At 46.8% G+C, this 72,089-nt stretch overlaps 1 protein-coding gene across 1 annotated transcript; it reads right to left on the minus strand.

Annotated features, from left to right (window-relative positions):
• Window positions 1-5,652: 5,652 nt before the first annotated feature.
• Window positions 5,653-50,945, minus strand: rtn4r (reticulon 4 receptor). Its single transcript, XM_035435665.1, has 2 exons — window positions 50,259-50,945; window positions 5,653-7,823 (listed from the first exon to the last, which is right to left on the minus strand). The coding sequence occupies exons 1-2, from the start codon at window positions 50,278-50,280 to the stop codon at window positions 6,424-6,426; spliced, it is 1,422 nt and encodes a 473-aa protein (XP_035291556.1). The 5' UTR covers window positions 50,281-50,945; the 3' UTR covers window positions 5,653-6,423.
• Between the last annotated feature and the right edge of the window lie 21,144 nt (window positions 50,946-72,089).

A 72,089-nucleotide genomic window follows, 5' to 3' on the forward strand; every position in this document is an offset into this window, starting at 1 on the left:
GCCGGTACTGCAGCCGTCTTCATTTCCTGTTTGTTTCTGGGGGACTTTGTCTGCTGAAACACATGTTCAGTTGGATTCAGGATAGGTAATTGACTTAGCCAGTCTTTTTTTTTTTTTTTTGGCCCTGAAGAACTCCTTGGTTGCTTCAGCAGTATGTTCAGGGACATTGTCCGACTGCATGGTGAAGCGCTGTCCAATGAGTTCTGAGGCATTCGCTTGGATCTGAGCCGAGAAGCTGTGTCTGCACACTTCAGAATTCATCCTGCTGCTGCCATCAGCAGTCACATCGTCAACAGAGAAGTGAGACAGCCATAACACTACCTCTACCAAGTTTCACGGATGAGGGGGTTTCCTTAGGATCATGAACGGTTCCCTTCTTTCACCACACTTTACTTTTTCCTTCACTTTAGTACAGGCTAATACCCATCCCATCCGTCCATAAGGCTGTGTTATACTGGTGCAGCCTTCTCTTGATGGTAGTCTTTGAAACATTGATCCCTAGATCCTGGAGAGTGTTCCTGATCTTTTTAGAAGTTGAAAAGGGGCTTTTTCTTTACAATTGAAAGTATTCTTCAACTCATCAACTACAGTAGTCCTTATGTAGTCTACCAGGTAATTTGCTGTTTCCTAGCTCACCAATGCATTCCTGCTTCCTAACAATGTATGACACAAATGATTTTGACACACCCAATGTTGTAGCTATGTCTCTGATCAATTAATTCTGATTTTTCAGCCTCACATTGGGCTGCTTTACTGGCATTGACATTTATTTGGTCCCCATGTCAACAGACTCCAAATGCAATTTCCACACCTACAGTAGTACCAACTCCAGAGCTTTTATTAGCTTTCTTTTGCATGAACTAATGATGCAAAGACACACAGCCGGCCAAGAAACAGCTGAGCAGCCATTTGTATAATTACTTTTGTTCCCCCGAAATGGGGGGGACTATGTATTAAAAGGGCTGTGATTCATTCACGGATCACCTAATATGGATGTTAAAACCTTCAAATCAAAGCGGACATTGTGCACTTAACCTCATTCATTGTTTTAGTTCATAATGTTTCATTATCTCCATAGTGCTTGGGGAAATTACCTTTTTCTTAAAATTTGGCACTGTACTCCCCAGTTTTAGATTTGTAATCAAACTATTCATGTGTGGTTAAAGTGCACATTGTTATCTTGTATGTAGAAATTACAGCACTTTTTATGCATAGTCCCCCATTTCAACGACAGAAATTGTTTGAGACAAATTGCATCTGATTAGTTTGGTGCGCCCAATTGCTTCCTTAGTGCAGGCATAAAAGAGTTAGCATCTAGTCTTCAGGCTAGGCTTTTGATTGCCTTTGGAGTTATTGGCATTTGTCAACGTGAGGACCAGAGTTGTGCAAGTGAAAGTCAAGGAAGCCATTATGAGACTCAGAAATAAGAGAGAAAAAAAACAGACTGAGACATAGGCCAAACCTTAGGCTTACCGAAATCCCCTATTTGGAACATCATTAAGAAGAAAAACAGCACTTGTGAGCTCAGTAATGCCAGAAGGGCCTGGTGGGCTTACGAAGACCTCTACAGCTGAAGACCTCTACAGTTGCTGACAGAAGAATTCTCACCATAATGAAGGAAAACCCGCAAGCACCTGTCCGACAGATGAGAAACACTCTTCAGGAGGCAGGCGTGGATGTGTCAGTGACTACTGTCCATAGAAGATCGGCTTGGCAATATGAGCCTGGCAGAGCATCACAAGAGAAGATACTCAGCACCTGGTGATATGTATTGGTCAGAGACTTCAAGCAGTCATTGCATTCAAAGGATATGCAACAAAGTACTAAACATGACTGCTTTCATTTGCATAACATGAATATGTCTCAAACATTATGGTGCCTTAAAAAAAGGGGGTGGGGGGCAATTAATAAAAAAATGATTTATGGAAAAAATGATTTCTATATGGTCAAGCCAAAATGTATTAAAATGTACAATGTATAAAAATTAAGAATATGCACTTTAACAATGTGTATTCATGTTACACAAATGGTTTGATTACAAATTTTTTTTTTTTAAAAGAGAAAAAAAAGAAAAATATCTGTTCCAAAATATCATGGAGCTCACTGTTCACATATGAGCAATGCCTTTTGGGATCGGACGATAAAATGCATTAATCTTTGAAGATCGGAAGATACCGGAATGCTGAAATTACGAATTCCCCAGCTCAGCCATACGGACCAGTACGGCCGAGGATGAAAGATGTGCATACAGACGCGGCGTTCCCGAGGAATCCATACCGCCTGAATTATTACAGCAGGGCTCACTGCAGGCGGAAGGGGGGGTGTTCTGCATCGCAATTAAAGTCAACTTTCTGTCTTTTTTTTTTTTTTTTGCAGAATCCTGTCAGGGGCCTGGGGCACCTCATGTAAATGCATCCCCCTCAGGCCCCCACGCTGCCTGGAAGCCGCTCGGAAAGAACCTGATCACCATGCAATTAAAACCAAAAGCTCAATTCTGGTTCATTTCATTTTTTTCCCATGCATTTTTAATGAAAGTGTCATTTATCTTCATTGATGTAAATACCAGTGCATACACCATTATTATTACCCTGATTTATTTATTTATTTATTTATTTATTATTTTAATCCTCTTATAAGGTCATGCATTCGTTTGAAGTTTGAATGCCGATGATGATATGAATTGTTTGTGCCCGTGACAGTTGGAGGACAACAACGCAGAGCACATTGAGAGCCGGAGAAATGTATTGTCTCATGCCAAATAAAAAAAAGAGGATGTTTCCGAGCTAAAGCTGGTGGAACAAAGACGGCGCTTTGGCTTCTGGGGAACGCTGTCAAGCAGCTGTGGGCATCGGAGACAGTGGAATTGATGAGGCTCCTCTTCTCTCTGAAAGGGGGAGGGGGGGGGGGTCGGAGTGAAACCTCCCGTCTTAGAAGTCGTGACGGAACGAAGCCTGGAGGAATTATTTACAAGGCCACTTCGACAGCTAGCTCCCTCCCCAACCCCCCCACCCCCCACCCCCTGCCCCCCCCCTCCGAGCCGCTCAGTGTACGCACGGGAGTGACACGGACACATGGGCGGTACGGGGCGCGTTGACATGACACCAGCCGTGGGCCGAAGCGTCCCCAGCGCAACGTCTGACATGTGCACAAACCCGTATCCTGGACACGGGGGGGGGGGGGGGGGGCTGGGGGTCGGGAAGTAATTGAAAGTGGCGGGCTGGAATTTGCTTTCGAGCCAGACCTGACAATGCGTGGGAATGTCATGCTGAAACAATGCGTGTAGCATGGTGAGCTAGCCATCTGCTAATGCACCATTGGAGGAAATGAATTGCATTGTCTGAAATCAGTTGTAACAGTAATATCAACATACATACATGACCAAGATTTGTTTATTTGGATGGAAAAGGCCATGCCATTTGCACCCTGAAACAGTTTTATTGGGCTGGACAGCAACGTAAAGATTTTCTGTCTTCTTTCAGTTAACAATTTAGGGCTGCATCATTTGTTCAATTTAAGTTATTCTTGAGGATGATTGTCTTGCGTTGGAGATTCATGGGCAATGGCAAGCTACCGTAGCAGCTCTCAGTATGTTGTGGTGCACAGGTGGGCAACCCCGGTTCTGCAGTGTGAATTTCCGTTTCAGGTTTTTGGACCATCCAAGCTTGATTACAACAGATTGATGGATTATTACCTCTGAGCCTGAATAGCCAGTTTGAAAGTTCAAACTCTGTGTACCTCCAACACATTGGGGGTATTTCACGGAGCAGGATTACTTGAAGTGTATTTTCTTTCTGTAAACCCTCTACTGTATATTGACCATTATTAAGACCAGCAGGTCTTGAGAAACTTCTGTAACCATCTGAAATAACCCTCATAGCACACATAAACTGTCTGAGCCAAATGGAAACATGCAATAAGACATTTACAGAAGTAACATTTCCAGAAAGTGAACCATCGCTTTAAGCATTCGTATGTCTTTTCTTGATGGCCTTGTCATGTCATTTACTCTATATGTTTACTTGAATTGCCGCAATGTTATTGACTTAATAATGTAGGGTACTGTGTTAATCGACAGCTTTTGACATGATCAATATTATACAGTAGGAGGGCAGAAATAAGTGATGTACGGTGCATTTTTAATCAGTATGTGTCCTGTTGATTGACATTGACACTCCATGATAAGCCATGAGGTAACTTACTTTAGTTAACCATGATCCTGCAAGAGAAGTTAGCTTGGTCATGCTATAATCATGTCATTATGATACAATATTAGCCTGCATGTTATCGTTATGTTAACATAAAACATATTTGTCCCAGCACGACAGTGGTTCAGAGTCCATTTTTGGTGAGCAAACTGACACAAATAAAAATTTGTTCGATTTGACCACATAATCAACTTCCCTGACTTTTCTGTAATATCCAGGGGTGTATTTCAGGAAGTTAATGCTGGCGTAGGTTGTGTGACTTCAGTTAACTCCACAATAACGGTATAATGATACATACCTCAATCAAGCTCAATCAAGACTGGCTTTTTGTATAAAGTGACGTGAATGGGCAGACCTTCAAAAGACATAGTAGATACTTTAAATTAATGGCTTTAAGTGTAATCAGTACATGCCTACTCCAACAAAACTTCAACAGTACTTATAGCGACTCATGCAAATTAACTGTAGCACCATTGAAACATTACTCGACAGGCGCAATGCCTTTTTTTTTTTTTGAAATATAATACCCCAATTATTTGCAGGAAATTGCATGACAACATTTTTTTTAAAAATCTCCAGTCATAGTGTTAAATCTCAATGCAAACATTCTCCTTGCTATCGTTTTCCCTCGTTGCCAATGTGGACACTTTATCAATGCGATGGTGGCCTGTTATTGATCAGAAATGGGCTTTCTGTGTAAATGGGCTTGGTGTATTTTGTATTCCTTCGAACCAGTCGTTCTCAATTTGGTCCTGTGGGACATTTCTTTCATTATAATTTTTTTCTTTAAACTTTAGTTAAACACAATACATGTGTGGCTGGTTATCATTAGCTTTTTTCTTTCTTCATTATCTACCAAATGGTTCGTTGCAGTGGCCTTGAGCCCACACGTCGACCAATTAGGAGCTTGTTAATTCACTTCAGTTTTTGAGTTCATTTTTTTTAAACCTCTTTTTATGTAATCGTTTGCACTGCAGTGCAATATAAATGTGGGACTTTTATTTTTCATGGCATGCGTAGCTATTTCTGACATAATGTGGCTTAAGAGGGTAAAAAATCCCTCGAAACATGAAAAGCATAATTAAGAAAAATGAACAGCTTGTTAAAATTCTGGGATTGCAGTTGCGGCTCGAATAAAAATGAGCATACACACGGGTCCTTCAGGACTGTACTTCAGATTGACTGCCTTAGACAAACACCAATGTTCTCCACTGGACAGAAATCACTCTGGATAAGAGCATTTGCTAAGTAGTTGTAATGCAATGACATTTTGATTGGCTGGGAAGATGTGAATTCATAAACCTGACTGAAAGCAAGCTTGGTTTAATGGAATTGCTGTAGAAGAGCAGTTCCAAATTATACGCAGATGTTTGCCAACTAACTCTTAAGTCCTACTGCCCAGGTTTCCCCCCTGTACCTTAAATAAAGCACCCCATCATCAACTAGATCTAAGAAAAGAAGACTTTATTTATAATATATTTATACTTGTACACAAGTAAAATAAAATCCATATTTATAATTTAACCGCAATCTCAGTGAAGGAATAGACAGCATTCTTTAGCAAATGCTACCCGTAACCATGGTGATGAAAACAACTCAAATCGAGGGGGAGATAAACACCTTCTTTACTGTAATACTTATAAACATAAAAAACAAATAACAGCATCAAACAAATGCATCACTTTTTGAAAAATAAAAAATAAAAAATAAAATGAGGGGGAAAAAAAAAATACGCCACATCTTCGGGTTTTTTTTTTTGTGGTAGAAGGACCCCAAAACATTCTTGGTTTGATGAGCGTGTGTGTGCGTTTGGCGTTCTGATTCCCCAGTCATCAGCCCCGCCCTAGCATCACTGTCATCAGCAGATCATTATCTGGTCACTGTCTTTGCAGCATAAGCTTTGAGAGGGTAGGGAAAGGGGAACTCTCAGAAGTGCAGCTTAGACACAGTAACAGTACATAGAACAAATGATTTGGGCACCAATTTTTTTATATACATTAGATCTGATGTATTTATATAAAGGCATCCATTTGTTAAATTTTCCTCTTCTTTAAGTTTTTTTTCTTTCTTTCTTTCTTTCTTTCTTTCTTTCTCTTAGGATCAACCCTCTTATGGTCTCTTCCCTTCTATATCTGGGCAATTGTGGAGGTTACAATGGGTTCTCCGACATAGTCGTCGGCAAAAGAATCCGAGAGATTCCCTCTCAGGATTTCCTGTCCTAACAGATGGCCAACAATACCCAGAACAAGGACCAAAGGAGAAGCCGCAGAGCCCGAGGGGTAGATCCCTTGTTTTTGAGACATTTTTTGGAACACTTTTTTTTCTTCCGGGACGGGGCTGTGGACGGCTCCAGGCCGTCCATCAGTTCCGGCTTTAGCTTGCCCAAGGACTGGTCCAGGTTGCTGGAGAAGGTGTCCACGGGGCCGTCGTTCAGGCTCTGCTTGTTGTGGGTGCCATTCTTGGCGGAAGGGTCCCCCTCGAGGAACTTGGTCTTGGAGATGTTCTCCTTCTCCTTCAGCGGGTTGTTGGTGATCTGCCTGCTGTTGTAAGACGAGGCGTCCGGGAGGCCCTTGCTGGAAATGATGGAGGATTTGTCAGTGTCCGGCAGGCAGCACCTGGGAGTACCCCCGTGCAGCGGGCTCTCGGTGGAATGGAACTTTCCGGAACGCGTTTTGGTGCTGAAGATGCTGGTCTGGACCTGAGGAGGATCGATACACCCCTCCAGGTCTGTGCTCTTTAACCTCACCAAGTCCTTTCCGGCCAGGCCGGCCGGAACATAGCACTCCAGCTCCGAGCTGGACCCTTTGAAGCGTTTGAACCACTCCCAGAGAGTTCTAGCCCTGCAGTCGCATATCCACTGGTTCCCGTTCAGACGGAGGTACTGCAAGGACACCAGAGGGTCCATGGTTTCCCCCGTCAGTACGGTCAGGTTGTTGTAGAAGAGGAACAGGGTGGTCAACTTTCCCAGGTCGTGGAACGCCCTCTGCTGGACAAAGGTCACCCTGTTCTGGTGAAGCAGCAAGCGGTCCAAGTTGACCAAGCCCCGGAGCATGTTGTCCGACACCATCTTGATCTTGTTGTTGTGGAGAAAGAGATAGGTCAGGTTGGCCTGGTCGAGGAAAGTGTCGTCGTGCAGGGTGAGGAGGTTATTGTCCTGGAGGTACAGGTACTGCAGGGAGAAGAGCCCCCGGAACACCCCCACGGGGAGCTCGGACAGCCCGCACCTGTGCAGGTGCAGGGTGTGCAGTTTGGAGAGCCCGCGGAAGGCGGTGGGGCTTATGATCCGCAGGTTGTTGTTGTCCCCGATGTCCAGCTGCTCCAGCCTCTCCAGGCCGAAGAAGGCCCCGGCCTCGATGTGGCTGATGTTGTTGGAGTAGAGCCAGAGCACGGTGAGGTTGTGGCAGGAGCTGAAGCTGGTGGACCTCACCACCGTCAGCTTGTTGCTCTGGAGGAATATCCGCTGGCTCCGCGTGGGGATCTCCGTGGGGATGGAGAACAGTCCCTGCTGCTGGCAGGCCACCGTGGGCCGGGGCTCGCTGTAGCAGATGCACATGGCCGGGCAGCCGGCAGCCTGAGGCACCAGGGTCAGCCAAAGAACCAGGAAGAGGAGCCTGCTTCCTGGAAGAGAGAGGGGGGAAAAAAAATGGGCGGGGTTAGCCGGGTCACATCCTCCATCATTACTTCAACCTGTTGACTCCTCCCACATAGTTTGAGTGACCTCACAATCACCGTCACACTTTGCATAATGAACACGTTTGCAACATTTCTTCTCAACAGAGAAAAATGGACGGCTCTATGCCACGCATGCTTTGACAACAGCTGAGCATACTGTTCTTTTTTTTTTTCTCCCGCTAGTATCACAGAGAATATGGAGAATATTTCAGCCTCTAAGGACTTTGCCTTGTGACACCAATTTTATTTTGCAAGTATAATTGATCTTCCAAGGTCTTCGGTGCAGAAGAAAAAGCATAGTTCCGTTAACAAAGGCTATTCTTGACTATTCACTGAAGAAGCATTGTCTGGATTGTTGCCCTTTTCAATGTAATTTAGCAGACACAGGTGCCAGCCAACAAGGGGAAGAGCAAAAGAGGGTCAAAAACACCCACCATCAAAACTACATTCCCTTATGCAAGATCCCCCCCCTCCCCCCGAAACAATACTGCAGCACTTTTCCTGAGTGAGATTTAAATGATTTTTTTTCCCCAGTCACTTCCATTTTAATGATGCATTCTGCCTTTAAAGACAAAGCTACCAGTGGAAATCAAATCAGCTCAGGGACATGTGCCTCCTCACCACCAATATGCGCCACCCCCGCAGCCCCCCCCCCGCACCCCCCCCACCCCACACCTCCTATTTCCCACCTCCCCCCCACCATTCCACCTTCCGTGAAGTGCTGATTAATTAAACATGGTTGGGTTCCTTCTGCAGAATTAGCTCGTGCTAATAGCACAAATGCGGCTAATCACATTTGAGCACGGTCGGGGATCGACATTTTAGCCTGCCGCACGCGGTAAGTGCAAGGCTTTCATGCTTCGGTGGGACGTTGAGGAGGTCCGGCTGGAGTGTGGGGTTTGGGAAAGCGGGGGGGGGGGGGGGGGTGGTGAGGCTCCTGGTTGGCGCACCGCACACACCGGCGCACCTCGGTTAGCTTCTCGCGCGCGGCGGGTGACGCGAGGCGGACGCCCACGCGGCTCTCTCTCTCTCTCTCTCTCTCTGCGCGGCTGCCACGGCGACCGCGGAGCGTCCCCGAGGGGCCCCTCGCACGCCAGGGAAAGCGCGGCGTTCTCTCTGACGATCGCAGCCAATGAGCGCGCCCCGAAAAACAGACTGCTGATCGCGCCACCGTCCCCAAAGCAGAGCGGTACGGCAGCAACGCTCTCACACCTTCTAATTGCAAATGAACCATTATTATGGAACCGAGTCATTATATTAGTTTAAATATATAGTAGTGTCTGGGGGGGGAAATTCTATATTAGATACATTATATGTACATAATAGGCACACACCCGCACACACACACATATATATATACATATATATACAGTATATAGCGGAGGGGGAAATTATATGATGATAGGTATATATACACATGCACACAGGCACACACACACTCACATACACACACACACACACACACACACACACACACAACAAAGGTCAAGATGTAGCATGTTAAGGTGCCAAGCTGCATCTGAGCTGGCCTTCGCTCATCCTAACAGTGCATGGATAACACCTCAGTCTCCGAGGTTCCACGTTTTGCATCTAAACATTCTGCAGTGCTGAGCCATGCATTTCCTTAGGCCAGATGCAGCCTTCATCTTCGCCATTTGCATGAAACTTTTCATCGCTCAGCAAAAATTCCCCTTTGCAGCGTCTTCAGGCGATGAGTGGCTGTCGACAAAAAAAAAAAAAAAAAATGGCGTAAATTGGCTCAGCCAGGATAATTCACGGAGATGACTCGAGTCATTTTTTAAAATTTTTCTTTACTTAAGTGCGCGAAGGAGACCCACGCCTCAAGGTCAGAGGAAACGGTGTTCTTTTGATGAGAATACGGCGCAACATTACTGGGAAAATTTTGTTAAAAATTGTCATAAATTCGTACAATCAAGAATATTTCTGAAGGTACTGTAGTTTACCTTGTCAGCAGTGACCACACGAAATGGAGTACGCATGCATCAGTGCCCCAGCAAGACTACTTTCGGGGGGGTGGGGGTGGGAGTGGGGGGGAGCCGTGTGGGTTGGTTCGATATTTTTAATGCATTTATTCCTTGTGCAGCTTAAGAGAGGAATAATTCACTCCAAACACCTGCAAGGACCACATTTCGTGGTGCACATTCTTCCCGGCTTGCTGTATGGAGCCAAATTCAAAATGTTTATGTGTGTCTGTACCAGCCGTGGGGGGTTATCTGACTCCACCCCCCACCCCCCACCCTGCCCCCGCCCACTTCTAGTCCTCCCAGCAGCTCGTTCCTGACGCTTGTTAAACTGAGATTTCTTACAGCTTGACAGAATGCCCGCAACACTTCCCACACATTTTCTTTCTCTCTCTTTCTCTCTCTCTCTCGCTCTTTCTTCACAGCACTGAAAAGTCTGCCACGAAAAATCTGTCAGAATTTCCGCTGTTTCTGCTTCCCGGCAAAATTCTTTCACCTGCCTGAGAAAAACGAACAGCCGCCACACAATACTCTCTATAACTTCTCCATCTATTGTTCTTTTTCCCCCTTCTTCTTCTTCTTCTTCTTCTTCTTCTTCTTCTGTGTCTCCCTTCACACTGCGTACCCACAGGCTTGTTCTCAAGGTTCGTCTTACCCTCCGCAGGGGCAGCACCCTTGCCCATTGTTCTCCTCCTCGTCGTCATTTTTTTTGTCAATTCTAGCCTTTCCTGTCATAATATTCATATTCATTTGCACAGTCTGCTGGTGTGCACATTGCCTTCTCTTACAAATTTCAAAAATAAAAATGCACTGCAAAAAAAAAAAAAAAAAGAAGTGTTTTAGTCTTGTTATGAGACTTAACATCTTTTTTTCCCCTCTCTATCTCAAGTAGAAAATATTATCTTGTTTGCAGTTACTGTTTGCTTTTGAAGTGTTATTTTCTTTCCCCAACTGGCGAATCTTGAAATGAGTCAGACTGTCTCATCACATTGGCAAGGTTTTTTGTCTTATTTAGTGAATTAGTTACCACGGTTTTCTCCCACAGTCCAAAGACATGAAGGTTAGGCTAATTGGAGGCTCTAGATTGCCCCATGAGTGTGTGAGTGAATGCTGAGTGAATGGTGTGTGTGCCCTGCGATAGGCTGGCGGCCTGTCCAGGATGTATTCCTGCCTCTCGCCCCAATGCATGCTGGGATAAGTTAAGAAAAAATAAACAAAACACAAATAAACGTCCAGGATAACATTATTGCTTAGTGTGGACCTGTGGAGACATGATTATCTCTATATTTTGTGCAATGTGCTCTATAGAATAACTACTTGTAATAGAAACATTCATTTCTCTTCTTGTTTACATATTCATGTAAATATTCATATGGTGGTGAACTACATTAAAATACTCTCTAAATGCATTTATGGAACGTTTGCAAAGACAACCTTGGAAAATTTAATTTACAGGAATACACAGTGGAGAGGTAGGTGAGGCAGAAAATTATCTAACAGAGCTGTGGTTTGAACTTTATATTATGAGATTATGTACCAGTTTATTTACTAAAATTCTTTCTTTTTACTTTATTTTTTTTACAATATTGGTGTTTAATCTCTCATCATACTTAGTTCTACATAATGGGAAATCTTTCTTTCTTCCTTTAAAAAAACACTGCACTGCTGATGACTGTTTGTGGAATATCATTAGCACTGGTGCTTACAGTAAATTGCATAATATTTCCCATAATAACTGTGTGCAACTTGCACAGCGCTAATTTTAGCAAATCAAAAATTGGCCCACTTAAGTGAATACTTCATTTATTTTGTTTAATTTTTTACCAGCTGGTGAGACAGATCAGTTCACATAGTCTGATGCTCTGATTCCGTATATTGCGCAGTCTCTAACCATATTAAACCCTGACCTAGACTCTTAGGATGAAGCTACAGCAGTTAAATGCGTCTCATTAGCGTACTTCTAAAATTAAGTCCATTAGAAGTGTTAATTCCTGCTGGATTCAAAACATATCCAAAGCACCACGACATATCACAAGCAGGAATACGTTCTGTCACTATGCTAATTTGTTTTCAAAATAAATGAAGAAATAGTCATTTTGCTGCAGGTCTTTTTTGTTGTGTAGTCAACTGAAAAGGTAAATCGACAGTCTGAAGGACTTGGATTGATTAAATAAGCCAAGATGCCCCGACCAAACAGATTTTGAAAAAGATCTTTCCGTCACAATGAACAGGGGTGGAATTAAAACAAAACACAGTTGACACAAGCTTGCTGCTCGTTTAAAAAAAAAAAACAAAAAAAAAAAACACACTTGCTGCCATGATAAGAGAGAAAAGAAAAGCCTACGGAACCAACGAACCGTTGGGAGAAGAGAAAAAAAAAGAAGACAAATTCAGGAAGACCTCTTAACTGGCCAGGGGAATTATTTGGGGAGAACAAAACAAAGAGGAGAAGGCAAACGGGCTTTCGTGGGTAATTGGCGGGAAAAAGCAGAGGCCTGGAGCTTTGCTCTGTGGCTCGTGACAGCCCCGTCACCACGCTCATTTGCATACGCTCCTGGCAGCGGGGGTGGGGTGGGGGGGGGATTGGCAGGGTCTCTGTGCAAATGAAGGGAGAGCGAGCCCATCCCATCATCCCTTTCTCCAGCCGTCGCGCGTACGAAGGCTCCCGGTCCGTTGGCCGGGGGCCCCGTCACGGCCGACCAATCAGGCGAGAGTCCGCTCCTCATATTTGGGGGCGGGGGGCTCTCCATTGTTTAGTGAGCCTGTGTTTTTCAATGCTGGCAAATCCTGAAAAAAGTCAGTGATTGGAAAGGATACCCCACCCCCCCCCCCACCGCCAGGCCCCGGTGCTACACCCATACCGCTGCTACGCCAAACACATGGCAAGAGCGCCCGCTAGCCGTCCGCTGGGTCCCCGTGGGCACGGGACAGGGCGACCTTTTGCTCTGGCGGAAGTAGCGGCAGAGATGGTTTATTTGGTTTTTCTCTTCCCCCTCTGCCCAGTGTGCCTTCGCTCGCCTGAAGCCTGCAAGGCCGGCGCCCCAGACGCGATGCGTAAATCTGGAGTGGCATTCCGCCCGCCTGCTCCGCCCCGCTCCGCTCCGGGGGGGGGGGCGATCGCACCTGTAAACAGCAGCATCCGTTCTTGTCGGCAACACCCTCGTGGATTTAACTTCCTGGTCTACAGCCTCCGGTACACGGTTATGAATATTCGTTTACATCGATTCGGAGTTGTCATCACGTAGCGCGCGGCGGGGGGGCGCGGCGCACTCCAACGCGTGTTTCTCTCTCTCTCTCTCTCTCTCTCGGTTGGTCACTTTCACGAACAGCCACGAGGCGGAGAAACGGCGGACGCCCGATGAATAACGCCGCTCGCGAGCCAGACCTTTGTTGTTTGCCGTCGGGTCGAAGGCTCCAAACCGGCGAAGACGGATTGTTAATTAAGCAGCCAATTAAAAGCGAGACGGGCGGGTAAGCGGGGAAGGAGACGTTTCGGGAAGGGCCCGAGCCTCCTAGGGGTCGGATGAAGGCTCCCTCACTCGCCGGGCTGGGCCGGGCTGGGCCGACGCCTTGCACGCAGACGAGGACGGCGATTAGCGGGCGAGCTGAGGAGGTACGGCGCTCCGTCCGTCCGTCCGTCCCCCGCCAGGCTCGACGTCTCCACCGCCAACGCACTCATGAATAAGGGAAGAAGCGGAGGAGAATTTAGACGAAGAGCGCACGGGAGCGTCGCAGCCTTCCGATTGGACGAGCTGGCATCTCGCGTAATTGGCAGGGGGTGGGGGGGTTTGGGGGGGTGTGTGTGTGCAATGGGCAATGGGGGCAGGATGAAACCATGCTTTTCAGTAGAGGGGGAAGGATTTGGACTCGCTCCAGTGGCCTACAATGTCACATCAGGAATGAAGCCTTGACTGTTTTTAGGAGGAGTGGGAGGAATTGCGGCAAACGAATCACGCCTTGAAAGGCCTCCTTTATTTGTTTTAAGTTTTATTAAATGTTTGGTCGCTTGCTTTGTCTAACGTGTCCCAATTAAGCTGTAAAACCTGACATCCCCCCCCCAAAAAAAAATCACCAGACAAAACAAGCAAGTTAGATTTGGCTCCAGATCTGACATATTTCTGAATTTCGATCAAAGCAGCCAATCTTCTTTGATCAACTATTTGCATAAACATTCCCTGAAACTTATATTTTGCTGTTTGGTGGGCATTCTTGAACAAATTGCCGCACGTACAACTGTTGAAATTCATGGACGAATCAATCAGTGACATAATAACAAATGTAACAAAATCACGTTTGATTTAGAGAATAATAATTTTGTTGGGGCATTTAAAAAAATCTTTTCACCGACAACTATGAGCAGCTACAACAGTTATTTCTTTGCACTGATGGTGGCAACCAATCAAGTGGAGCATGTGAAAAGCAATCAACACACACCTAAAATGGCCTGTTCAGCTCAAAGGGAGAGACACTTTTTTTTTTCCTTTAAAAATGAAAATGTTCGGTAGACCTTGTGGAATATAAAATAGCCTAAAAAATATATATTGGAAACCTTTAAGCATGGAGGATTGTACATTTTGACAGTGTACTGGACTGTTTGGGATTACCACCACAGAACAATCCACCTGGAACATGGCTGTCAGGGCCATAGGCAGTTGTCAGAACACCGTCACGAAAAATGTATAAAATTTGAGCACAGCTTCTGCTAAAAAAAGAAAAAAGTGATGAACAAACAGCACAAGTACTGAGGACAAAGAGTGGATGAGCGTATCCTTTCCTGTACAAATATAATCATTGTGCGAACCCGACTGCATTAGCAGAAAAGCTCTGAGGAAATCTTCAAGTGCAGCTGTCCTGCACTGTGTCTCTGGACATCCAAGGCTCTGGCCCGGAGGTCCTTCACCGATCTGAACAAACAACAACGTCCTCTGCATCTCCCTTTGCCTTCTGCAATCCATCTAATTAAATTTTGTTGCCGCTAAGGACGTCCTGGAGGTACGGGTAGCCAGATGCGAGGAGAGCCATCGGTCAGCCAGGGACACTCGAAAACTCGTAAGCATTTCCCCTTTCCCGTGGTGGAGGCCTCCAATTAATCGCAATCGCGGACGAAGCTATCATCGCCTCACGCTTGAAAAAGAGATTCAATCTCTCCCCCCCCCCCCTTACCCCACCCTCCCCCACCCCACCCCTAAAATCAAATTAGCGCCTCATTTTTATTTGCCCCATTTATCGGCAATAAAAGCAAATTGGAAATTTTCGAGGTTGCTAGCCTTCAGGCACAAAAAAAAAAAAAAAAAAGAAGAAGGCATTACCTTGAAATGAAAGGAAATGGTGCTTAATGACTCATCACAGGGCCTGTGGACCGACCATTCGTTTATTTTTCTCTTTTTGAATATGAAATGACGATGCTATTTCCCGGAGCGAGGCGTCGCGCTCCTCTTCCGCGACGGGGCCGGCAAACGCGCGGCGGTAAGCGGACGCTTGGGGTCCCGCGCGCATTTTTCGCGGTAAATACGCGTTACCGCCATGTTGCGTAACGAGGACGGCGGGGGGTCGTTTCGGCGTTTGTTCTGCCAGCGCCGTACTCCGCCCACGGCGAGACCCCTCATCCAATGCTGGCCGGTTTACGTTTTCCTCTGCAGGACGCTACGCCACGCACCGCTATTCAGGGGTGACATTACCCAGAAGGCCTCGCTAAACAACAAACGCCTTGAGCAAATCAGCGGAACGCATAGTTTAGCTATTTTGGGAAGCGTCCACTATGTGTAGAATTGGGATTTGAAACAGACTTTCCCCCCCCTCACAAGCAATTACTAAAACACAGGAACGATCTCACTAACATTGAAGGACAGGTGTGCCATCCTCCAAGCTAGGGGGTTAATAACGGTAATGAGCTGCATTCACACGGCACTTATGATATTACGATCTCAGTGCACCTTACAGTGATTGGGGGGGAAGCTCGCCTCGGTTATTGCCGATCTGTTGCGTCCACCTGGCTGGCGCTAAACGACAACGCTCGCCCCCCGTGAACCGAGGGAGAGAGGGCGGGCATCACTCAGCCAATTAAACGGGCGGGCGATAAGGGGGGGGGGCGGTCGAAAAAGAGCCGTGTCAGCAATTTTATCGGGAGGGGGTTGAACCCCCCTGGCCCTGGAGGGTCGTAGGGTCTGCCGGATTTAATTTTCACCTCGAAATCACGGGCTAATTTCCGACTCAGGAAATTGGGCTCATTGAGTTAAGGGCTTTAATTGGTCAATGAAGTGCTGAGTAACAGCCAAAACTAGCACGGCGTGCGCTGCTTAGCACCAGGGTAGGAGGCTCCTGCCCCTGTGGTTTTATACACACGTAGCTGCAGAGCTTTTTTTTGCCTCTACATCTGTAGAGTAGCCTGCCGGTGTCCTGTGCAGTTTGACTGGGCTCAGACTGGGGGGAAACAGTGAAAGCTTGCGCAACTATGGGTCTGATCGTGAGAGTCATTTAGGGACAGGCACGTGTACTCAAGTGCCCGAGTACTCAGGAGTCAAGGACTGCTCAAGCACTATACTGTACTCAAAGAAAATTGGCCTACTTGATCAGAAATGCAAGTTAATCAATGGTTTTTAGTTGTTCCTTGTTTTTACATTGCACCTTAGCAGTTTGTTTTTTTATGAATAGTACTGTTAACTTACAAGCATCTTGAACTTGATTTATTTGTTTGTTTTTTGTTTGTTTGTTTGTGTGCCTGTTTGTTTGGTAGGTCATCTCTTAAATTGTCGTTTTCTGATGTGGCTATGGTAGCAGTGAGTGGCGAGTAGCCTTTGCTATAATCTACATTTTTCTGACAATGACGGCATGTAGTCGTATTGGTAGACGATGCTTTGTTTGGCTAGTCAGTAGAGGTGTGAATCTTTCCCTCTGAGATGATTTCGGATTCCAATAAATTATTTAGTTTAGGTCATGAAATCAAAGTCAAAATGTTAATCTTTCAATGAAGTCACTGTTTATTTTTTTATGAGATGTAGCACACTGTGAACCAGCTCCACAGCGAATAAAAAACTAAAAATTTTTACCATACATAAATCAAAGGCAGTATTTCACTCCATGCTGACATTGCAAATGTGCTGTTAAATTGGTGGTACTGCCAGAATATTTCACGCTTGCTCTGCTCACCTCTTGTCAAGACTACCTACCTTTTTGTAAAAGTCAACGTTTTTCCGAACCATGGATTTAAGTTTCTTTAGCGCATGGAACATTTGATTTCTGTCCGATATATTCAGGCAGCTGGTCAGAAAGATTTTATTTATTTTTTGTAACTTTTTCTTTTTTGTGGCAGTGCACATCATATGTGAGTTGGTCTATTTTTCTAGCTACTAGTAGGACGTTGACATGAAACAAGAAAGCAAGCCTAAACAAAAACAAAAACCAGGACATTACAATCAATTTAATAAAAACGCAGTTAATATACACCTTACTAAGACGGCTACATACAAACCTAAGCTGAACTGGTATACTTTTGTTTATTATTGCTAGCTAGCAAGCTTCGGTGTGTTTAGAATAAACAAAGTTTAGTGAAATGCTGATTCAGAAGTTTTGTCTGCAATCAAACAATCAAACAGCCTCACGTTCAAATTGGCTAACGTTAGCTTGTGGCAAGTTGCTTTTTTGCTAATGTTCCTGCTAAAATATGCAATGGCCTATTCGTGCTCGACATCACTGCCTCATGATCCATCATCGAATTATGACCATTATCAACCATTTAGGGCTTACCTTTTATACATTTTCCCCATTATGTTCTGTGTGTCCGCTGCCATCAACGTATTATTCCCGTAATAAGTAAACCGTCAACATATTCATCCCATTAATAAATGATCTTCTAATTACATTTGGAGTGCATTTTTGTGTCTTTGTGGCTCCAGAGTGTGATCAGTTGGTTGAATTTTCCACCATTTTGCTTTGCAGTGCCAGTAAGCTTTCTGCTTGATTGCGCCAGAGTGAGTAGCAGAATGTAGCTGGTTAGATGCACGTTTTTTTTAATTTCTTTCTTTTTCTCCCCCCTCTTTTTTCAAATCCTAAAAGTTTAATTCGAACACAGATGGCTAGTTCAAGTCAGTGATACAACATAATGACACAAGTGGGTAGGATAATTATTCTGCAGCGACTTGTTGGCTGGATGCAGATGTTGTTCAGTACATTCTGATTGCTCTCGAACAAGAAGTAATCGCAAGATAAAGCTGTTTCTTGTTTTTGGTGAGAGCCGTTAAAGATAGCTGTCGTTAGCTAAAAGTGCTATTTGTTAGCTCTCTCCCTCTTGTTGCTGTCATCTGAGGACATTATGCATTATTCTTCAGCATAGCACACTGGCACACGGCATGCGCACTAAAGAAAGTAGGCTTCGTGCTAATTTATGCAAATGTATCAGTTTTTGACGACCATATCGATTTTCCCTCTTAACTTAGACTGATTTGCCATTTTGGAGTCGATGCAGCCATATCTCTGATACTTGGATGGGCTCATGGGTTCAAACCAGTACACCCCTACTTGTTGAGCTACACTTAATTCCAGTTTCCACTCTTTGTTACGCTGGCAGGAATGAAAAATACTGAGCCACTGACGTCCCTACCATATCAAGCTCAGGAGATCTGTGCAAAACAAGCCATGCTGCATCTAACAAAGAGCAGCAAATATGTCAATGAGGGTTTCTGTCCGGCGACAACTTGTTTCCAACCTTAAGTAACCTTGAATATGTGTGTGAAGGCTGCTATTATTTAGTCCTATGTTAAGAAATCCCTTGCTCTGTAGCTGTTGTAGTTGAGCGATGCCTGCTTTTTTTCGACCTTGGTAACGATGACTGCTCGCCAGCTGACAGAAGGAAGTGGAACTAGCCACTGTAATGGCTGGAACTGAGGGTCCATGGCAAGAGAGATAAAGAGTTTGTATTAACCCTTTGAGCCATGAGAACACTACTGTGTGATTAGAATGTTCTTAAACGGAACATCCCAATGCTGATGTGACCTTCGTTACTGGTAATTGAAAGCAATGGAGTCCTAGGCAACTGAAAACATTCCAAAATACCTACTCTTCAAAGGGTTAAACCACCATCACAGCGTTGCTTTCGTAGTACACACACACACACACACACACACACATACATACCACATACATACAGACACAAGCACACACACACCATAAGCAAATTTATGGTTTGCAGGTTGCTGCAAATCCCTTCAGTGCAACACGTGGGCTTATTCAAATGTGTTTATAATGCATTGACCATTTTTGTAGTTAAATAAGAGGGAAACTGCTATTTTAGGAAACAAATCTTCTCCATCTGTCCGTGTCTCACTCACACCGGCACAAAAACACATACAGCTATAGCACATTATGCAAATGTCGGAAATAAGTGTACTTTTGCGTTTGTGCATGAGCGTGGCTGTATCTCTTTAGAGTGATAACTGACTCCCAGCATTGCGATCAGCATTTGTCCTGATGCTGCAACTGCGCTATCGAGCAGCGCTGTGTAAACGTAGCGCAGCCACTGCTAACGGTAGCCGGTCACGATTCGCGCCATCGAGAGAAGACTCATAAAAAACATCTCGGCTTTATCGTTCCCTCTCCAGCGCGCGCGAGAGAGACGCTGGCGTCTTCAGGAACGCGTCGCGCGCCGCCCAGTCAAATAAGGCGAACCCGCGCTGCTTGAAAGCCTGCGAAAACAACACAAGCAGCGGATATCCAAAAGAAAAAAAGAAAACAATAAGGAAAAAAGGTAAAAGTAAAAAAGGAAAGACGCATGTTCTTTTTTTTTTTTTTCATAAAACGAAAGTAGACGCCACCTTGAAAGAACGGCTCTGTTCCCCTGCTAGCCGAGCAGCTGGTTAGAACTGGTTATTAATTTTTGAAAAGCCTGCAATGCAGTCGGCTCCCGGCTGAAAGGGCTGAAAAATGATCCAGTCTAATGGCCTCTGGATTCGATGGCTGGAAAGGAATGTGCTCGCATGTAAGAGAATGCCACACGCGTTCCGTTTGAACCAATCGCGACCCTGAAACGGACAAACTAACTGATTGGTACTTTCTGCTGTACCGTGTGTTGGGGTGGGAGCGGGGGGATATCGCTGGGCTCATGACGGCTTAACAAATAACAAGCGATTCATCATTTAGCCCTGAGCCTGCCTTCACACGTTATGACACTAACGTGCCAGAGGACAGCCATGGATTAAGCTACGAAAAAGGGGCGAGGGTTGAGACATTTTAAAGCGACCGGCGCATCTGTGTGGCCAGCGTGGACTCGTCGAACGACACGACTCTGATTGCCAGCCCCCCTTCGCTTACCACACGGTAACAGGAAAGCGATCGGCCCGACAAGACAACCACCCGCAAATAAGACAACCGACGATTGGTTCAAAGCGAACGCCGTGACCAATCATTGGTCACGTTGTTGGCTTCTGCACGTGCTAAAGGTCTTAGCGAGTCAGGCCGCTACAGTATGTAATCTCCAGAAACATCTGGAACGGTCGTCGTGAAGCTGGGGCGTTGACAGTGAGGAAAGCCTTGGCCCATGTCAAATCTAAGACATTCAGATTTCTCCCAGCAGACACCTGGTCTTTCGGTAGCACTGTTGGCGCTAGACGTGCGTAGCCACCTGTTTCAAAAACTGCAGCGGTCCCACACCGAGGGAAACAAGCCCACAAATATCCGGAGTGTATTGCCTGGATGGTTTCTCCCACACTTCTCCTTTTTTTTTTTAATAAAAATTTTGACTCATACAGCCGGAATGTGACTTACAGTGACTTTGTTTACACGCGCCGGTAATTTTCCGATGCATAAACCGAAATGTTCAAGTATGTCGTCGATGGTTATGAGTCACACAAGCCGTTCTCTGGCAGTATCCCCGGGTGTGATGAATAACTGATATAGGGCCCGGAATATTGTAAACCTTGTAAATGGAATACCTAGTCTGTATGAGTGGATTGTGTGTGAAAATGTAATCTGTGTACATTACTCTGGATAAGAGCGTCTGCTGATTGTCTAAATGTCATCCAGTGCGGAGATGAGGCTAAGCACTTTCTGCTAATCCCGAGCAGCTCTCCAAAGATATATCTCCTTTTGTTGAGGCGAATTGACCTGAAAATAAAGCAGGGCCCTCCCGCTCGGATGCGTGTTTGGGCCTTGCAACACACCCATGGAGAACTACACCGACCCATCACCGCTTGCTTTTATTATTTTTTTGTTTTTGTTTTGTTTTTATCTGGAAAAAGAAAAAGGAAAAAAAAAAACCTGTAAAATCAGCACAGTGCAGCTCCTTCTCTAAGATTTACTGCACCCGTCAAGGGTTTTGTTATTTTTATTTCTCTGTTTTTGCCATGAAATACCACAATGTTAACTGATAATACCAGCAGTCATTGTAAATTCCATTTGATGGCACTGTGTGCCACAGCACTACGGTTTCAGTACAGTCACGCCTCGCAATCCTTGTTAAAAACTTCAAGGGGGAATATAGCTGACTTGTTATGTTTTTTTTTTTCCTCTCTCAATTTCCCAGTATAATTTATAGTTGAGCAAATATGTCTGTATTTTCTGGTGACACTGATGTATCTCTGGTTCAGGTGAGGAACGTATTTGTTGCTCCCCTGGTTGTTCAGCAGACTAAGGGGTTCTATCCTCATTTAAGTTCAGATTTTTTTTATCAAGGACATTTGGGCCTCTAAGTAAGTGGTAAACAACAGCCTGGAGATCTACCATCTTGTATGTTTTCATTCCAGCCCTGACAAAGCTCACCTCAGTCAACAGCTAGAGCAGGGCTGCCCAACTCTGTTCCTGGAGATTTACCATCCTGTAGGTTTTCATTCCAACCCTAACAAAGCTCACTCACCTCAGTAAACAGCTAGAGCAGGGCTGCCCAGCCCTGTTCCTGGAGATCTACCATCTTGTAGGTTTTCATTCCAACCCTAACAAAGCACATCTCATTCAACAGCTAGAGATCTCATTGAGCTGCTAATTAGTAGAATCAGGTGTGCCAAATTAGGGTTGAAATAAAATCCAACAGGATGGTAGATCTCCAGGAATACGTTTGGGCTGCCTTGCTCTGATTTGATGGGTCTTTGCAGTGGAAAAGGGGCTTTCAGTGATGTAGCTATTTTTTTAACTGAACCTGCCTGGTCTTACGCACTCTCCCTGAGTCAATCCCTCCGTCCTTGGCTTACGATGCAGATCCTGCTGTCCGAGCGGAGAGAGAAAGGAGGCAAATGAGAGGGAGGGAGGGAATTGGGATGGAACCGTTACGATATCCGCGGCGTGGTTTGTGACGGACGGCCCGGCTCAAAGCCGGCGAAACTGCGAATCCAATCAGCCGGGCGCCTGATCTCGTTCCAGCGCAGGAGCGCGGACGTCAGAGCCATCTGCCGCCCCCTTCTGATGTCCGCGGCCGACGTCGCCGTGGTTACGAGGCGAGGCGAGGCGGTGAGGATGACCCCGCGGCGAGGTGTACACCGTCCCAGCCGCGGCGTGCGCAGTTCCGGAAAAAAAAACCCTCCCGCCACAGAAGCACCAGAACAGCAGAGCGACACTTGAGTCAAAACCTTATGTTCTGACTGCAAAATCTCCTTTAACAACCAGTCTAACACGATTAAAAAGATTCAGCACAGATAGCACACGGGACGCTATTATTTCTGGAGTATGCTTTTTTGGGAACGACCTGGCACCCGGGACAGGCTTTTCACACTAATGGCTGCCCCACCCATCAGGGTGGCTGGAGATGGGGGGTGGGGGTGGGGGTGGTGTGGGAAAAGGGCGTGTCAGGCGCGGACTCTGCAGAAGTATGAACAGCGCCGCGCTTTTAACGAGCAGTGTTCCAGACGGAGGCTCAGGCGCGGAGCGTGTCCCTTCAGCGGAAGAGAGAGAGAGAGAGAGAGAAAAAAAGAAAGAGAAAAAGGCGCTGCATTATTTACCGCCTGCTTCCGCTCGGCCTGGCCTGGCCGCACAATGCCCCGCCGCCCAAAATGGATTCACCGCCTGACCCTCCCCGGCCCTCGTCTCCGCCCCTCCGCCGAATCCGGTGGCGGAACCTCGGCGCTCCTGTTTAAAGAGTGCGTCCCAGGCCCCGGGAGAGGGGGGTGGTGGGGGGCAGGAGAGGGCCCCACGCCCAATTAGCCGTCGTGCCCCGCTCGCCCAATCCCCCGGGGGCACCGCCCGCCCGGAAACGAGGGAGGCGTGGGAGGGGCCGCGGCAGCGATCTGGTAAGCGCGGATCCCCCCGCTGCTCCCGCGTCTGGGAGGGGGGGGGCACCGGCACGACTCGGGGAAGATAAACGAGAATACCGCCGTCGGCCATTCACAAAAACGAGCCCGGCCCCCCCGCCCCCCCCCCCGTCATTCTCTACCGCTGCATCTGGCCCAGTGTCAGCCTCTCTCCGTGCTTCCTGGAGGCGTGCGTCAGCACCTGCCGTAAGCCCGTTAGCCGCTAACGGGGCGCGCGAAGCGCACGGCGGCGATTAGCGTTCATAGCGCCTTTCATCTGCAGGTCGCTTAGCGCCGGTAAGCCGCGGAGCTGTATAAGCGGTGACGCACGTCCCCGGCCCGCTCTCGTTCGCCGCTCTCTTTGGCGCATTAGAGGTGCGCGGACCGTGACAGCCACCGATCGAGACTGAAGACTCCGTCGGCTCCTCTCCCCCCACCGCCCCACCCCCCCCCCCCCCACCCCCTGCCCAGAGCCGGGAAGATGTAGCGCTGCTGGTCTTATCCGCCATGCTGACCGGCCCCCACGCTCGAGCAAACACAGGCGATCGCTAGCTTTTTCGCTCCGCTCCCAGTTCACCCTCGGCCAAAACCCCAGCGACGTGCTGCACCTGCATCTCCCCGTCGGGACAGCCGCCTGCCAAGAGCCGCTGATGTGACATCGGTTAAAATACTGCATCGTCTCAAATACATCACAAATGGCATGAGCCCCGCGAAGCAGGCCAGTATGTTTTCTCCAAATCTCCTTGAGGTTCACAGGAGGCGTCGCCGATTACCGGTCTCAACAACCTCTTCGCTCGGTAATCCCGCAAAGACGTATCGATTCCCCACCATTCCTTTAGTCAGACTTCAGCAGCCGACGCCGTTTAGGTGCGTTTTCGTTTTTGTTTTGTTTTCCTGTAGACGAGAGGGGTAAAGGAAACCGAGCTGTCCCTCCCGATCAACAGAAGAGCGGCGGCCGACGGAGGACTTCCTGAGTTCTGCCGAGGCCCCGCCTCTCTCCGGCCCTCATTAGGGTCCGCCGCGCGACTCACCGACATCCTCACACCTTTTCCGTCACGGCGGAACTTTCTGGCGGCTAGCGCCACGGAGAGCCGCGGGGAACTCATCTGGAACTCAACTGGAACTCATCTGGAACTCAACCGGAACTCAACCGGAACTCATCTGGAACTCAACCGGAACTCAACCGGAACTCATCTGGAACTTTACGGAGGCTGCAGGTCGAGGCTCTCCGCAGCTCGTTCATCTTTCAGAGGCCCGGTCCTGTATCTCGACACAAGAGAATCGCTACGGCAAACCGAGCTTTCTTTATTATGTGCTGAATATGCTAGACCTGTCTCTAACGGCATTGCCGTGTTCTTCGTGAAAATTCTCTAAGATTCAACCAAGAATAGCGGACAAAATGGCTGCAGTCATGAAGCAACCTTTAAAAGTACGTTCCTACCGGAGCATAGACTTAGGGTACAGCGTCTGTGAGCTGAAGAGAATCGAGATGATGATCGATAAGCAAACTCCTACTGCTATGCAGGCAGAGCATATTTATTTATGGTTAATTCTGCGCTAGTCGGTCACGCTGTTCAGTCTCTACTGTCTGGAACCCAGAAGCCATTTGAAACGTGGCCTGCTTTTCTCAGAGATACTCGGTTAAGATAACAAATCTCCTCTATCAGTATGCAGCAGTAACCCACTCTACCTGCCCCCGGGGGGGGGGGGGGGGGGGGGCGAGCGAGCGGCGGCCTATCGTTTCGATTCCGACTTTAGGCTCGCCAAACGATGGACCCGGAGAGGGGAGATGAAAGAGCCGGCGCCTAACGATGCGATCGGGGCCCCGGCTGAGTCACCAGCTGGAGGAGCGTGATGCAAATGACGGAAAGCCGCACACAGCGGGGGTGGGGGGGGGCGGGCGGGGGGAGCGAGGGGCGTGGCGAGGACCGGCAGGCTCCCCATGCATTTTTTAAACGCAGGGCCCCCTGAATAAAGTCCTCACACGCGCGACTTCCTTCCCTCAGTCAGAATGCTAAGTAGCCGCCCGGCATTATTTATAGACCCGGCTTAGCGCGGGAGAGGCTGGCACCTAGCACGCGACCCCTAAAAAAAAAACGCGTGAGCGCGCGCACACGCACGTGCACGTGCACACACGGACTCGTGCACGCATTCCGCGCATTCCGCGAAGCATCCGCGGCGGATGAGGGACGAGCTCTTCCCGCCTCTTCCCGGCTGTCTTCCCCCGTGCCGCAGTGTCTCCTTTGGAAAAACGGCACAAGCCTGCCCCCTGGTGTTCATGCCAGTCTCTCTTGGCGCCTGACTGACAAACGACCCCCCTCCCCCCCCCCCCCCCCCCCTCCTAGTCTTCCGTGGGTATCTCTTGAAAATAACACCGAAGCAGCATTGGAAGGGGGTTTGAATGCTTCATTCATTCCTATTATTTCCACGGTTGTCTTTGTCCACACCCGTGAAGCCCTATTTCAGTGCTTATCGAACTGCATGCCCACAATCACAGGACTGCTGAGAGAACACAATCATGCTTTTTTTGAAGAAGCCTGCCATTTAGACCCGTGTGAAAAGGAGGCAGGGACAGCTGTCGCAAAGCCTTCTTTCACCGCTTCTTTAAAGGTTTCTTTCTCTTCTTGTGATTGTCTTTCTGCAATGCTCGTGCTACTTCTATCTACAGTACGCGTGGCCATTTCTGATGGCTGTGACCTTGGATCTTTTTTTTCTCTGCACGTGATTTTAGTGTACTCACAACGACATCTGCGGTACGTACGTCTTCCTGGCTGCTATTCAGCCACGAGTTCCTTCAGATTTTCGAATGCACGACAGCATTGAATCTGTATTCCAGTTGGGCAACATGCAGGCAGGAGTACGGGGAACAAGGAACCGTCATGGCACCGCAGTAGAGAACGCCTCGAAAAAAAAAAAAAAAAAAAATGGAGTTTGTCAGCTGAGCCGCACATGAAACTTTCATGAAATTCTGCCAAAAACAATCTGACACCACACCTCCAGAAAGAGGGGGGTAAAAAAAAAACAGAGATATAGATGTTTTTCTGCCGGGCTTTCATCATCAAAATCCCCCCCCCCCCCCCACCCCATCACCACCCCCACCACCACCAGCGCACGTCAACAAGATGTCTGACAGGGAGCGCATGAGAAGCGAGCCTCCTGGGCAGGGAGTGCTGGCACGGCCGGGCTTCGCATGTTTATGTAAGAAGTGCAGAGCCGAGCCTTACAGCAGGGAAGTCCTGAGCTCATTACCGAGTCTGCAAGCAAGGATCGCAGGCTGAGGAATCAGCAGGCACCTCTCTCTCTCCCTTTCTCCCTCGCTCTCTCTCTCTCCCTCTGTCCCCCTCCCTCTCTCTCTCTCTCCCTTTCTCCCTCGCTCTCTCTCTCTCCCTCTGTCCCCCTCCCTCTCTCTCTCTCCCCCCTCCCTCTCTCTCTCCCTCTCTCTCTCTCTCTCTCCCTCCCTCCCTCCCTCTCTCTCTCTCTCCCCCTCCCTCTCTCTCTCTCTCTCTCCCTCTCTCTCTCTCTCTCCCTCCCTCCCTCCCTCTCTATCTCTCTCTCCCTTCCTCTCTCTCTCTCTGTCTCTTTCCCCACTGAATCCACACTTAGCATTCACCAGAGCATCCCCCAGCCAGGAGCATTCTCTTTAAAAACCACACGTAAGCACGCGCACACACACACACACCCATGCACAAGCATAAACACACACACGCATGCACCCACAGACACACACACACTCTCTCTCTCTCTCTCACACACACACACACACACCATCCACCATGAAGCATTCCTTCATTGCAAAAGGCCCATTACACATATTACAGTCTTATCCCACTATGGTCAGTGAGAGCGTTGCGATTCGGGCATACAGTAGGACTGCATAATGCACGCGGTGCTGATTTTCCTCTTTGCCTGATTTACATGGTGACTGCAGACTTTGCTGCCTCGTGGTGTGCCGTGAGCTTCACGTGTAAATTGCTTTTGACTGTTTATCATGGAGGTTGGCATTGAAGGTACTGACTTAGCTTTAATGCTCTTGCATGTGACTTAAGACTTAAACCGCTTTTGTTCCTTCTTCTTTTTTTCTTTTTATGACGGGATAAAAATAACACAAGATGGCAGGTTTATTGAATGGAAGTTTTTTTTCTTCCTTTTTTATCCAATAGCTGTGAGACTGCAGACTGTTTTTTTTTTATCATTTATTTTTCATTTCTATTGAAAATCGCTAAAAAAAAACAGTAGCACATAAAGGAAGCATTGAATATACGTAGGTCAAGGCATCTTGGTTGCTGCTGTGATCTTAGCACTGCGGTCAGCAAACGCATAATACAAAACAAGTCCTACCAGCTACTCTTAGTCACTATTTTGAGAAAGGATGGCCTGTATTTTTTGACCAGCTGGCAACACGTAAGTCATCAATAACTCCGGAACGTATTTGGCAGCCGAACTGCCCCGGGAACATCAGTCTTCATCAACCACGCCCTTTTAAAAGTGCACGGTTTCAATCTCTCTCTCTTCATCCCCCATTACCTGCCAGCAAATGTATTGCGGAAGAGACGGGGGGGGGGGGGGGGGGGGGCGAGTATTTTTGGCGGGGGCGGTGTCATTGCTGTGTGAGCGCTGGCGTCCGGATGGCGGATGCCCGGGGCCCCAGGAGCCCGGCGGCTGGCTGGCTTGCTTGCTTGGTCAGAGTCGGACGGAAACGTCTTTCCTTTGGGCCCCCGGCCCCTTTCTTCATCGTTCCAGTGAGTAATGACCTTTTGTCTTGAGCTCTGGCAGGTGAATTCCCTCATGCCAATCGGCAGACCGGTGAACAAGAGCACTGCCATTGGCTGGCCAGGGGAGGGAGGGAGGGAGGGAGGGAGGGAGGGGGGCGGAGTTCTCAGCTGATATTTATCCCAGGAGCTGGGACCTACTAACTGCCAGCACCACAGACAGAGACCATATGCCTACAGTGAAGCAGCTGCGCTTTCAGGACCACGGACAGCAGACACCTTCGAACACTGTTAGCTTCTAACCCTGGTCTCACCTGTTCCTAATGCTTAATGCACGGCGTTTCAATCATCAGATAGGGGCTGCTTAGAAACATGAGTACAACGAGGAGGATGGCAAAAGCTCCACAAATGCTTTCAGCTACACACAAGGCTCAGGCCCATATGCAGGGGAGCAGCTTCACTGGCTGGAGTCAGTTTTACTCAAAAGAGACAAACACCACATGGTCACCTGGCCACTGTCCAGGCCTAATGGCAGCCTGATTGAAGTCCCCCCCACCCCTCCCCCATCCCTCTTCCCCCCACCTCGCCTCAGCGTTTTTATTGCAATTGTGCCATTGTTATGCCTTGTGTGTCCTGCACAGATTTATATTTTTGTTTGTTGATATTTTCCCAGTGTTTTTATTTTTATTTTTTTTATTTTCGCCTCAGGGCTGTTCTGCACATTGTTGTCTCTAAATCTCTCGTTCTCTCTCTCTCTCTCTCGCCACCCGGCCCGTGTTGTGCCACTCCGGACGCCCACGCGAAAAGGAGAGGCGCTCGCTGCGCCCGCTATCTCAGAGAGGAGCCGACTTCCCTGTCAGAGCGAGTCCCAGCCCTCGGGACGAGGGGGCAGATCTCCAAGCGCCGATATCGATATTCGGATAACCTCCGAGGCGCCGATCTTCCCGTTCGCCGGTTCTTCACGCGCAGACGTTTGGGCGCGACGTGCTTTCCGTTGACAAGACCCGTCTGGAAGGCCGTGAGACTGAACGGCGGTGAACTGCAGTTGAGTCGGGGGGGGGGGGGGGTTGGAGGGGGGGGGCCGCGTCTTCCCTAACGCGCGGACAGCTGAGCCTTTTCTCCTCGGGCAATTATGATTTAATAAGGCAGGGAAAAACAATACCAGCGTGAAAAAAAGCCAGCCTGATATTTAAACCCGTCATTTAGTCAACTTGGCTCTGCGGAACAAATTGCTCATCTGCCCACATCTCAAAGAGAGAATAGAGGGGGGCGTTGGCAGCGGCGATGATAATGATGCCGTTTTGCGGGGGGTGGGGGGGGGGGGCGAAGGAGGAGGGGGGAGGGGAGTTCCGGACGCATCGCGAAATTAATAATAGCGCCATGGACGCCATTAGCTTGTGAGGTTCCACGCCCTCCGCAGCCCTTCCCAGCGGCCCCGTTTGTGCAGGAACGTGCGAGCCTGGCGGCGGCGGGCGTCGGCCACCGCTTCGGAAACGGCTGCTTAAACGGGGCTCAAAGAGAAGGCCGTCCCCCCCACCCCCCCCGCCGCGCCCAGCCCCCCCCCCCCCCCACCCACCCACGAGGTCTGGACGCGGACCAAGCCGTACTGTAACACGCAGAAGCAGCAAATGCCCCTTTCCTGTGGAAGCAGCCAATTACGCGACGTGGACCAGGTCATTATCGATTCTGCTGCCATTGAGAAAAGAGAGTGAAGGACAAGTGGAAAATAATAGGATTTTTTTATTTATTTTTTTTTCAAATATTGCGAAGGTTACAATTTCCGCTTGGAATTGAGCTGAGACAAAGAACACGGGGAATGTTTTATACTGGTTCTTTTTCAGGTTTATGTGCTTTTTCATTTGAAACAAATAAGTGAAATTGTACTTAAATATCGCATTTCCCCTCAATATCGAACCTGGGATAAACCATAGCCCCAATAGTGCTAACTGCGGCCCGTGTGTGTGCAAACGACATAATGAGGCTTAAATCACTCTAATGACTTTTACTGGTCATTTAGCAGGATCCATATATTATTTTCACGGGGCGAAAAAAAAAAAAACGCTCAGTGTGAAATATTACACCCGGCAAAGGTGCCCTTTGCGGTGGGAGGCTGGTTTCAGTTCGGCTCGATCGATAAAAAAAGAATTTGGAGTAAGAGCACGGGGTGCCTCTTCCTCATCCTCAGCTAATAGGCACCAGCGATGAAAAACCAGCGGAGAAAAATCGTCCTGGAAAAATGGGGGGGACAGAGGAAGCTGTGGTGTCTCAGCGCTATCTGTGGCCTACGAAACCCACAGTCCAACTTACACTATCGCCCCTTGGGGGCCCAGTTGGGGAGGGTGGGGGTGGGGGGGTGTTGGGTTTTGTGATTGGGTTGCAGCCGCGGGTGACGTGCGGAGACGGGGCAGGTGGGAAAAGTGGGCGGGGCCAAAAGCTGTCGGGATGAGCTATGCCTTCGATGGGCCTGCCTGGGGGGGGAGGGGGGGTGGGGGGTGGGGGGCGGGGCGGTTTTTTTGAGGTGATTACACGCTCTGAGGCCGCTCTCCCGCCGCCGCCAGAGGAGCCGATCGTGTTGCAGATCGAGGCTTCTGAGGCTCGGCCGGAGATTGGCAGCGGTTTGATAACTCCGTCAGAGGCGGGGGGGAGGGAGGCGGGGGGGGGGGTGTAAACATGAAAGGTTCGCTGCGTTTCGGGGGAGGTCGCGGGTTCCCTATCCGACGGTTCGGCTCCAGCTTCAGCCCGACAGAGCTTCTTTTCAAGCAGCCCCTGATCCCTTGAACCTTACTAAGCCTCGGTGGAAATCTCCCTTTGGGTATATGCTGTGTGGGCGGACTTACTGAATCGCTCGTGTGTACATTTATTTATTTATCTGCGATGTGTGACTCACTTCTTTTGATCTTTATTTTACACTTTTTTTATGGCAAAATATTAGAAAGATTAAAGATAGAAAGAAGGCCCGCTTAATAAATCAGCACAATGCAGCATCATATTTGCCTCCAGGCATCTGTGTTATATAAGTCTAAGAAAAATAAAAAAAGGTAAAAGTATGTGTTTGGAAATGTCCCTGAAATGCTGGCTCTCAAAGTACAGTCCGTCTGAAATTGTACGGTACGGTAGGCCGGTTCATAAATGTTTTTTAAAATCGTTTTTATGGAAGGACGCACTAGGAACCGCGCACACTTCTTGGGTAGAACTATTTTGTCTTTAAATCGGTGCCTGTAAATGTTTCACGCACCGATCGTACGTACTTAATAATTTCATAAGGCGTTAACAAAGCAGTGTCGGTGGCCTACCGCAGCATACGGTGGCTGCAAACATGATTTACAAGCGCAGTATAGTCGCGTTGGCATGCTTTCTAACTGCCTTCCTGCATTCCAAGCTCTTTTGATGAATCGGAGTGCACGTGTGCAGTGTTTTATCGAGGCCGTATAAGCACATGCATATTATAGTCCGTGTTTAGTCTTTCAGAAGAGCGGCAAGGCACAGGAAGCGCAGTCTCCTGGTCCCGCGGCAGGGCGGAGCACGCGAACGTGGACGAGTCGCGGCCCGTCCTCAGCTGCGCCGTGCTTCCTGCTCCGTCGCCAGCGCTGGCTTCCTGTGCGCGAACGCGCGGCGGCAGAGGACGAGCCAAAATAGGGGGAGAGGGGTGGGGGGGGGGGGGGGGGGGGGGCTCAGAAAGCGCCCGATCCGTCTGGAGCCCGATCCGGGCGAGTCTTTCGGCACCGTCTGTCCCGTTTCGGCTAATCGAGGGGGGGGGGGGGGGGGTTTGCTTTCGAGGCTCAGTGGCGAAGAGAGGAGGAGAAAGAAAAGGTTTGCCCGTCCGTGGCAAATCCTAACGTTCCATAACACACCCAGGATCCCATTTGCATCCAGCTGGACTTGTCAGGCCGAACGAAACAGAGACGTCAGTGTTTGTAACGGCCCCTTCTGCCTCACAGGGAGGGAGGGGGGGGGGGGAGGGGGGGCGTTTATTTTTCTTTTCCTTTTTTTTCCTCCCAGTTTTGGATCTCCCCACTTGTGCCAGAGAATCAGGCTGCATTGCAGAGATGACAATCAATTATTTCTCTGCCTTAAAATATTGAGTTCATGGGGGTATTTTGGGGTATGTGTGTGTGGGGGGTGGGTGGGGGTGGAAAAACGAATCCTAAAACTAGGGGACATCCATAGCGTACTTGACTTTTCTACAAGGCGCTTTATGTAAGCATCTTAGCATAGCAGGACTCCCATCACGCTTTGCTGCAGCCCTGGCCTGGCAACACACAATGCTGCGATACTAACCACAGGTACAAACACTCAGGTGCTTTTAATGGCTGTTGGGTGACAAATCACCTTCTTGGTGTAATAGCAGCCTGAAGTCAGAAGATATCATTTAACCAGAAAGTATCTTTGTAGTGTTACACGTACACAACCTTTTAGCATTTAGTAGATGCTTATCCAGTGAAACTGACACAGATTACATTTTTACATACAGCCTACTTATGCTGTGTAGTATTCATCGAAGCAATGCAGGTTAAGTACCTTGCTCAGGAGTATAACAGAGCCCCAGATGACCCAAGACTTTGAAGTCACAAGCCCTTATCCTTAGCCATTATACCACACTGCCTTCCCAGTGATGGCAGTGATGTTTGACACGTACAGAAACATAATGTTCCTTCATGCCTCTATGTTCCCAAACCTGTTCCTTACTATTCCGTAGGATAAACAGGATACACTTTAACCCTTTAAGGTGTGAGATCGCAAACTTATTTTTCTTAACATTTTATTGCTGATGTAGCAATCTCTACTGTTGACTGAAAGCAATGGAGTTCTAAGAAATTTGAAATTTGAAAATAATTCCAAAAAAAAACCCCTCCTCTTCAAAGGGTTAAAATTGATTTTGGAAGGATGTGGTAGGGTCAACAGCTTCACCCTTAACCATTCAGTCACTTCGGTAATAGATGAAAAAAATTAACTTGGTTGCTGAAACCACAGGCTAATTTAATGTAGCCTCTCCTCAATTAGAACGATTTGATGTTTTGCGCACAGAAGCAACACGACCACCGCAGACCCAATTATGCGAGAGGAAGGCAGGTGCTGAGGGGTGAGCCTATCTGAAATTGAACAAGCTTGTTCATCGCGAAGAACGAGTGCGAGGCCATTATCTCTTTTTCCGGGCGTGTTCTCTGCCTCCGCTGCTTGTTGCTTGTCTTTCATTCATCGCTACAGTCTCTCTCTCTCTCTCTTTCTCTCTCTCTCTCTCTGCGTCTCACTGCTCACTCACACACACACACACACACACGCACACACACACACAAACACACAGTCTCTCTCTGGCACAATGCTCACTGTCGTAATACAAGTGTGGATGACAAAAATCACGTTGCAGTGAAAATATTTTCAAATACATCATTCATTTTATTGCTATCACATGTCCCTTTGTAGTGTAGGTTTCAGTATAGAAAAATGTATGGTTCTTGAGATAAAGACCAGTGACTCATGTCCTACAGAGGACCAAAATAAATCGTCAGGGGTGTCTATACCCCCCCCCCCCCCCCAAAAAAAAATGTCTGTAATGAATCTAATTTATCACTCTATCCATGTTCTGTTTGTTGTTCCCCCTCACTGCCAATGTTTACCTCAAACTTGTTTGCTGAGGAAATTCGAGTCTGCGCGGGGGGTGGTGGGTAAACAAAGAGATGAGATGAGAGATGCCACCCAAAATATCTGTCAGAAAAAAGCCTCTTTCAGGTTTACCGTTCTGTGGCGGATTGTTCCTCTTTATGTGCCTGCCCTTGGTATGCAGTAGTTAAGGTCAGGTACCATGAATTTGTTTTTTGGGGGGAATGTATTTGGCGAGAGGGAAGAATCAGAATCGCCAGGACAGGTCACCAGTCCATCGCAGGGCCCACACACCGTTCACACACATACCGATGGGCAATTTTATGCCTCCAGTTAGCCTAACTGGCATGTCTTTGGACTGTGGGAGTACCCGGACGAAACCCACGCGGACACGGGGAGAACATGCAAACTCCAAACAGAAAGGCCCTGGCTTTGACTTAAACCGGGGACCTACCTGCCGTGAGGCGACAGGGTGACCTACTGCACCACCATCCCACCCGAGTCTAAAAAAGGACTGGTGTGATATGCAAATTTGACCCAATGGGACAGCTCTGCATGGGTCTGTGGATGGAGGGGGAAAAAAACACTGGCAATGAACAGTGACTGGAGGCTCAGAAATAAGAAATCATACATCCCACGTCTATTGCAACACACGGAACCTCAGGAGTTGCAGCACTACTGCCAAAGACTAGCCTCTAACAGATCAACCAGCTGCAAGTCATTCCTTTCTCCCACCACACCAGGCATGGAACCACAGTGATACAGTGCTCCACTCCATAAATAAATAAACTTTAAAAGTCTATGGTGAAATGTGCCATGTAAAAAAAAAAAAATTTTTTTTAAAGACATAACAAAAACAAAAAACAAACATGAAATGAAAAGTGCAATGGAATGCTCTGGAGAGCATCAATATTCAGCGCACCTTCCACTTAAGAACTTCTTCAGACTGCGATTTTTTTTTTCTTTTTGAGTTTTCTTTTCTCTCTCTTTTTTTTAAGTCGGGCAATTTTCGGTTGAACCATCTTATTACCATCCTGCTTCTTGAGTCCATTTAAATGTCCCTTTTACTTTGAATCTATTAGCGACGTGTTTCTGTTGTTGTTGTTTTTTAGGGGTGTTGGTTGGTAGGGGTAGGGATGGAGGGGTGTTCATGTCAGATTCTTCCTACAGCTTTATTCTGTTATGGTGAAAGCTGCTTGGCCACACATTAAAGCAAGAGAACAGTGAGAACTCTCTCTCTCTCCCTCTCTCTCTCTCTCTCTCTCCCTCTCTCTCTCTCTCTCTCTCTCTCTCTCTCTGTCTCTCCCTTTCTCTCTCTCTCTCTCTCTCTCTCTCTCTCTCTCTCAGAGAAACGCCACGATGGCTATAAAACACAGATGGAGGCACCATAGGGGAAGGTGAGGGGGTGAAGGGGGTGAGTGAGGGAGGGAGGGAGGGAGGGAGGGAGGGGTGCGGGTGGGACTCTGCCGAGAAGGCGACTGTTTTCCATCCCGCCGCCCAAGCAGAGAGGGGGGGCAGGAAGGAGCCGCTCGCGTGACGCCCGTATCCGGGCGCCCGCGTTCCGGAGGCTTCTGTCCCCCCGTCTCCGTCGGCGGTCTCCTCGTTCCCTTGGCCGCCGTCCCCGCCGCTGAAGGCTGCCAACGCGCGGCCTTGCCGCAGCGATCGGCCAATGGCGGGTTGGCCACGCCCGCCGCCCGGGCGGCTCGGCTCTCGTCGGCGCAGCCCGCCTCCGCCGCTCCCTACCGCCATTTTCTCAAGCCCGCCGAGCACCAGTCTGAGCATGCCCAGATGGCTCCCTTCCCACCTGAGGATATCGTGACCACGAGGCTCCAATTAAATCCATCCTGTTAATGAGGGATCGCACGCACACACGCCTCCCTCTACCCCCCGCACTCTCTCCTAATCTCACTCCCACACACATGCACACACACACACACGCACACGCATGCACACACACAAACTGCCTGTCCTCACCCAGTTTTTCTTTCTTTTTTTTGCTTGCAGCTTTTGGTGATCCTGCTATTTTTAGCCCGCTTCATTTCGCTGAATTTTAATAAGAGCCGTGCATTCCTCTTAAAGTTGCAGAAAAGATAAAGGGCCTTCTGCGCAGCGTCAATGCCTCTTTGAAGGCTCAGTCAAGTTGGCCTTGTGTTCCCGGCTGCTGGTATTGAACGCTGCATGGCATGATGCAGCAAAGCTGATCGTATTTGTGCAGTTTCATGGTTAGGGGGCTCCTCCCTGTGTTTGCTCCCCATGCTTGCCCATGCTTGTTTATATATACTCCTTCCTTATGTTTTTCTGCCTTTGCCCAGCTCTACGCGGGTGACCGAGATCATCCATCCATCCATCATCTATACCCGCTTATCCTGGTCAGGGTCGCAGAGGGTGCTGGAGCCTATCCCAGCATGCATTGGGCGAGAGGCAGGATTACACCCTGGACAGGCCAACGATCTATCGCAGGGCACACACACCATTCACACACACACACCCAGGACCTTGCTATGAGGCAACAATGCTACGCACCGCGCCACCGTGCCGCCCCATGACCAAGATCACTTCTTTAAAAATAAGATCTGCAATTTGTTATAGAGGGGTCTGCTCAAAGATAATGACGAGTATTTCAGTTAATTTTTATTAGAACGCAACACACTACTTGCATTAGTCAAGCTGTAAATCATTTATGTTCACTTTACCCTGTTGTAAAAATAGCCAGAATGGACTACTATATATATAGATGTTATTTATTTATTTATTTATTTATTGCTGCAAGGATGGAGCCAATGGTTAAGTTAAGCCTTTGTCATTAAGGGCTGCAGTACAAGGTTGGCTTTTTAGCCGGAGGCTGCAGCTGAATCACAGAATTGGAGAGCCGCGGTATCTGTGCGATTAATCAAATTGCGGCCCATCTTCTCCTGTGCCGCTGACATCCACTTACACTGTGTTCCTGAGCCCTACCCCACTGTCTCTCCCTCTCTCTCTCTCTATCTCCCCTGTGGTCTCACCATCTCCTTCACATCTCTCCTTCCCTCTCTCCTCCTTTCATCGCCGGCAGAGCCCAGATTGGGGATTGCTCAAACCCTCACATCCATCGCTCCAAATCGGCTTATCTTGTCTTGCGATCTGCGTAATTTGAGGAACTGCGGGGTCGTCTTCTGCGACGATGGGGTTTTTTTTTTTTATGTCCAGAGCAGCAGACTGCCTTTGATTGGCGATGGCTGCTGTTGGGGGCTGGGTAATCGCTATGGCGATACGCGCTAACTAGGCCCGCTAATCTTAGGAACTTCGCTGCACCGCAGAACCTGTGCTTTATCTGGGCCTGTAACCCAAACGCCCCCTTGGCTTTAATGGCGCAATCCTCCATAAAGTCCAATGCTGGCTGCGGCTCCCAGCCCTGAACAACAGGAGGATAAGAGAACAACCTCAAACAACATCTCGTTAAGCCCGAAGTAGCCGCCGCGCTAATTTCGCGTGTTCTTCACCGAGGAGCCGTCCAGGCACAGAGCACCGGGTTTTAATGATGAAGTAATTACTCTCGTCCTGACCAACGGGTCAAAACGAGCCGCGGCGCACGAGGGTTAATTTGCGCAAAGCGTTATTGGCTCAAGGTTTTCCCGTAATTGCTCTAATTGGTCGCAAATGAAGTCGACCCCCTCGTAAACAACGAAACCGCTCGGTGCCACGTGCTATCTGCCGTTAGCCGCTTCCTCTGAAACCGCGGGCTCGGCTCAGAAAGCAGCGGCTTTTTCCTGGTGCTGGCGTTTATATTTAAGTTTTATGAACCTTCTGAACCGCGAGCCTCGTCCCAGCTGAGCTGAAAAAGTTCCCCTCTCTTGGCGGATAGTGCCGCTAATGGATTTTCATAGCGGTAATATCCACCGACATTCCTCTGCCCGTTCCAGGGGAGCCTGCATTTAAAGCTAATGGATCTTGCTGAGGGGTTTGGAAAAACCTGTAATTGCCTCTTTTTCGAGCGGCATGTAATATTTCTGTGTCGTAGCACGGGTTTGCGCAGATTAATTAAACAGGCATATGATATTTCTGTGATAAGCGCGGCGGCAGAAATTGCTTCGTTATCGTCGGCGGTCTTGACGGGAGGGAATCTCTATCTCTAAGCGAGCGCTGTGCCCAGTTTCACGCCTGGAATGGCAAGAAATGCGTTTTGGACGTTTCGACCGTATCTGTGACTTCACGTGTCGTTTTCGATGCGTTTGAAATGAAGTGAAGTGAGCAGGACGGAGGCGTAGTTCGGATGACGCAGCCCCGTTGGCCGGTGTGCGGGTGGTCAGTCTCACACGGAGAACGAGGGCGTGGGGGGTGGGGGGGCGGGGCGGGGGGAACCATGTTAACATGGTGATTGCGTGACACAGGGCAGCCATTACTGCGCGTGTAGGGTGCTCCGCTCTGCTGAGCATGGGTAATGGATCGGCCGTTCAGAGATAACTGGCCAGACTGGCAGCAGCAGATTGGATACATTTGTATTCTTGTGCGGTGACACAAAACGCCAACTGCGATTTGGGAGGGGGTGGGGGAAACGCCCAGTTTGCTTTCATAGCCAAGAGGCCCTTCAAAAGCCAGCGGGAGCTACAAAGCAAAACTATCAATGTTGAATGAACTCTGATTGAGCATTTTTTACTCCAATAGTGTCATTATTATTATTATTATTATTATTATTTGATTAATATGAGCCTATTGTTGCTGTCAGTGGTGAAGCCCTGGCCAGGTGTTCCCCACGCGTCAGACCCTGTCTTTTCTTGAGAGGATTTTGAGAGTCATTCACGGCCTCCTGCACAAAAACAGAACAGGAAGCACGCAGCCTTGGTCTGCGTTGGTGATGTTTGGCGGGCAGGCCCGTGTGACCGGGCATGTGGAAGTGCAGCTGGTGCGGCTCACTGCGAGGCAGAGAGGAGACGCTCGCCTGGCTCCAGTTTCGCGAGGGCGTCGAGCGCACCTTCGTCTGCGCGCTACCTTGTGAAGGCACGTACACCAGTCACTTCACAGGGACGCAGGAGAAACCCAAAACGCTAAACTAAGTTAGTCACAGAAATAAAGACGCTGAAGTCCCTGAGTTAGCCACAGAAACAGATATGCTAAAGTCCCTTGTTTTAGCCACAGAAACAGACATGCTGAAGTCCAAGAGTTCATCACAGAAACAGATATGCTAAAGTTCTTGAGGTAGACACAGAAACAAATATGCTGAAGTGCTTGAATGAGCCGCAGGAACAGATGCGCTGAAGTCTCCAAGTTAATCACAGAAATAAATAAGCTGAAGTCCTCAAGTTAGCCACAGAAACAGATACGCTAAAGCTCCCGCGTTAGCCACAGGAACAAACGGAGAGGTAAGAAGGCACAACCTGTCAATCAATCGTGGCATAACTGTCCAGAGCCTGCATTCAAAAACAGCCGGTACACCGGACGATGGTGAGACGTGGGTAAGAGGAGCTCGATAGCGCCAGGCTGAAGTTAGGTAGGCCCGTGGTGGCGTGAGCGGGGTATTAATAGCTGCAGGCAGGCACGTTTGAACCTGTGGATGTTACATGGCCATGATATATGAATGGCCCAAAATGCTTAATTAATCAAGGAAATATTATTTGTAGTTATTATACTGTCACTAAGGTTGGGCGTTTATCATGGAAAATATTGGTTAAAGACTTCACGGCAATCACGGCAAAGTAGTTGAAAATCTCAGAAAACTGAAAAAAATAGCGTGTTTTAGAGTGTTTCTAAAATGAATAATAATTTGTCAAATTAATTAATAGATCTCACGCACAGCAGTGGGAAATGATTGAAATAACTTGTGTAACTTCATCAGTAACAAGTGTTTGAAGTTTTGAAAAATATCAGCGAGGAGTTGATGCTAGGACCAAATACATAGTAATGCGTTGATAGGCTGGTGGATTTAACCACTTCAGTCCATCACGGAAAGAAAGAGTACGTATTTTTTTGCTTTTAACAGAACGTCAGAAACAGAGCATGTTCAAATTGAATTACTAAAATAATAAAAGCAGGGTTACCGCGTGTCTGTGTTTATTTTCTTAAAGTTTGTTTTGACACACCATGTTGTAAGCTACATCGCAAGGTTTCAGTCCTGTAACTTAGCGCAGTAGCAAGTTCACGCCGGCCTACGCAAGATCCACGCACAGGACAAACTTCTCAGAATGTCCGTTATCACAGTTCGTTTCTCCCGGCGTTCGGCAATATGGTTACGGCCGACACTTTCAAAACCTCCGATAAATCACGGAAAGCACTGAGAACGGGGAAAGTCACGAAACTTCCTAAAAAAAATTGGCAGAAATTACGGAAACCGGGACACCTGCACCTTCCACGACAAACACTCAGCCATAACTATCACATTACCTACGGTAAATCACAACATCAGTCACGCTACCTTCACATAGCCATACGCACCCATTGTTTAACCGAATGTCATCCACATTCTACGCACATATCTCCAGTTTGATTTGTCTATGTGTGCCCATATGCACGCCGGTTTGCAGGAGGGCTTGTGGCAGAGTCTTGGCAGCCTGGTGCCAGTGGGTACGGCAAGAGAAGTGGGCAAAAAAAAAAAATCAGGCTCGTGCTAACCTCTAGCCGAAGTTTCGCCACACCTGATAACTCGTAGGTGATCAGTCAGAGAAGTTTGTCCCGTCTAGATTTTGCGTAGCTCTAAGCAAGTATGAATTAGCAACTGCTGATTCAGAAAAGGCTACAGCTGCCTCGTTTTATTAGGCGTCGTTCGGAAACATTTCCCCCGAAAAAAACATGAATGCAATCTCCACGTAATGGAATCCGATCCAGGCTTGGTCGCCGGCAATGAACGGGCGAGAAGAAATGAAGTCATCGGAGAGTCTTGATTATGTCAGACCGGAAACGTCTGCAAAGAAGCGAAAAAACACTGCCAGGAGATGAGGTGTCGACTGAGCGGTGGTTTCTCTCTCAGAAAAACAAAAAACAAAAAAAAAACCAGCCATGGAAATTCAGCTCTGTGGAGGAGGATAACACAGCAGGGCCTGGTGAATTAGCAAGCGGCGATATGAACCTGGAGATGGATACAGACAAAAGGAAGCTCTCCCTAAATTATCGTCTGGAGGCATGAAACAAACAACGACACCAACAAACAAACAAAAAAAAAAACGAAAAACGACAATACGTAGCAAAGAAGCAGCATGAAGCAGACACGTAATAACGAATGTTTCTGAAAGTGGCCCGTTGCGGAGGTCACATTGGTAAGAGGATTAGAGCGGAATGTATGGAAGAGATTACGAGTGTCACGGGGCCAAATGTTTATCTGCCGCAGAGAAGCGGCACTTCCACGCTAACGCCAGGTGTAATGAACGAATCCGTATTCACCCCTGCTCCTTCCCTTCCGTTAAATCTCCCCCCCCCCACCCCCCACACACACCTCCGCCCACCCCTCCCCTCCCCTCGAGGCCTTCAGATTAAAGATATCATTATAATGGAGATTCTGGTGCTGCTGCAGTGGTCACATTTAATTTCGTAGGCTCTGACATCCGCACGAGATAATCAACGCTTGCAGGAGCGAGCGGGATAATTCGGAACGCCAACCTGAGGGAGATAGGATCTGTGGCGCTCTCTCGGAAGACACAAGAGGGACTATTTATAGATTTTTTACTTTTTTTTTTTTTTTTTTTTACATTTTCATATGAGCCTATTCCTTCTGATCTTTAATGCATTCCACATATGGAGCCTATCTGCACTTGTGTATGGTCTTATTGAGTAGGAGCGCTGATCGAGGTTCTGTTTTGATATTGTGCTCAAGAGGTTAGCATGCGGCCAACAGAAACCTGACCCTAGGTTGAAGAGCTTTGGAGTGTGTGTTTTATTTTGTTTTATTTTTTTCTTCCTACCCTGGCCAGTTGTTCGTAGGGGGAAAATATAATGAAAAGTGTATACTTGACAAGATTGTGACCTGTTCCTTGCATGCATAAAGCATGAACATCAGTCTTGTGGCAGGCTATATGACTACTTCCGCTCTATCCCCCTTTAAGTTCTATCACCCTTTTCCTGCTTTCCGGGGTGTGAGTGTGCATGCTGCTTGAAAGCTGAAAGCTAGCCGCACCCCAAAATCGGTTGGAACCAGCCAGAGGGGTGATGTTCAACGTGATGATTAGATCTACCCTGAACCAGCCGACGAGCAGAGACTTCATGAGATTACGGTCTCAGTCCTGCTAATGTTTCATTCGATTTGACAAATGCTTCTTGTGTTTTTTACACCTTTCGGGTTTACATAACTGTTCTGCGGCTTACGTACAGAGCAAACTAATAACCAGCGTGCAATCTGTCATTCTTCCTCTCTCCCCGCCTGCTATCTGTCTACACAAGAAACAAAAAAAAAAAACTCACAGAATGCCTGGAAAACAAATGCATAGCAGCAGAGGGCTATCGCAGACAGCAAAGGCCTACCACAGACAGGGAAGGCCTATTACAGACAGCCATGGCCAATCACAGACAGCGAAGCCCTATCACAGACAGCGAAGGCCAATCACAGACAGCGATGGCCAATCACAGACAGCGAAGCCCTATCACAGACAGCGAAGGCCAATCACAGACAGCGATGGCCAATCACAGACAGCGAAGGCCAATCACAGACAGCGGAACGGAAGCAAAGTTTCTGCGAGTGATAATTCGGTCCCGCGTCTGTTTATTTATTTGTTTCCCGTGCGTGCCTCGGACGCAGAGCTAATTGGCAGCGTGTCTCACGCGTAACCGTATCTCCGTTAAGGGCCGCGTTTGCAGTACGGTCGCACTTACGCCACCGAGCGATCGCTCAGATCACGCCAGGGTGTTCCCGAGGGTACAAATTTTGATTGTGGATCGCTGGTGCGTCGCTGCGTGTTTACGAGGGACTTGCTGGCGCGTGCGATCCGACCGGTCACCTGCTCTACGGCTTCTGGGACGAATCGCGAGGAACGCGAAATGGTTAGAATTTGTCGATAAGCATTGTCGGCCACGTCTCCCAGTGACGCTCGATCTCCAAAGCTATCTTTGCTTAAATAGATTTCATTTGCAGTTTGTATTTATTTATTTGATTTTTTTATTTTTTTTTGGGTGGGGGTTGCCCCTTGTTCCTTAATTGGATTGAGGGGGGGGGAATGCATGTCCTCAAACTGCACCCTCGCCCCCACCCCCTCCACTCTGCATCCTGTTTGGGGGGCGATGGCTGCACATTAAGCTAGGAATTACCTTTTGTGCATCGGAGGGAAAAACTCCCAACTCGGCCCATTTATCAAGACGCGTCTGAAGGATGATTTCATTGGACGCAGTCGGCAATGCTTAGGAATGTTATTGCGGTGGGTAATCGCGCGTCAGTGGGTTCGGGAAATTATATAGCAAAGATACTGTCATCCATATATTCATGTTTACAGCTTTCAGAGAGCAGTCTCACTCCGGCAAGGCATCAATTTCTCCAAAGGGCTGGAGTGCCAAGTGCAAATGCCATTTCCTTTGCAGGCTATACATTTCTCCCGGTACACTTTAGCTGAGCTTGGCTTACAGAGCCATACAAGACTAATAAGCCTTTTTCTCTCGACAAGCAGCTCATATACACAGATTTTTATTTATTTTTTTTATCTCTCTCTCTTGAGACCATTGGCAGGCACTTCTGGGAAACACTGCTTTCAGAAACTGCAGACTGGCCGGTGGTGTGGGAAGTTTCTTCCCCCCCCCACCCCCCCCCCCCTTTTTCTTTTCTTTACTCAACAAATCCAGACCGCCATGTAATTAAAATACAGGAACTCTTTTTTATGGAGAGATCTCAGTCTCTCTGACAAGTTTGAGCTGGAGCGTGAAACCGAAGAACTTAACAGCAAAAGGAAAAAAAAATAAAAGCTCTCACGGAAAGGCTACTTCAGGCTAACCGTTCTCAATGGAAAAGGCCTGCCCAGCATTTCGCTTCGCTGCTGAAGGGAGAGGGCAGTTCACAGTTACACATTGCCGGGTGTGTTGAAATCAAATAAAGCTCCAATTGGGCCCTTTGTTAAGCATTACACAGCATTCTGCCAATCGATTCCCTCTCGAAAGAAACAAATTATTTTGGTCGGAATGCGATAAAGTAATTACATTTAGATTTCTGTTTACAAGAAGAATTAAACTCATCAAGGACTCAACGTGCCGCACTGGATCTAGGCATGAATTTATCATTAAAGATATTAGCATTTCCACAAGATGGAGCCTTAACCAGGCCTCAAGTCAGGCAAAAATGAACACCCCCCCCCCCCAACCCCTCCATTTAAAAACCCACATCCATCACATATCCAGGTTACTTCCAACGCATGCACTCCTATAGTACCATCTAGGCAAGGGGACTCTCAGAAGCCCCACCACCACCACCACCAAGGAAAGGACGTAAACGAACTCTAACAGGTGCAGGGGGACGCTGACCACTGACTTCAGTCGCAGGGAGCGTTGTGCCAGCTGTGCCAGGCAGAGAGCGCGGAGAAGCTAGCGTTTCGCGAGCACGCGAGCGTCGAGCTCAAAGAGGCGGAAATTCCTCGGCGTCAGCTCCCGGGGCTGCGGGCCGCACGGGAGAGGCTTCGGAACACAAATCAATGGAAGATCCTGCTGACTTTTACCCTGCCTTGCCTTTGAAACCCGCTCTGAGACTCCGGAGTCTTACAGAGCGGGTGGTGGGGGGGAGGGGGGGTGGGGGGGGTGGAGACAATGGGCAGAGAGCCCCGACAAAGGCTTCAGTGATCTGCCTAATTAGAGGGCCCGTTCTCCTCTGTCTAATTAACAATTTACTAGCCCATCAGTCAGCTCCTCCACTGTGCTATAATCAGTTTAACAAATGGGCCCGTTCGCCCCTGTCTCCCCCCCACCCCCCCCACCCCCCCCCCCCCCAGGTCTCCCGAAGATTAAACGATTAAAATTTCATGGGAAGGTGTACGCGGGGCCTGAGAGGGGGGCCCCCGGAGCACGCGCGGGTGCGAGGACGGGCAACGCATTTAACCCTTCGACAATTAGCCTTAATCCAATTCAGCCGGGCGTAACGAACGGACATCTAACCGAGTGAGAGATGGGCCGTCTCGGGCATCGCCTGAAAGATTTATGCACCCACTCGGAGAGGAGGGCGGGGGTGGGGTGGTGGGGTGGATGGGGGGGGCGAGAGTTAGAGGGGAGAAGGGGGCAAGAGCACGCCGTCCCGTTAGCATTAGCACCGCTGGCAAAGTAAATCTCAATGGGGACGCACCGGGATGGGGCGGGGGGGGGGGGGGGTCGGTGGGTGGGGGGGGCAGTGAGAGGGGAGAAGGGAGCAAGAGCACGCCGGGCCGTTAGCATTAGCGTTAGCGTTAGCGCTGCCGGTAAAGTAAATCTCAATGGGGAAACTCCGCGCCGGGCAGATTTACCGCTAAGCCCCGCGGTGAACTCCGCTGGGAGCGGACATCGGTGGCGGTTTCACAGCATCTGTCAGGCGCCCGCATCCCAACCCCATAACAAGGCCCAGGCAAGCACGCGGGGAGCTTTGATCCTTCCCGCTAAGCGCCAGTCATACTGCTGCTCAGCGGCTCTTAGCATGGTCAAGGATAGGATTGAGTTTTTTTATTTATTTATTCTTTTTAGATGTGAATAAATGTTCTCTTTTTGTACTATTATTATATTTCTTTTTTAAGTCTGAGCCTTGAAGGAAACTGACCCTGTCAGAGGGAATAGTACTTTTTTTTCCCTCGTTCTTTCCTCCCCCCCCCCCCCCCCCCCCATGGCCTGTTTCGTCATGGAATTTAATTTAAGCATTCCGCTCGCACCGCATTGGCCCCCCGAAATTCCACACTCAAATTATATTTCACAGAAAAGGATTAGACCGCAAATCTGCATGTGTTCCATTTTCCTTTTTATCTCCCGGCTTTTTATTTATTTATTTATTTATTTATTTATTTATTTGGTATCGCAGGCAAAATGCTATTTCCTCTTCTCGCGTTCACGCGTTCACCGTCTCTCTCGCTTACTTTCGGTTACAACGCAGCAGCGTGAGCTCAGCCAAACCGCGGGCTTTTCTGGATCCCCGGGAATTAGCAGAAAGGCCCAGCGTGTGTCGATAAAGCGCACAGATACTCTGTGGGCTCACAGTGTTTTTCTGCTCTTTTCTCTTCTACGGGCTCACAGAAGCAGCTCTGCGGCAGTTGCTCCGGTCAGATGCTAATCGGGGGCTCCTCCTGTTTATATCCAGCATCTTATCAGAGCAGGTTCAACCGGAGGTGCTGTCTAAAGAGTTCGCCCGGCACCTCTATCATCAAAATATCGATCCTTCAGGGGCTGGTGGGAACGATGCAGAAGACCTGCGCTGTCTCTATATATCTCTCTCTCTCTCTGCGCCACTTCTTTCTTCCATCTGCTTTTTCCATCCCTCCCTTTATTTTTTTCCTCTTTTTCTGTATTTCTCTTTCTATCGCTCTGTCTGTCTCTCTCTCCCTTTCTTATGGCTCCCCCTGCTTGTCTGTCTCTCACATCATTCCTTCACTCTCTCTTTCTCTCTCACTCTCAATCCCTCCCTTTATTTTTCTCTCTTTCTCTGTATTTCTCTTTCTATCTCTCTCCCTCCTTCCCTCCCTCTCTCTCTCTCTCTCTCTCTCTCTCTCTCTCTCTCTCTCTCTCTCGCTCCCTCTCTCCCTCTCTCCCCTCCTTCTGAGGTATGAGTCTTTTGATGTGTCTACTCAGTGGCTCTCTGTAGACCCGGGCCTGTTAATTATTTAGCAGAGCAGAAAGCACCTGGTATAATTGAAAGTGGCTCTTCGTGCCTCGGTGTGGACACCCTGGCACTTGATGGATTCGCTGTTTTTCCACGAGCAGCCAGACCTCACAATGACCCAGGCAGAGCAGAGCCCCCCTACTCCTCCTCCTCCCCTTGTTGTTTTCGTTTTTAACTAAGGAACGGGAGGCGGTGGTTATGCAGAGGTCTGCCTGCTTTCCCTCGCGGATTTTGGCGGATTCGGGTTCAGCCGTGTCCGCTCGCGCGCGGGGAGGGGGGGGTGTCGTTGGGCGGAGCGTTACTCGGCTGGAGAGCGGGGGGGGGGGGGGGGAGGGGGGAAGGGGGGGTGGGGGGGAGTGTGTGTAGCCCCTTTTCGGTCCTCACAACGTGTTAGATGTGTGATTAATGTGTCTCCTTTCTGCCTGAGTGGAGCTGGCTGCGGAACAGCAGTGGAGAGGTTTCGCTGACAAACCGTGGCTGATAATACACTCACCCCTCCAGCACCATCCCTCTCTCTCTCTTTCTGTACCCACCCCTCCAGCACCATCCCTCTCTCTCTCTTTCTGTACTCACCCCACACACCATCTCTCTCTCTCTCATTCTACACTCACCCCCACCACCATCCCTCTCTCTCTCATTCTACACTCACCCCCAGCTCCATCTCTCTCTCTCTTTCTACACTCACTCCTCCAGCACCATCCCTCTCTCTCTCTTTCTACACTCACCCCTCCAGCTCCATCCCTCTCTCTCCCTTCCTACACTCACTCCAGCTCCATCCCTCTCTCTCTCTTTCTACACTCACCCCCACCACCATCCCTCTCTCTCTCTTTCTACACTCACTCCTCCAGCACCATCCCTCTCTCTCTCTTTCTACACTCACCCCCAGCTCCATCTCTCTCTCTCTTTCTGTACTCATCCCCACCACCATCCCTCTCTCTCTCTTTCTACACTCACTACTCCAGCACCATCCCTCTTTCTCTCTTTCTGTACTCATCCCCACCACCATCCCTCTCTCTCTCTTTCTACACTCACTACTCCAGCACCATCCCTCTCTCTCTCTTTCTGTACTCATCCCCACCACCATCCCTCTCTCTCTTCCCATGCTCACCTCCACCAGCATCCCTCTCTCTCTCTTCCTCTATCCCTCTCGTATTTCTGTCTCTGACTGGCTGTGTCTGTCTCTCACACACACTCACACACACACACACACACTGACACACACATACATATACATACTGTACATTAGGCACACATGCACCACCAGTCAAATAAACTGATAAATCACCAGAAGAGGCTCCTATTGAAACTAGGCTACGTTTTACCAAATGTTTCCATACAGTCTGTCGTCCGCGATTAGCGGCAGCACGCTACGCTTCATTTGATCTCGTCCTTTGTATGCAAATGCGTTCCAGCTTCAGAATACCGATGGAGGATAATTAAGGAGCGCGGCGCGTGCTAGCAGACGCATCACATCCCTGCGTGATCCGGCCTTAGTTCAGGAGCCTTGTCTCAGCCCTCGTCAAACGTCTCTGACACCACGCCTGGCTCTCCAAACGCAGACCTCTCGATCCGTAGGGCTGTGGAAGAGAAGCTAGCGTGTGCGTGCGTGCGTGCGTGTGTGTGGGTGCGTGTGCGTGTGAGAGGGCGGAGGAGAGGGTGCAGGGGGTGGAGGGAGGCGTGTGTGCGTGCGATCCCTCATTAACAGGATCGATTTAATTGAAGCCTCGTGGTCACGATATCCCCAGGTGGGGAGAGTGGCACGCGCACGCACACGCGTGTGTGCGTGCGTATGTGCGCATGCACGTACGCATGCGTGCGTTTTCCCCATTAGCCTAAAGCTTGGCAGCCCGTACGTAAAAGCAAACACCACCCAGAATCGACAGATATGGATTTTTTATGAGGGGCGTCTGATAAATCTGTCGACTGAATGACAAATCTAAGAATGCAGTCTCTCCAACACTGACAGCTTAAGTGCACAGCGTGACCCAATCAATTTGCATCCTTGCCATTATGGTTAAGGGCTCGGGAGAGCATAACAGTGTAAGACACCACAGTCTCCCAGCAGAAAAAGCCATACATAATAGGCATACCTGGATTCGTGATTATCTTATTATGTAATTGCAGTTGTGACACCAAAGCAACATATGCACAGATTGTTCAAATATTACATAAGCATATTTGTACACAATGATCTAAAAGCATTTTATATTTTTCATCCTCCTTTCCACCTTCCTCTTCATAATAATAATTATTATTATTATTACTATTATTAGACTTGTGGTGTTAGCTTAAATGTAGCAATTATGGAACTGTTTACACGTGATTAGATTATATATATATGTCATATCATGTTCCTGTCAAAAATGTAGTGCACTTATAAAAATGCTGATTTTTGTAAACGCACCATATCTTTGATTCCTTGCATTCGTTTGAAATCATGCCCAGTGACATCTGCGAGCTGATTTGGTGCAGCTGGATTGGATCGGAGGCATCCAATGCATAACCTGTATCTCTGCTCCGTTTGAATACGATAGTCGGGATGCTGGCGCGGGAGGGGGGGGGGGGGGGGGGGGGGGGGGGGGGTTGGTATTTGGGGGTTCAACAACGGCATCGATACCCGTGAATCTCAAGGGTGGCATTTGATTTAACACGTACAGGGCCGTCGTTTAACACCAAAGTGTATTATATGAGCGGTATTATAAGAAAATGTAGGCACTTGCCTGCATATTTTGGGAATGTTTCTTGGCAGAATGATTTTTACGTACATTATTAAAGCCAATTCCGGCACTGAAGCCATTGTCACAATCTACACCTATTATGAGTTTATGAATTTAGATTTTTTGTGATTTTTTAAAATCGGGAATGACAACATTCTATAAAACAATATTCCCAATCATCAGGCTACGTGTGTGCACTGTCCTCAATGATTTTATTGGCAGGCACAAGACCGTAGCCTAGCTCTCTTCTGTTAAAAAGACTGCACTCAGCTTCTTAGAGGAAATCAATATATCATTCGTACAATATAGTCGTGGAACTTTTCTGTAAGGACATTAGATGAAACTGAGAAGCTGATGCTAGTCCATGTGGCAGCCATTGGGTGGTAAGGTTCTGCGACTGCGATTAAGCAAAATTGCTTTCGTCGGACACCAAATACAGTAACTTTGTGCAACGCGTTCATATTTGCCACCTCAAGCCTACTTGAATCAGCCGGGAGCGTCAAGACCCCGCCCAGCTCTTAAATCTCAAGTGCGCTAGCCTCTACACCTTAGATTTTTTTTTTTTTTGTCCCGTCAGCCCTGTACCCGTGTCCTCAAAGTCAGGTACGCAGTGTGTAACGTTCTCTCTCCACGGTACCTGACAACACACCAGGTTTCACTCTCACGATAAGCGTAACGAGTATAAGGCACCAAGCCGTACTGTCCGGGAGAAGCTATGAAGTACATACTGGCGACACGTACTCAGAGAGCAGCACCAAACAGGTAAACCTCGAAAATGCGTCCAGCCGTCCAATGGGCACCCGTGAAAGGTTAATAATAGGTTCCATCGGGTAGGCAAAGTGTCGTAAGCGACGCAAGCATTACAAACGGTGCCCTTCAAACGCTCTCACCTGAATATGAACATTATACATAGCGACAATTCAACGTATACGAATACCGTCTCCTGTTTTTCTTGACGCGTGTTCTGGTGTGCACACACACCAAGCGACCAGCTGTTATATATCCTAGTTACACAATAAGGATGTGGAAACAAATCCCGTGGTTTGGGCTTATATAAAGTCAATGTCCGCATGTGATGTGTTAATAATGAGACAAGCTTAACTGTAAACATAATGTTAGATTAATAAAGTGCAGAGGCAACATATAATAGTGATATATATATATAAACAACTTAATTAAAATATTTAATTATGTTTCTATTTCCTTTGCAGATAATATGTCACGTATCCTTTGACAGGTCCATTTTGAACGCGCTCAATTAAAAAAACGATATTACCAGTAAGCATAGCTGGTTCTTTGATACAAAAAAATAAATATTTATTTTGTCGTATAATTTTTTTCTGTATGCTCAAATCTCCCTATCATGTCCACATACGTAGATTACTGCGTATGTCCCCTGATTATTTAAAAAATAATTACTCACGCACATTCTTGATTGCACATTTCGGAACTTTTCAAAGGTGCACCTACCTTCGACAACAGTAGTCTTCATGTTTATTTGAATAAATCCAGCAAAAGGCACCCCGATCGCGTAGACAAGCTGATCGTTGTCTGTTACCGTAGCAAGGCGCAATTTAAAGCAGAAGTAATCGCAAATCCAGGGTACCGTTAATCGCTGACCACCCTTTACATGAAAACTTTAGCCAAAGGTTTTCTTATGGAAGCGGACCGGAGAGCCAAGTCTCCTTTGGAAGCTGCTCTCAGTCATTTGGGGAGTCCGAGGGGTACAACAACTGCAATTAACATCCAGACAGAAGACCCCGCTCAGACAAGGGGAATAGTCCCCCCAAAAAGAAGGGACTCACAAACAGAAAATACACAACTGCAGCAATCCAACGAGTAACGCCGCCTTGGAGGAACGCAGGGTAGGGGGAAAAACACCGAAGCAATCCACGGGTGCTGAAGCATAGATCCCGCTGTCCCCGGTCTGAATTCTAAAGGCAAATATCCCAATGTGCGTGTAGCCCGTGTACGTGGATGGAGATTGGCTGCAACGCGGCGCGCTATAGGCTTTTGCATGGGATTGCAAAAGAAGAAAGGGCGGGGGAGTGAGGGGTGCTTGTGAGTGCGGAGGGGGGAAAAAAAGCCAAGATGAATGTTTCATGGGTCTGGATCAGGGACTGAACACTGATTAATGTTTTATGGCATCGTGCGGTTTTACGCGAGGGGAATCAGTGAGGAATCGGCTTTTCACATGTAAATAAATAAATAAATAAACAATCGTTAATAAATAAATAAATAAATCACGAGAAGATAATATGTAAGTGAGGGGGTGGCCGAGACAAACGGGCAAAGAATAAACTCGGGCAAGAGGCGGCACTTAAAATATGTCGTCGTAAATCAGAACGGGCAGGTGGTCAGATGAAATCCGTTTCTCCAGGCGTTGCCACTGTCAATTTTGCGCACACAGATCAACTCAAATAAGTCGCCTAAGTTGTCGTATAGGTTATGAAACCCACATTACTGTGGTAAACGATTGTTATTTGTGATAGCCTACGTGGTTATAACCTTGGAAGATATTTTTTTGGTATATATGTATTTCTATCAATATTTCTTGAAAAAGAAGGGGATAAAAACGAATGCATTGATTGCTGTCACACCTCATAAAACAACCAGGACATTTGGTTTCTGTGATGTCTTCTGTAGTATTTACAATACAACGAAACCATTTCCTGGAAAAAAATGATGGACCGTAATTTCGATATGCAGTAATCACGTGTCATCCAAAAATGATAAAAGCGTCCCTACATAATCGACCCGTGCTAGAAAGACGAATTAGATCCGCAACTATAATCTGTAGGTACATTTAGGACAACCCAGGGGGCATTGAATTTGCAGTACATGGTTATTTGTAAGGAAGATACGCCACCCAGCGGATACTCGCACATGTCACGAAAGGAAGGTTACGCCGCTTATCGTCTTCAAACGTAGATCTGTACCACAAATTGAAATATACTGCACTGTATGTCCCAGCATATTAGTCTTTCGTATGGTTAAATATTTAGTATTAGCCTACTGGGGGTGGGAACTTTCCAGAAATTGTGCGTATTTGTGTATATCATTAAGACGAATCAAAATATAGCTGAACCCGATGTATTTGTATGACTTGCAGAACCCAACTTAATATTAAGTGTGCTTTGGACCTATACAATTTTGGCAAGCTTTCAGAACTTTTTCATGAATGCGAGTCTGAACAGGCTAATGCAGAAATCAGGGGCATAATGTATGGAAAAGCGTTGAGCTAACGATAACCCTAATTCTCTTTGATCAAATCAGGCAGATCACTGATTTAATTGATGAACTGTCTTGAAATAGTCTTGGATAAGGCTTCAAATTTAGTATTCAAGGAGCAGCGATTGCAGGAGATCAGCCGAGGCAGCTTTATAATAACTTATTTATTTATTTTTGATTATTTTGGGGAATTTTCCCGAACGCACACATCAGCACCATGGACAGCGCAGGCGAAACCTGTAACCTTGTGGCCAACGAATATTTCTGTCTAATAATATCACGGCCTAGATTAGTTGCTTTACTTCTCGTTAAAAACCATCCAGTCTGTTGCGGTTCAATATCCCTGTTGTAATCCTGATCTTAGCCAGCCGCGAATGCTTTTTCCAGAATATCTCCAGGAAAATATGACGTACTATGGTCAATACCTCGGATGTAGGCAAATATGCAGCAAATATGACTACTCTTCTTCTACTAGCCAAACGATACAAATGAGTATCATTGTAAGTATAGAAAGGTAAGGTCAGTAAGGGCTGTGGCCTTTGTAATAAAGTCCTCCTTAACCTAGCTCTGACCGTGGAAGTGGTGAGCTGGTTGATTTTTGTTTACCACTCAGATCAAATCTGTATTGAACACAGACCCTCCTCCAGCATCCTCCATCTGTCATGAGACAACAAAAAAACTATATATCTCAAGTTCAGCAGATGCACACTTAGCGGAGTCTAATTATTCATACCATTTGCTTGATGGATGGGTACAGTAATCCGTGTGTTTAATGGCTGCAGTTATAAGAGTAGCAGCAGGCATAGCTCTCGCCATGTAAATGAGAAGGCTTGCACCAAAAAACAAAGTTGTGTTACGGCCAGTAATGGCGAGTGAAATATGCCTCAGAGCTGTCCTGCCAAAATTGTTCATTTTCTCTCTCGATTTTAAGTCGTAGTTGGCCGTCTGGGGGGGAAGAAGGAGGTAAATTATCATGGATGTGAGTGGTTTTGTATTACGCCACGTCTGATGGGATCGTTGAATATCAACACCTCGCTTAGAAAACGATCCCAGAGTATTTAAAGCAAAAGGAAAAATACTCAACAGCATTTTCATATCCGCCAAAACATCGCTCCAAGTGCAGGCCACAAGGTGCTCTTTACAAAAAGGATGCTTCTCATTTGATGAAGAAAAAATAAAATAAATAAATAAATAAATAAACACAAGCAAAAGCATTTGAGCAGAAATACCCTTCATCGGGACATGGATTCCAAACTATTGGTGAAATTCAGCTGAATGTGATATTCACATTTCTTTTCAGTCGATATGATTCTTCATAATATTTTAAAACATCCAATATGCCCATTGCAGTTCATGATCTTGCAAATCCTAAAACTAACATAGCTACTGATTTAGCATACTGCAAATTTAGTGTGTGTCTCAATCACATTACCTAAGCGTCAATTACTTATTATCAGCTGGGTATTTCTCTATTAATGTAAAAATACTGGATGGTGCATGGGTGGAGGGCACAGTTCAGCCAATCAAAATGTTTCTTTGCTTGAAGCTTCAGTTGGATTGGTTGCTGGAATCGAAAGTTCATGAAGGTCACCACACCACTTTGTACAGTGTAAGGCATAAGCCATTTAATATGTTTCTTTAATTTCTGTTTTGATATTGTCTGTCGTCAAGTCTTCTTTTTCCTACCTGCTTTCTTTTACCCTGTGGCGTCCTTGTCTGAGAAATTAGCAAACAAAATCTTTACCTAACAGAGCTTCTCAGAAGATGAAATTGCCAGTCCAAATCCTAGTTGAAGAGAAGGGATTTGCTTGGCATTAATAAAGATCAAAATGTAAATCCCAAAATATGAAAAAAGAAGACAAGCTGCAACATTTTCCATGTTGAATCAACACCAATATTGTGAAATTCATCCCATTTTTAAATTCATATAAACACTGTTGTGACTATAGTAGAGTAGCTGTGCTATCAACTGTGCCACTATTACATGCTGTCAATGGCTCAACTGTTCGGACCAAGCATATCGTTGTGAAGTGTAGAGAAAGGTCTTGAGTGGATCACTGATAGCATGTGGTAGCTCCACCGAGTGTCATGAAGTGTCACTCTCTCCCTGCACTAGAACTGAACCTCTCTTCGAAAACACAATTGTGTTCACCACATGGGTAACTACAGACATAAATCCTGACTCCTGCTTGGTCTTTTTCAGTGGACTCTCCAAAAGTAGAGTCGTTACTTTAAAAAAAAAAAAAAAACTAAAGGTTCATGCATGGTAATCCTGTAAAGCAATAGTTCAGGCATGGTAATCCTTTAATAAGTCAGCTAAAGGGAGCTACCGTGTGAAACAGATACACGGTTTCCTGTAGCTAGAAGGAACTTCACCAGTCTTGCTTGAGTAAACAACGGAACATTTTATAACATGAATTGGATTGACACTATCATACTCTCAGGCACAAATAATGCAGTCCATCAGCCTTAGAGGATGGCACAAGAGGTTAGTCCTCAGTATCGTTTTAACAGCTTTGACAGCCAATTTCAGCATTTAAAATTGCATAGATACTGCGAAATGAGAGCTGACAGACTCCAGACTTTACATTGAAAGGTCTTTTCTTGCATCGTTGAACTATAAGTTCCCCATCAGACCCCTTTAACTCAACCATGTATACCATTTCATTGAAAGCCCTTGGCCATTCCAAGCAGCCGTGCCGAACAACCATTCCCTTTAGTTCTGGATCATCACGTTTCTATTCATTTCTCCTGCAACGTATGGCCAAATCGTTCAATCAGTTATCAATTAATCAGAGAGTCCACCAGTCTGAAGACCTTATCTGTGTGTATGCAATACAATTTCATTTTCTGACATTCAGGAGTTTTTTTTATTTTTTATTTGTTCTAAATTTCGGCCAATGAAAGTGAAGGCTGAGAATGACACAAATGGAAACTCAATCATGTGATTCATTCTTAATGGGACACGTCTGCTGTGCTGAGGTTTGTCTTCACCAATATGTGCTTTATATGCATAAAAAGCAACATTACAGAAAACAAAATAATAGGACGATACTTCAGCACAATGAGAATGGCTAAAAGGCTAAATGTACAGTACGTATCAGACATACTCTCCAATTCTTTTAAAAAGTTAAATATATGTTGATGGCACTAAATAAAGGGACAGATTCTTTTGCCTGAAAGATGGCAGAGCAACTTTGTAGGGCACACTGGTTTGAATGTTTCAACCAATGGTGAGCATTTGAAAGAGTGGACAGCCAATGAAATGATATTAGCAGGAACTACCATTAAATCACAAGCAGTTGCATGAGCCAGCTGTCAGTTTGTTGAGTCCATTGAAACATCTGAGGCCTTTTTCTTTTTCTTTTTTGGAAATGCTCTCAAAACCAATGCAATTAGCATCCACTGAATTGCACTCAGTATATAATGCAGTGTCAATGTTAAACTGTACAACATTGGTCAGAGCCAAGATAGAGAGGGGTGGCGCTGATCTTTCAATAAAAGGAGACAAATGTCCATTCTTCTGGACTGGCATGAAGATGTGGTGACAGCTAATTTGCCGCTGTCGCCCGAAAAGACGATAAATGTGATGGAATTGTTTGCCGACTCCATCCAGACCTCATTAACTTACTGGAATCAAGACAATGTGGACTTGTTCACATTAAGCCGTAATTACACTGATTCCTACTCTTTCCCTCTCGTTTCATTTCGGCCGTTTAATTAGATTTTTCAATGCCGTCGCATGGACCGGTCTGAATTCATAAATTAAAGAAACGCTGGCGAATATCCGGCAGGCGTGCGATGCGTGTGGAATGTCAAACCGGAATTGTGGGAAAGAACGTACACGCACACGTGTACGCACGCACGCCTCGGAGATCAACGGAACGCAGGCCAGGAGAGCTCCCGGCATTCCTCAGAATATCGTTTTCAAGGTCGGCACTCCTCTCCCTTTAAGAAGCTGGGGATGTTTTTTTTTTTTTGCCGTGTCTTTGTATCCTCTACCGCTCAACCTTGACTCCTTTCATGCAAGACTGCTTGACTGAGCACAGAGCGGATCAAGCATAAGGTTGTCACTTGGAGTTGTGGACAGAGGCCTTGGGGGGGGGGGGGGGGGGGGGGTTGAATTCAGAGCGGTACTTGCAACCTCCCGAATGGAAATGGAACACCCGTGTTCCCATGATCCTCTCTGCTCGTGAACCAGTGTCTGTCAATAGCGGGTCGTACGTCCTACCTCTCTTTTCAGGAATGTTTATCCGTTTCTCCGCAAATTTTTAGCTGTATGCCTAAGCAGGTTTACTGGCATACCTGCAACACAGGATAAATAAAGGAAGGGACTCTCCCCGTTTCATTCATGATTGAAAAGTCGACTCTGCTTCCGGAATGGGATTGTTTCACGGTGTGACCTCATGATTCATCGCAAGCTACTCTCTGCAAATCCCTGAATATTGAGTATGTCGGTGACATCCAGGATAATCCCACTGTTGACCTGATTCTTTGATACTGTTGTGGGTGGTAGAAGGACACAATGCCATATGCCAGATAAAGACCTTTCCATCCTGTCCAGTCCTAATCAGATGTACCTCCATTTTATTTTAACCTTCAGTTTTTTTTTTTTTTACCTTCTAACCCTATTATTTATATGCACATATTTATATTCAAATGCATTTAGGACCCTATTCAAACTTTAAAGACTTACACGCCCGATGATGAAGTTGCATGTTTCTAAACAGGCAGTCAGCCCCTATGCACCTGCTTTATGTCTGACATGTTGAGGCATTTTCTTGTGAGCACTGGAAAATATTAATATTAATTTGTTCAGTTAAAGCACAGGCCCGCGGGTGGAGAAAAACACCAGCGCTGGAATTTCACACGCCCTGTGTTCCTGGTAAGTGGGTCTGACTTCTCCAGATGCAGATGAGACTTCAGTTATGAAAAAAGGGAAATTCAAGCCCTCATCAAACGACGAGGTTTCTGCACGTTCAGGGAAGCCATCAAGGAAAGGCTGAACGTAGCCCCTGCCCTTTTAAAAAAGACTGTTTATGGATTGCTTTACAGCCCATAGTTAGTGTCTGTTTGTGATGAGAGTGCATTCTGCCAGCTCTCCCCCTGGAAGGCTTTGTGTGTTCAAACGAGGGGCAAATTGATCATTTAAATATGGAAGACGCAAGGCTCCCTTAGGCAGTTTCTCTCTCTACATCTTTAATGCACAAAATGGGCTTTAAATTATTGTAAAATGAGCTTCAATCTACAACCGGATGGCCTCTTTACAAAACTGCAGCAGGATATGACACTGATGGGGAGGAGGGTTCAGCTGCATGACACGACAAAATAGGCCACTTTTATTAAACACACACACACTGCACTACCTTCTGTCGTAAATATAGCGTAAATAGGCTAAAAAATAGTAGCTATGTTTTCCAAAACACAACAATTCACACAACCCTGGATTAGATCTCTCGCAACCCAGATGCAAGATGTACAGGTAACAAGACGGCAATCTTTTTATAATCCCCATTTGCTTTTGATGGCCACTTCTGTCACAAGCCATATACGGTAAAGTCTTCATCAGTCCCCATGTCTTTTGCGAGTGCTGGATTACAACGTGTGACATTTTTGTGGCCTTCAGCAGGCAGTGGGAATGAAGCTTGAAATAAAATATAGTTTCCTGGCCAACATGAACTGCATGGTTTGCTATTTGATCTGGCTTTTAAAACATACACTTGGGAGCAGTATGTGAGCCATATTAAATTGTCAATGAAACACCACCCTTAAACTGACGGGAACTAGGCACCGTGAAAAGAGAAATTTGTAGCTGAGACGCTGGGATCTTTGCTGGTATACTGTATATTAAGTAGGATTTGCATCTAACTAATGTTTTTGGTCATGGGGTTTGACTTACAGGTAAACGCAAGCATTACATTTTTTCTTCACAAGGTAAAATTAAGGATTTCCCACCTCACCAAACTGTGTTTGTGAGGAAAAAATAAATAAATCTCACTTTTAATTGTTTGTCAAAGTTATGGACAAATGTTTGACTGAATCCCAGCCAGGCTTGAAACCTCATTAAGTCTGTCTTGCTTTGGAACCTATACACTACATTGGGGATTTGTTTTATAGTATTTGCGCAATAAAGCACATTATTTGAAATTCACAGTGTAGAAAATGAAGCTGGGGATAGGAAAAGCAGAAAAGAAGGAGATTAGCAAGAAGAAGGAGAACATACTGCCTGGGGGGGGGGGGGGGGGGGGGGGGCAAGGAAGACTAAGCGATTTTAGACCCAGGATCATGGTTGTCATACAACTGGCACATTGGATGTCCCCAAAAACGTCACAATAGCTGCCGTTTTACACACCCCTGCTATTCTGAAAATCCATACTACATAGCCAGTGTGGAGAGCACTCATTTTATCTGCAGCATACTCTAAAATCCAGTATACTCTAAAATTAAGTATACTCTAAGCTGCAGCATACTCTAAAGTGCATAATTGGATGGACTTCAAAAGACATGAGGGAACATTGAATGTAAAATAAATGCATTCATGATTTCATAACTGCAAAGAGTACAGCGAAAGGTCACATTTACATACCAGCCAATCTGTAATGTAGGGATCTTTGCACTTCTAATGGCGAAAATCAAATTCATAACAGATAATGCGCATGCAAAAAGACCAATGTTTTTGTTCAGTGAGCAGATGCATAAATACGTATCCGAGGAAAATAACCAGGAAATGCAGGGGGCGGTGAGGTCCAGCATTTCGTCTCGCGCATCGCTCAAGCAGAAAAATTGGCATGTAAACTCCATGAAGAGCTCGATTCCCCTGGTAGCCGTTAGCCGGAGCTACAGTTGATGTATGTTCACATTTCTTCGGGGGAAATGTCAGGGAAATATCAGAGAAATGTCAGACCAGCGTGAAGTTTGTGAGGCTCGGCATTTCCCTAACCATCAAGGCTCAAGCTAAAATCTGCAATTGAAACGGGAAGGAACATCGTGTGTAGCAGACATTTATTCATTTATATATAATTGAATTTCTTTTGAAAGATGCTGAAATAGCTATGAGAGTTATAAGTTTGTATTACTGCCATGTCATTGTGTCCATTTGGAGGTTATTATTTTTTTTTTGCTGCATACTGTAACACAGCCATTTTCCGTCTTTGACTGTATGTGAAGGAATATCCTTCACTGCAGAGACAGGAAGTGCGTTTTTGTTTTCTCCAGATATTCTCATTTAAAAATGTATGTAGAATAAACTATAATCCCCATATTCTTGAACTGATTGTTGGATTAAGTGTGCATTGTGTCTTGCAGGTAACTGATTGATTGGAATGTTTCCAGGTGTGTCTAATTGTGGGCCTATTTATAATCAGCTGTCTGGATTAATAGGGGTGATCTTTTTGTAACTAAGTTTGGGCAGTATGCTAGTAAATTTTTTGCCAATTTTTTTCTAAAGGGTCCAAATAATTTAGATGTAAATGTCCTATGACTACGTAAAGTCTCAGTGCCTGCTTTTCTGGCCTATGTGGAAATACATAGTCCGCCGGAGAGGCGCATTGGTCTCGGCTGCGCCGGCTGGTGGAGAGAGCACACGCACCTGGGCTGCGTTAGCTAATCAGCCCAGGTGCTTAAAGGTGTGCTGCTCTCCACAGTTCGGGGCCAAGACCGGGAGCGCACACCAGGAGCGTGTTTATGGGTTTCTTTTTGGTTTTGTTTGAGCACAAAAGTCAAGAACAGTAATCCTCAGCTGGGATACTGGAGGAGCTGCACCTGGCCGGGAAGGCGGGTCAGCTACGGGTGGTGCACGAATACCTATGAGGTTTTCTAACTGTCCTCTTGCAGATGCTTCTTTAATTTGACCAAGCTATGCAATACCAATACCTTCACAGAAATCTTAGTTATAACATAGTATTGTGACAAGAAAAAGACTCCAGCTGTATACATTAGCAACAACTTGAATGATTTTGGTTCTATAATAAAGAATTCTGGGAAGGACCAAAGCTTAGCAATGAGGTGGTGAAGCAAGACTTCCGTGTGTACCCCAACTCTCAGAAAGACCTGTTTCATCTGCAGTGACTTCACAGAAAGGACGAGGGGGAAAGGCACGTTGCTAAGAGCAAGCACTTGATCTCTGAGCACATCTCTTCATTAAGTCCCCCTCGTTTCAGATTATTTGGGTTCCTAACGGCCCTCCGCTGGAATTAAAGCCGATTATATCTGAGCTCGAAAGGGGAGTGGGTTAGTTTTATATTCAAGTCATTTTAATCTCTTGAAAGCCACCTTTCTGTCGGTGGGTTCACCCCATCTTCCAGATTGAACTCAACGTTGAGTCTCTCCAGAAAGGTGCTGTTGGATATTCTCCACAGTGCCTTCGTACCGATTGCTGGGTCAGAACTGTGGGACTTGTGATGCATTTGAAGGAAAAACAGCTGTAAATTAGGCTTATTCACTACACGTTTTGTGTACAACAACTACGTGTCAGTGTCGTATCAACTACGTGTCGGTTTAAAACACGGGTGTCCAAACTTATTCGAAAAGGGCCTGTGCGGGTTTCTGTTTTAACCCAACTCTACAACACCTGATTCAAATGATTAACTAATCGTCTTCAATCAAGACATCAATAAGTAGAATCAAGTGTCTTCAGGTTTGTGAAGCTAAAACAAACCCTCACCGACCGTTTTCAGATGAGATTGGACACCCCAGATTTTAAAGATGGTTTCGTTCCAATTCTGCATTCTGTTTCTGTACAATACTGGCTGTCATGCTGCACCTTATTCTTGTGATATTTTTTAGGCTGAAGTTTTGTTGCTGAAATAAATAGTACAGTCAAATGACATAAGTCTTCAGGAATATATTGCAGCACATGCATTATTTTCAGAGAAGCATTGTCGTTAGCTCGGCAGTATAAGGTTTACCTCAAATGAAGGTTTTGGTTCTTTACAGTCCTGGTTTCTGTAAACTTACAGAAGTCAGTGCAGAAGCAATTCAGGCTCAAGTAAAAAATGTCACCCCCTCACCCCCAGTGCACTAACTCAAAGAAATTCTATTTGCCTGTCAAATGATGTATAGTATTGAGCTTGTTAATGTGAATGTTAAAAGCTAATGTTCCACCCCCCCCCCCCCCCCCAAAAAAAAAACCTCTCACTAAGGTCCTGTTTGTTAATGTGAATGTTAAAAGCCTCTGCCCCCCCCCCCCAGAAAAAAATAAAATAATAAAAATCTGTCACTCAGGTCATGTGTGTTAATGTGAATGTTGAAAGCTTATGTTCACCCCCAACACAACCCCCCCCCCCCTTGACACACTAAACCACCCCCAAAAAAAAAAAATTCTGTTACTCAGGTCATGCTTGTTAATATAAATGTTCCTAGCTTATGTCCCCCCCCTGCCCCCTCAAAAAAAAAAAAAAAAAAAATCTCACACTTGTTTGTTAATGCGAATGTTACATTGACGGATGCAGAATGTCCAGAATGTTGAAGAATAACGCTAAACAGGGTTTGATACCCCACAGCCGGGTAAGCACAGCAGGAGTAACTCGGTGACTCACACCTTCTGAAGTGTCTATGGTCCTTAAAGTCAAGTAAACGGTCACATAATTGAATTACGCTTTAACCGGCATGTTTTGTGTGAGGCCCAGTAATTCATCGTTTCGGTTGCGTGTGTGTTTTAGCGCGGCGTCGCACGCCAGCTTTAATTGTAGTGTTAACCAACAAGCGGAGTGAAAAATCCCGTCTGGAGAGCACCCGCTCCGAGTCGCCTGTGGGATCATTACGCGGTGAGTCATCGGAGGCAGTCGCGGCGCCCCCCCCCCCCCCCCCCAAACCCCGAAGGGGGGCGGGATGGGACGGGACGGCACGGCAAGTCAAGCTGGGTTAGCAGCAGATGCTTTCCGACAGACTGAACCGAGCGCTGTCCGTAATCAGCTTAAAACGCACGGCGCCCCGTCGCCCTTCGCAGCCGGGCGTAGGGAACGACACCTAAAAAACACGGTCTACGGTTAGTGCGTCAGTTAGCGTCATTTCGCTCAAAACGCAACCGAAAAAACACGGTCGCGCCGCAACTGCAATTAAGTTCCTGTGAAGATTTTTTTTTTTTTTTACTATAGCCACCATTCTGTCGAGTTATTAAAAACACCGGCCGAGGGAATCCCTTGATCTGAAAGACCGTTGCTTTCTCCGTTGGGTGATATATATATAGTAGTTTATAGTAGGAGTAGTTTTATCGCGTCATTGTGTTAGAATGGAAACACTATACAGTCTTTGGCGTACATTCCTAGGGCTAGGCCAGCACCCCCAAAAACCTGCGGAAGCTTCCGGAATAGGGAGAGAGGGTATGGCAAGCTCTCAGGCGGAGCTTCATTTCAGGATTGGGGGATGTAATCCTTCCTGTTTGGTTGCGCAACTATTAATTTTCTTTTCCGACTCTGTGTGGTAAAAGAACTCAAAGCTTCTTAGCAGGGGCTGCAAAGCTATGTGAATATGAATTTTTGAATCTTAAGCTGATTTGCATCATAGGACTGCCAAATAGTGCCATTCTCACACACACACACACACACACACACACAAGTATAAAGAGAATATTTAATTATGTGAAGAACTTCTCTGAACACCTTGGAAGAACGGAAGAAAGCATAGCCTGCTTCTAGGACTGTGGGAACCTAAGCAGGAAGTTACAATGTAAAAAAAATAAATAAATGTTCAAATACAAAACATTTCAAGGCAATTTACTTCACTAAATTGAGTTTTGAGCTTGATTTTCTTTTGCCTTAATCATTATGCCAATTAAAATTAATGAATTGCTTTGTTCAGAAAACTTACATTTCATTGATAGAAAAACAAAAAAAATAGTTTTCTGAGCTAATGAATGTTGGTTGTCATAACTTGACCTCACAGAATGTTCATCTGTCATGTTGACATGAGGTATGGGCATGGGCATGGGGCACCACAGGTCTTGCTGATTGAACACAAAGTTAAAAACAACAGAGGAAAAGAATGCTTGTCAGTATCATGCTAAGGTACAGGAAGTGAGGTCATTTTGAAAACTATTACACAGGAAATTGTGATCACAGCTGCTTATCTGAGAGGTCCCGCTTACCGTAAGCATCTTTTGTTTTTTGTTTGTTTTGTTTTTTTAATGGTCTGGGTTTTAGTCATAAGGTCTAAGTGAGGTTAATGTAAACAACAAAGAATATTTTGTCTAGGAACACACTTAAACTGAACTTGTGCAAGGGTACATAGCATTAATTGTTGGGCTCAGCCGAGCTTAGGCTTAGCAGTAGCATTATGACTGATAGCAAAATATGTAAGTACGTTAATAGCTAGCACGTTGTTCTAATTATAATGCAATTGCGCTATGCTATTACAGTATAAAGGCCTCTTGTCTGAGTACATCACACCTTCTTTGCAATGCAAATTCTTTGCACAAATCGAAGCTGCAATAAACAACCAAAAAAAACGTTTCACAGCCAGTTTCGATGTTCCTTGAATTTTTCTCCAGTTTCAGCAATTATATTTTATAACACTGGGAAATCAGCTTTCATGCTGGCAGACTGCACACAGCGCCATAGCTGTATATCAAAAAGATGTGAACTGGCAAACCCTTAAAATGAGACATCACTGAAATTATTTTTTTATTTTTTGGTAACAGACAGCATGCCTTACAAGAAATAACCTAGAGGGTAGAACAGTGACGCACGTTTCAAAAACTGTCATGACAGCAACATTGTTGACATTCTCATGAAGTTCAGATTTAGCCATTCTCACTGCTAATAATGGCGTCCAAATAAATGTTATACAGACATGCATTATTTACAGGGTTTTAAAAAACATGTCTATGTTATTTTTTTGGGGGGGGATTATGAAACATCTGCTCCATCTGCACAAATCCAGATCAGAGTAAAAAAAAAAAAAAAAATGCAGACTGATGAGGGGGGCGGGCAGCATGTCCGTGGGGTGCGATAATGGAGATGTTTTGGGGCCCCTCCAGCCAGCAGAACCCCCCCCCCCCCCAGTTGTCAGTGACCGAGCGGGGAATGATGCACGAGCCGCAGCTCGGTCGGAATGTTCGCTGCATTGTCACGTTTCTGCATTCCAACCAGATGTGTGTCGCAAACCGAGCCGCATTCCGAACACAGCCATTCGTCATCTGGCGGGCCGAGGTGCGCATGCAGAGCAGGCATGCGGATGGATCTGCGCTCTTAACTACCGTTCTGTGCGACGGGGGTCCTGGATCCATTTGACCCTGAGGTCAGAGGTCGCCAGATGTCCTGGATTTGTATTTTTGTATTTTCTGGCATTTCCGATTATAAAAATGTTGCTTGAAATCCAAAATTATCGTAATATATATTTTTTCAAAGACTGCATCCCTGCAAACCTCTTTTAAACCCCCCCTACATTGGTGCGAATCCTCCATGGAAACCCAGCGTGTGACATGGTCGTTGGAGGGGAGGGGGGGGTGGGGTCGTAACAATTAGTATTGAGAGCATGTGGGGTGAGGGGGGGGGGGTCTAACCAGGCCTCAGTTTCCTCAGCCTGCGTCCTCCATAAATCCACTTCCAACCCTTTAATTGCTATCCGTTCAGCTGGGCGGGGGGAGGCAGAAGGGGGAGATGGAGAGACGCCTCCAGAAAGGTCAGCGAGAGCCCACTGGATTTCGCGGGGAGAGGCTAATGAATACCAGCAATTAGAGCGCGGGGCCCCCCCTGCATTATTTATTGGGCGAGAGATGCGGGGATCAATAGAAATGTAATGTGGAACTTAATTACCCCGAGCTCAGCGGGGCCCTCTTCATGGGCTCACTGGCACACTCTCTGCCGGCAGCCCCCCCCCCCCCCCTCCCGCCCCCCCCCGCGTTCAGCGTGTGTGTGTGTACAGGTGTCAATGTTTGTGTGTGTGTTTGTTTATGTGGTTGTGTATGTGTTTGTATGTGTGTGTATGTGCAGGTGTCAATGTTTGTGTGTGCGTGTTTGTTTATGTGCTGGTGTGTGTGTGTATGTGCAGGTGTCAATGTTTTTGTGTGTGTTTGTTTATGTGCTGGTGTGTGTGTGTGTGTGTGTGTGTTTGTGCATTTGTGACTGTGTGTGTGTGTGTGTGTGTGTGTGTGTGTGTGTGTGTGTGTGTGCTCATATTACACTTGTCTGATTCATCCAGGAAAACCACAGATGGAGCTGGGCATTCTCAGCTGTATGTAGGAGGTTATAAAAGTGGTTGTAGACTGCTAATCAGCCTGTAATCTGTATGCATTATCTGATGCTCTGACTTTACAGAATTTAATTCAACCAAAACAGAGATTCTAGCTAGCAGCTAGCTTGGCATGGGGGGTGGGGGATGGGGTGGGGGGGGAGCCTTTCGAAGCACTGGCATTACAATTGGGGAACAGGCCCTGGACATCTTACATAATGACAACGTGGCCGCATCAATCAAAAACACGCATGACTACTCAGCTAATGGTCCAGAAACGGAGATCTGCTTTGTCACAGCAGGTGCAGCGTTGATACGCTGAGTCATCACAAAGGCCCTTAAACTCACCTACCGGCGGAAACCAATCGCTCCAACGTATCCCTACGCCCAACCGCTGCAACGTATCCCTACGCTTCTGACCACACAAAAAAAAAAAAAAAAGAAAATATGCTGAACTTGTATGTTTTATGTATAGGAGCGCGCTACAGCGAGCCTCTAATTTATACCTGAAGGGAAACGGTCCGGGGGATCCGGGCGGCGAAGTGGGTCAGCGGCACCTGTGGAGCGGTACGACGGAGAGGACACACAATGAATCATCCTCTGTGTCTGCGGCAGATTCGCCATTGAACGCGCGCCAGCTCGTTTCAGGACACCTCTTCGCGTCCGGCTCGCTCCCGATAATTTCGAGGGCGGTAACGGGGTGCTGCGAGGTCTACGCCCTGAATTTCTTACATAGTCAGGCTCTGAGAATCACACGGGCTGCTGAATTTAAATTGAGTCAGTACATACAGCACATCTGAATGCAAATGTTATGTAATGTTTTTTTAAGTACTTTTTTTTACCCCAGCAAACGTTGTGTTTTTTTTTTTTTTTTTCTCCTTCCTACTGTGCGCCACTCTGTTGATACAGTACAGCTGAAATCCATTAATCTCTTCTCGGCTCTTGGAATTTCACCAAGCAGCAGAGAAACGGCCTCCCACTGTGGACGCAGACTGTTCGTTCTACCGGTTGTGTCGTAAATTTAATTTAAATGAAGAAACTGTCTACGTGAGACGGGTTTTTTTCATGTGTTTTTATGACTCAATCTTTGAGCGGAATCAAACAGAGTGATTGTGTACACCGGTGGAAAACCCATCGCGCATTGAAAGAAAACACATTTCATTATGCCTTTTAAATCCGCTGCGATTCCACGGCTTGCTTTAAGCAGAATGAAATCTAAATGCGTTTCTTGCCTATTTAATGTACATTGCGAGCACAATCAAGACAAGGATGTGGGTAGGCAGCTCAGCAAGAGGAGATGAAAGCAAAAAACCCGTGTGGAGGCTAGCATCCTATTTATGGAGAATCAAGGAGATTCTGTGTTTATTATTGAACAGCACTACTACAGGTGGGCAATAAACAAACAACGATTAGTATGCACTACTCTCTCTCTCTCTCTCTTTCTCTCTCTCTTGCTCAAATATGTTTCTGTATTATTTTTCAGACACAATATGAGAGTTGTCACCTCGTTGACCACTCTTTAAATATTGACACTGGGGGATAAGAAAAAAATGCATAGAATTGCCCTGTGGCCTTAAAGAGTATAAATATGTATTTATATTCCAGTTGACAATAGGGTGTTTTTCTTGTTACCCTTCAGAGCGGTTCTGAGATGATCATCTTTCCTACGTCCAGTCTAATCCCCGACCATTTACTTTAAAATATCCAATTCTGCACCAGGATCAGGAAAGGTCGAAAGGTGCGTGCAGTCAGAGGCTAAGAGGAGCTCACGGTTCATCCTTCAGGTGATTTTCCATGTAGGTCACGCAGGTACATGACAGTCGTTTCCCCTGAGGTCTCACCTCCCATACCTGCCGCCCGGCTAAAGTCGTCTGGAAACAGGATGTGACATCATCTGGAAAACACTGATTGCTTTTGTTTCGCTCAGTCTATTTCCGCGCGATCCCACACGCGTGACGCGTGAAGCGTTCACCAGCAAGGCTCACGGATCTCGCCTCTCGCTTTAAAGTCCAGGCGGCGCGTCCTTGGCCGTGTCCTTGGGAGAAGCGCTGCCGTGATGAAACCCAGGAATCCACCGTACGCTGTGGGAATGAGCTTAACCTCCTTTAACAAGGTGTGAGATCACGAATGCACGATTGGAATATTCTCAAGTGAAAATTCTAATGCTGATGTAATAATCACTACTGGTAACTGAAAGCAATGGGGTTCTAGAACACTGACTTAGAATTCTGAGGGGGAAAAAAACCTACTCTCTAAACAGTTAAAGCATTTTACATTGGTATCAATAACTGTCAAACTAGAGTTTTCTCAGAGTTACAGAGTAAGAATGGGGAGCTTGCATTTATGTTAGTGTACTGGACATAACATGTTCCCAAATGCATGGTTGCAGTTCAGACAATTAGTAAAAAGTAGAAGTTATAATGCTCAGTACAAATATTTCACTGAAAAAATATTTTAATAAGAAGAGAAAAGGGTTTACAGAACTGGGCCAGATAGAACAGGATTATAGATGAAAGTGTATCTTTGGTGTGGGATACCTGAAATGAAAACTTAAATACTAAAGATTATACTTTAGATAACCAGAGCTTAATTTATCTGCAGATATTCAGATATGTCCTCTGTTCTAAGAACTTCTAATGCTCGGATATGTCTGGCACTTTCATGCCTTGATTTCATGCAAACGTCTGGCCTCAGACAAAATGGTTGATAAGATAACACAAGTCAGTCTAGCTCTGGCAGTGTCAGAAAAATATGCCCATATATGGCCACACTGACTGTCCCATGCTTCATTTCCTGTTGGCTGCTTACAATGTCACATGTCAAACTGACTTGTCAAAGGGACATTTGACAAATAAAGCAAGGACACACCATGATTAAAATAAACTTTAAAAAATGAATGTTAAAGACTGACCACTTACATAGGAATGCATTTTGTATGCCAGCACTGGTGGAAACTGAATTTTCTGTGAATGTGCTTATTATGAATATAATAATAATATAATATTTAACTTTTTTAAAGAATCGTAAGTACATATAGACAATATATAGCTAGCAGTACATTAGATTTTCATATGGAAGCTCCTTAATGACAGAAAGAAATACATAATTTAAAATAGTTCTATTGCCACCATTATAGATTGTCTATGCATGTCAAGGGAACACTTTTCTTTGGGAGTAATGCAAAGTAGAACCATTTCAGGTCAGGTGAGTGTGAAATCCCTGGTGTGGAATATTAATAAATTAAAACAGGCCTTTGACAAGGCAATGTCCCAGTTAGCAAAATTGAGAAAATCTAAGCTTATCCGTTTGGGTGGAGGTCAAATTGTGTTAGTCGGTCAGCGGTGGAAGACGATACAGGTGGTTAGGTTTGCAGGTGTCTTGAGAAGACGCAGCACCATTTTTAAGATGATATGACAAGTGTTATGCCAATTTTTGAGTGTTTTTTTTTTTTTTTTTTTTTTTTTTTTTGCCGAGGCTCTCATTACTAGCTGGATTTTTATTGGACGATAATTACTTTAAAACGGATGAGAGACTTTGTTTGAAAGCCAGCAGCACTACCCCCCCCGCCCCACCCCCCCCACCATGCCGTCTATGCATGATGGCCATTACTTAGTGCTGACTCACTGGCGATCACGCTTGATCCTGGAACTGCTTCGTCACTCATTTGAATTTTCGAGCAAGCGCTCCGAGCAGAAAATGTAACGAAAACGTTGAGCGGAGTTCAGTGACATCCCGGCGACCCAGAGACGCACGACTCAGCAGACCTGGAACAAGTACGGCTCAGTCCGTCCCGTTCCCGTCCCGCTTCTGCTGACCTTTTTATCTTGTCAGACGAACGCTGTGTCGAATTCACCAGAACTCAGCCGCACGGTCGCGTCGGTGGCTGACGCCCGCGGCACCAACCACTTCGGATTCCGACCGCGTTCGGTCGCGACGGACGAACCGAAACGGAAGCAGCTTTCGTTTCCCCGGGCAACGGCGTTATGAATTCAGCGTTGGTGACCGGCCCGGGGGCCCCGTATCGACTCGGACCCGGCGAACCGCGGCGAGGGGGAGGGGGGGGGGGAGAGAGGCCGGTCGACCCAGACGGGCCGTAAACGCGCCAAATGACGGGGGCGAGGCGGGAGGATGTGGCCCGGGCCGCTTGACCCCCCCCCCCCCCCCCCGCCCCAACCCCAACCCCAACCCCAACCCCTCCCCCCTTTGCCTCCACACACCGGGAGCTCTCACATGAAAGGGCCACCGCGTGCACTGGCCTGGGGCTACACAGCTGCCCATGGCAGTACACTGCCACATCGATCAGGGGCAGGCGGGTGGGGGGGAGCGCTCGATGCCCACAGACCCAATTAAGCAGGCTCTCCGTGTAGTCGATGGCCTAATTACCATGCGTTTCAGGAGCTTTTATTTTTTTTATGCAGTTAGCCTCCCACTCATGGGTTGCTATCTCCGCCTGGGTCTTAGTGAGGACCCCCTCCTCCAATCACCAGGGGAGGGGGGAGGGGGAGGGGGGAGGAGAGGGGGTGAGTCTGAACATCTGGTAGCCGTGGTGACGCCTGTACTCCCGTGCATTTCACCCTGAAACTCGCAAATTGAAACAGAGCCCAAAGCCATGTCTGAGTCTGGTTTTGTTAGCATCCCATCCTGTTGCTGAAGTGTACCATGGACTACGGGCACTGTGGAACTACTATACACAAAGAATCAAAGAAAAACAAATACATTATCTGCTACTACTATTCAATTTGTCAATAGAAATGAGTATCCCGGAAGCAACTAACTTGCTGTAGCGGCAACTGCAGGATGGATTTGCCATTGGTCTTTGGGAAACCGTGTTTCTTGCCTAAGCAACAAGGTGATTTACATTTTAGCCAGTGGTGAGGCCATTTACGGGCCTGAAATTATTAAAGTGTGCTTGAATATCAATCGAGTGGACATCGTTGTCTGAGCCCTCCAGCTTTCACGTTTAGAGATAATATCGAAAAGGTATTGTTATTATTTTCTTGTACATAAAGTGCACACCTTAATCTTGAGGCTTAATGAACACTTTAAATGCAAGAAGATGGTCGTTACAAAGTGTTTTTTTTTCTTCTTTTCTCTGTGGAGTCTTACCTGGGGGTGGGGGGGCTTTGTGGAGGGGGAGGGGGGGGGGGCATGGCCATCCGGTTGCTACGCGCGCTTAGATTAGCAATCCATTATTTATCTCAGCGTTTCCTGAAGACCTTGTTTTCTTCCTTTGTGATTGATGTCTCTCACTAAATAACCTGTCATCTCCCTTTAAGGTTCCATCAGATAAAATGCAGTGCAGTAATGAGCAAAAAGATTATTTCTGCACCGTGACATTTACCCAACTAAAGACATACTGCCACAAATAGGTCCTTTTACGGTGTAACAGGAAGTGCATATCTATACCAGACATAAACCTCGATCATTAGGATTTATATTAACACTAAGCAACCGTCACAACTGAAACTACGCTTTCGAGGCGGAAAGGTCCATAAAACATAACGTAATTTATGCAGTTTATTCAGCAATGAAAAATTACGTTTCACAGTATCGGAGCAGACTGAATGTCGCCAGTAGTTTAACACTTACCGTACAAATATCTTTCGAATCAGCACAGCTGGTCTATAATTTGTTTATTGTATAGCAGTGAATGTAGTAAATAAGACCTCCAGGTCTTCTTCTTCAGAAGAAGAAAACTGTATTTCAGTACAAGCATGCACAAGCCTAGGCCGTCAAATTCCCCAGTCCCCCCCCCCCCCCCCCCCCCCACAAATTTAGGAGGGAAGGCTACCATGTGACTTGGCAGACCTGTTTCAGGTATAAGCATTTTTTTTTTTTTTTTTTTGCAGGACTCCCTGGTTTCTAAGAGAACGGCTTTTCCTTTTTTCCTCTCTCTTCCTCCCCACACACTGCCCACCTCCCCATCTCACTTGTCTGCCCACCCTCCCCCCAAGCCCCCCCCCCCGCTATGGTTACCTTGCAAAAAAGCGAAAGGTCAATCCACTCCTCGGAGCGCGGTGCTGGCAAACTCGTGGGAAATTAATGGTTTGTAGCCTCGATTGCAGCTTTTCTTTCCCAGCCTTGTCATTTCCATGGGTTTGCTTAAAGGACACCTTTATGAGGAGAGGGGCACGAGCAGGAGCCGGTGATAGATGGGAGGGCTCGGCGGACTGGCGTTGCTAAATTGAGCGTGGAAGTTTGCCGTCGGATTTGTTGTCGCTGCCAAAGCCGCCGGCGGTTATCTTTTTAAACGGCGAAGCGAAAGACGCTCGCGGCGAAGAGGGCGGAAAGTTGGGGGCAAATCCGATGAGGGCCGGGAGAGGGCGTGTCCCCCCAGCCTTCGCTTCCTGCTTCTCGAGGCGTGGAGCGTGGGAGAGCCGGCTGGAGGCGGAGCCTGACGTTTCACGGGAAAGCGAGGAAGAGGATGCCGCTTGAGGAAGAGGCCGCCACGTTGTGCACAGTCAGCGCCCGTCTCCTCTGAGCCCCTTCCAGACATTATTAATGATGCCCTCGGCCTCCCGGGTGCTCAGAGACTCCACAGAAGAAGGGGGGGTGGGGCGAATGGTGGGGGGGGGGGCGGTTCAGTGGGAGCTGGCTTCTGCTCACAGCCATAGTGTTCATTCAGGGGACGGCCTCATCTTCAAAGCACTGGTTCTGGGGGTGAAAAGGCATGAGAAACGGGAGACGGACCATAGAATTTGTGTGAGAAAGCCCACATTTATGAAAATGACAACTGAACGAATGACCATTGGATCCGCCGCGCTGGAGTCAGCAAAGAACGCAGATAATTGCCAGCAATTCCCTTTTTCTTCTGGAAACTGTGTTCTCTGAGCGAGTGGTGAGCACCCGAGGTGATACAAGTGACACAATGCAGGAAACAATCAGGGTGAATATCATTTGCTC

The sequence above is a fragment of the Anguilla anguilla genome, chromosome 10 (assembly GCF_013347855.1).
Source record: "Anguilla anguilla isolate fAngAng1 chromosome 10, fAngAng1.pri, whole genome shotgun sequence".
NCBI lineage: Eukaryota > Metazoa > Chordata > Actinopteri > Anguilliformes > Anguillidae > Anguilla > Anguilla anguilla.

Bases quoted from the DNA above. Each gene is read 5' to 3' on its own strand.
- rtn4r (XM_035435665.1), bottom strand. From the start codon at position 50,280: ATGAAGACTACTGTTGTCGAAG. The intron at 7,824-50,258 runs GTAGGTGCACCT...TCTCTCTTCCAG, and splicing joins GAAGACTACTGTTGTCGAAG to GAAGCAGGCTCCTCTTCCTG.